The sequence below is a fragment of the Nicotiana tomentosiformis genome, chromosome 11 (assembly GCF_000390325.3).
Source record: "Nicotiana tomentosiformis chromosome 11, ASM39032v3, whole genome shotgun sequence".
Lineage (NCBI taxonomy): Eukaryota > Viridiplantae > Streptophyta > Magnoliopsida > Solanales > Solanaceae > Nicotiana > Nicotiana tomentosiformis.
In genome coordinates, this window is record NC_090822.1 from 29,373,260 (window position 1) to 29,434,207 (window position 60,948).

A 60,948-nucleotide genomic window follows, 5' to 3' on the forward strand; every position below is an offset into this window, starting at 1 on the left:
CAGCTACTCGATGGGTCCTGCCAGTAGTGAAAGGCTTAGACCGGTGGGTTCAGAAAATTTTGGATGTCTCAACGCCCAAAACTCGCTTGAGGAAAGATCAGGCCCCGAAATACGGGTGGAAGGCCAAAAATCTTGGTAATTTGTACTTACCTCGCTTCCATCTTTCTCTGCTTTGCATATCGATTGAACTCTTCTGACTTGTTTAGGAAATTAGGTCTACCTGCGGGCTCTGTTGTTGTCCCCGGGGAGGATGGTTTAGCTGATCCCGCTGATGCAGTGAGTCTGCTTTAGGATACTCTTGCTCGAACAGGTATCTTCGGGCCTGCTTCGGGTGTAACCACATCTTCACGGAGTCCTCGGCCAGAAGATAAGAAACTGAAGAGAAGATATTCTTCCGTGGTTGGGGAGAAGAATAAGCAGGCGAAGACTGCTGCCCCCGAGCTATCTCTGGTGGCGATGACGCCTGGTCCTCCTTCCGAGCCGGTCATAGACACTGATGATTGATGATGATAAAGAAGCTAGTGATGGGGGAGCCTTTCTTCATAGAAGGCGACGATCCTTATCATATCAACAAGATGCTCAACCTGTTGATATAGTCATACCAACCGAGGATGATGTCTCGGCACTTTGGGGAGAAGTTGATTTGGTAGATAATGCCAACTCCCGTTCTCGGGCCCTAATTATTGTGCCCGGTACTGCGAGGCAGAATACCGGGTCCTTTCCGTCTTCGGTTGGCGAGAACCCAACATCCAATGCTGCTTTTGAAACAACAGTTTCTCATTCTTCTACCCCATCAGCTTCATCACCACCTTCTCTAATACCAGCAACTGTTATATCACTTCCATCTTCATCCACTCTTCCACCAGCAACATCATCTCCAGCGGCCGCACCTGACCATGAAGAAGGCATTCCTCTTCCACAGTCCCCAGTTCATGGGAATTTGGGGCAAAATTATGTTGCCCCTTCTGAAGATCCTCAGAGGAGGAATGTTACTCTTTCGGTCCCTATCGGGTGAAATATTCTTTCCCGGCCGGTGGAGCTTGCTAACTATTTGAAGCCTTTGGCTTTAGAGAAGGATTGGGAAAAGATTCAGACACTCTCGGGAGAGTGTTTGTTGAACAATACTATGCATAACGCCGCAGCGGTACATTTATTTCTTCCTCTATTATTTCTCCTACTTTTGATTGAATGTATTTTAAGCTTTGACTCTTCTTGTTTTGTAGGCCAGCTTCCTTACTTCTAAAGGCCTTCAAAGTTTGATTCATGAGAAGGAAGGACTTAATTCTGAATGGGATCAACTTTCGGTGGAACTGGACCAAACCATTCTCCGTCTCAATAAACTGGAAACCATAGCCACTAAGTCTGACGTTTTGGAAGCTCGTTTGCAGCAAAGCGAGCAAGAAGTGATAATCCTCAGCCAAGAAGTTGGCTTGCTAAGGGTTAGATTTGATGAAGCCAAGGCTAAATGGGCTGAAGTCTAAGATGCCATTCTTACTACAACCGAGCTCGAGGTTGCTGCCGCTGAAAAGGTAACTAACTTGGAAGCAACCTCGAACTCCAAATTTGAAGAGCTTGCTGCCGTAGGAGCGAAACATGCCTAGATAGAAGAGAAGTACAGGAAAACTATCGAGCATAACAGGCTCTTTAGTTCAACTATTCGCGAGCTTGACGTCAGTCTTAAATCTGTTAGGTCCGACCGAAAAAATCTTTCTGCCGAGATAACCCAACTCAAAGAAGAACTCAAGCGCTGAGAGGCTTCCCTCGTTGTTGAAAAGACTTACACCATGTACAGCATGAGGAGAAAAAACTTGGAAAAAGCCAAAGCCGATGTGATTGATATTGATGTCGAAAGACCATCTATTTGAACCATATACCTCTCGTGAGCACTTAATTTTGTTATGAACTTTGTAAAAGTTGAAGTGTAAGGTGTTTGGTTTGTCTTTTGAGTGGAACTAATGAAATAAGGAGAAAGGTACACTGTAGTGAAAAAGTAAGAGCCATTTGAATTGAAAAAGAATAAAAAACAAAATAGTAGTATTGTTGTGCAAAATATTCTATGATAAGTGGTAACTCTTGCTGTAATTATGTTTTAAGAAGTAGGAGTTAATGTATAATGATGTTAATGTGGAGTATGGTTTGACATAAGTGTGGGGTTTTGAATGTTAAATTATATGTATTAAAGTGCTTAGGGAGGTGTAGTCACTCTTATATCTAAATGTATCCTACCCGTCCCGCAATCTACATTACAACCAGTTAAAGCCCTATTTGATCTTTGGCTGAATGAGCTCAATTAGTAGAGTAGTACACTATGGGCAAGCCTAAGGTTCATCGTTTTTGGCATATGAATATTATTTCTGAGAGTGAGTGAATTCTTTCTATTTTGAGTTCCTGATTGTTGTTAAATTTGATGGTGTGTGGAACTACTCTCTATTGTGGTGAGGGCACTTGATTCATGAAGGAAAGGTAATGTCGTTGACCTCTGTGTTAGAGTAAGTGAGCGGAAGATGTTATACTATTGTGCTTAATCTATTTTAAATATTCTTGCTATAATGAGTTAGGTGAGTTGCTTAATAAGGTCGTGTCTTTATAAAGTGTGGTTTGATTGCTCGAGGACGAGCAATGGTTTAAGTGTAGGGTGTTTATGGTAGGCTATAATCTCATGTTTTAGTTGATTATTACATTCCAATTTACTGCACTTTAATTGAGTTTGCGCTTTAAATGCTAGTGTTTTACACTAATTGTGTGTTTTATGCCTTGTAGGAGGATTCCGAGCTATGTAGATATTACGGAATGAATTTGAGCTATTTGAAACTTTGAAGTCTGAGTAAAATCCAAAGGGAGTAAGCCGGGATCGCGTTCGGGGGTCGAAAACCACGTCTGAATATCAAAAAGTCAAGAAAAATACGGACTCTGAGAAAATAGTACAACTGCGGTGCGTGGGGCACCGCGCCACACCTGTACAAAATCCTGCCATCTATCAAAAATCAACTCTCTGAACTTTCCCACCAACGCCCCGCCTGGCGCGTCGCCCCATGCGGCACACCTGTGCAATTGTTACAGAGTTATTTTCCTATTTCGCGTAGGAGAAGGTATTTTCGTCTGGGCCCGACCCTAGTTAGTATAAATACATGTAAAAATATTATTTTATGGACTTTTGACACATCTTAGACCTAAGTAAGCCAAGGAGGAGGTGGAGAAGCAAAAGCTCAAGGATTTCATCATTCAATCCTCACTCAAGACAAGGGTTTGGATTGTTTTATGTTTCCTTTAACTTAAACATTGTTATGATGAATTACTCCATATACATGGAGTAGTTCTCTTTAGGGTTTGATGGATTTGGTGTATTTATACTTGTTTGTGGAATATTAACTCTAGTTTTATGTATTGAATCATTTTGGATGTTTTTATTGTTGCATCTATATTCACTTGTTCATATAATCTAAAGAGGCATAACTTGTGATATTGATGCATTATATTTTGTTGGCTGAAGTCATTAGTTCTTCTTAGTAATCGGAAGAGGCTAGTTGAATTGTTGATTAAACTTAGTTAGGAGGATAATCGATAGAGGTTCTCCTAAAGGAGGAGGTGGAGAAGCAAAAGCTCAAGGATTTCATCATTCAATCCTCACTCAAGACAAGGATTTGGATTGTTTTATGTTTCCTTTAACTTAAACATTGTTATGATGAATTACTCCATATCCATGGAGTAGTTCTCCTTAGGGTTTGGTGGATTTGGTGTATTTTATACTTGTTTATGGATAATTAACTCTAGTTTTATGTATTGAATCATTTTGGATGCTTTTATTGTTGCATCTATATTCACTTGTTCGTGTAATTGAGAGAGGCATAACTTGTGATATTGTTGCATTATATTTTGTTGGTTGAAGTCACTAGTTCTTCTTAGTAATCGGAAGAGGCTAGTTGAATTGTTGATTAAACTTAGTTAGGAGGATAATCGATAGAGGTTCTCCTAATGACCAATCCACTACGAATTCTTGCATATATTCACGTGCTTAAAATTGGTTCATCTTGTGAAGTTGAGACTTAATCGAGAGAGGAGTTTCTACTAATAAATTGAAAATAACCAAGTGAATTCGAGAGACTTACTTGAACATTAGAAGTGAATTATCTTGAGTTAAATCCCAAACATTTATCTTGCACCTATCCTATCAACCTTATCTTCTCCCAATTGATAACTTCTTTGGCTTAATACTTGCGTTGATTGTCATTAGCCAATAGTATAGATTCTTAGTTAATTTTAATTTTAATCACATAAACCTAAATTGTTGATCATCTTGGGTAGCAATCTAGCTACAAACTACGATAATACTGTTTAACTCCAATCCATGTGGATAGGATATTTAAATTTACTATATTTGACTAGCGAGCATATTTTAGTGTGTGTTTTAAGCTCGTCACCGAGCACAAATGGTCAAGCAGAGTCAACAAACAAAGTGATTATTCAAAATCTCAAGAAAAGGTTGGAAGCAGCAAAAGGTAATTGGCCCGAAGAATTACCTGGGGTTTTATGGGCCTACCGAACAATGGCCAAGTCAAGCACAAGAGAAACCTTTTTTTAACTTGTGTACGGCGCATAAGCTTTGATACCGGTAAAAGTAGGGGAACCAACCTTAAGGTATTTCCAGGTGGATGAAGAATCGAACAATGGAGCAATGTTAATCAACTTGGAGCTGCTCGAGGAATGCAGGGACTTGGCGTATGTAAGAATGACGGCGCAAAAGCAGAGAATGGAGCAATATTATAATCGAAGAACTAATTTCCGTTATTTCAAAGTGGGAGATTTAGTTATGAGGAAAGTAACTTAAATTACCCGAAAGCTTAACGCAGGGAAGATGGGTCCAACGTGGGAAGGTCCTTATCGGACTTCAGCTGCCACTGGAAAAGGCTTCGAGTTGGAAAACCAAAACGAAGACAAGTTACCTAGCAACTGGAACGTGGCACACTTCAAAAGATATTATTGCTGATAAACATTACCCAAGCGGAAAGTATGTACTGCACTCTTTTTTCCTTCGTTCAGTTTTTATCCCAATTGAGTTTTTCTGGCAAGGTTTTTAATGAGGCAGCAATAGAAAGCATACTACGAAGAAAACATCAATAAGATCTCCGATTCCACGGCTTCACTCAGGGGAGATTAGGTAATCTTTGGTTCGATAGCAAATTCCCACCGGGAATTTAAGTTTGCTACCGAACAGAAGTTACTCGACCATTCACGAGCACAAACCACTAGAGGACTGTTAGGTATTCTTTCGCTCGATAGCATGGATTCCTAAGGGGAAACAAGATATGTTGTCGAGTGAAGGATTACTTAGAAACTCATTGGTGGAACCTTCAAAGATACAAGACTTCCAGTGTTCCAATTCGCATTCTTCGCATTTGAGCACTGGGGGGGGGGGGGTGAATGATATGAAATTTATAATCTAACTATTAGGAACTACTACTACATTGTGAAATTTATTAAAATCCTTATAATCTATGCACATGTGAAATTTATTATTTTTCTTAGGAACTACTGCTACATTGGCTAGCCAGTCCGGATATCTTACCTCTCGGATTGAACTATTCTTAAGTTAACGGGTTACCTCTTCTTTGACGAATTTATTCCTTGCTTCAGCAATAGGCTCTTCTTTTGCCTTACCGGGGGTATGTTGGGATCCAAGCTTAACTTGTGCATAACTATCTCCTTCAGGATTCCTGTCATATCCTCGTGCGACCATGCAAAACAATCAGCGTTAATTTTAAGGAATTCAATAAAAGCATACCTTAGCTCCGGGTGCAGTCCTGTTCCCAAAAAGAATTTCCTTTCTAGGAATTCTTCGAAAAACGCAACTTGCTCTAGTTCTTCTGCCATGGACTTCGTCGCGTCTAACTCTTCTGGTACTTGAAAATACCTTGGTACTTGGTATTTTTTCGAATCTTCTGTCCCCGAGCTAACTTCCTCTGGTTCGGGGGCAGGTGCCGGTTCCAGTAATTTCTGTGGCGCATGTTCCTTTCCTTTGCTATTGGAGACCAAAATTGCATTCATCTCTCTTGCTACCAGTTGATCACCCCTTATATGTTTGATCCCCTCGGGTGTCAAAAACTTTAATAATTGGTGACATGTTGAAGGCGCAACTTTCATCTCGTGCAGCCATGTTCTTCCCAAGATGATATTATACCCCATGTCTCCATCTACTACTTCGAAGAGAGTTGTCTTCATTACTCCCTCAGCGTTCGTGAGCAGCAAAATTTCTCCCCGGGTTGTCACACTTGCGAGGTTGAACCCAACGAGAAGTTTGGTTGCCGGGATAATGCTTCCGGTGAGTTTAGATTGCTCTAGTACTCTCCATTGTATGATATTAACTGAACTTCCTAGATCCACTCAAACACGTTTAATTTTAAAATCTAAAACATTTAAAGAAATAACCAATGTGTCATTATGCGGTAGTAGTAATCCATCTGCATCTTCGTCCGTAAATGTGATATCATCTTCCCGGAGACTCTTACTATGAGTTATTGATACTTTTGTCTTCTTCGCTGCCGGAAAGGTGACCCCATTAATCTCATTCCCTTCGAAGATCATGTTGATCATTTGGCGTGGGGGTTCTTCTCCTGCTTTCGGGGTTTCCGCGTCGCCCCTGTTTCGACCATAATTATTTTTAGCTCGGTCACTCAAGAATTCTCTGAGGTGACCATTCTTTAACAGTGTTGCCACTTCTTCCCGGAGGTGTCAACAGTTCCCAGTCCGACGTTAGTGCCATGGTATTCACACCATAAATTGGGATCCCTCTTGGTGGGATCAGATCTCATAGGTCTCGAGAATCGTGCCTCTTTGATATTTCTCATGGATGACACCAACTCCACTATACTGACGTTGAAGTTATACTCTGATAACTTTGGGTAAGAAGAATCTCGTGACCCCGAGATTTCTTTATCCTCCAGCGATCTGCTGTTCCGGCCATGATCGGTCCTTTTATCAACGGTGAACTTGTCTGTTGTCCGAAAGCTCCTGCCACGGCTTTCTGTCCGCCCGTAGGGCAAAACCGCCCCCTTGAAGTCTGTCTATCCATGTCAATATCATCTTTCATTTTTTCTCTGTTCTTCTCCCATCCTTTGGTAGACGATGGAAAGCCAACCTAATCATCTTCGATCCTTATTTTCAACTCCTACTGATTGTAGACATCCGCCCAAGTCGTCACTTGAAACTCGAGCAGACTTTCCTTCAACTTTCGGGAAGCGTCCGAACTTCTCGGATTTAAACCTTTGGTGAATGCTTCAGCTGCCCATTCATCCGGGACTGCCGGTAGTAACATCCTTTCCTTCTGGAACTGGGTAACAAACTCTCAGATTCTCCATGCGCAATCCTGAAAATATCGACCTTTCGGGCTTGTACCTTTCTGGCACTGGCATGGGCCTTGATAAAAGAATCTGCGAACATCTCAAAGGAATCTATAGAATGCTCGGGCAATAATGAATACCACGTTAAAGCTCCCTTCGTGAGAGTCTCACCAAATTTCTTTAGCAATACGGACTCAATTTCGTGAGGAGCCAAATCGTTTCCTTTCATCGGTGTTGTGTAGGTGGTAATATGCTCTTGTGGATCTGATGTTCCGTCATACTTCGGCACTTCGTACATTTTGAACCACTTCGGTATTAATTCCGGGGCCGTACTCAGCTTGTACGGTAATTGAATATATTTCTTTGAGTTCGAGCCTTTCAATACTGGTGGCGCTCCCGGGATTTGATCCATGCGGCGTTTACTTCCTTCATGAACCGCAAAAGTTCATCCTTGAACGGATCATTACCGTTGCTGAGGCCGGATCTACTCCCCCCGGCCCCGTCGGAGCCAACTTCGACCCTAGGAGTGTTATTATTAACTATCTGCATCGTCTGGTTCGCCTGAACATCAGGAGGAACTGGATCTCGCCTGTTTGCATTATTTGAGGCAGTCGATAGCGCATGCTTCAGTTCTATCATAACCTGATCCTACTGCGTGAGATGGCCTAGAATGATTGCTTGTTGCTCTTGTAGGACCCTTACTGCATCCGCTACATGCTCCTCATCAGCATCATCAGGAGTTGCCTCCCGAACCTATCGAGGATACTGCATGTCATGTACCAGTGTGACGTCGTTCCCTTCATGCGAGTGTCACTGATTGAATTCTCGAAATGTGGATGTTCCCCTTGAATTTCAGGGTTGCGTGTGCCGTTAACAGTATTATCTGCCCTTTTTTGTGATTTTTTGCTAAGATAAAGTAATCAAAACACGTTAGTAAAAAAGGCAATGATCAATTTAATTGCATGATTGTCTAGACCCCATGGTGGGCGCCAAACTGTTTACCCGTAAAATGGTACAGTTAAATTTGTTCGTGATTTCTAGATAAGTGAATTAATTTGATCCAACAAGTAACGAAATAATTGATGAAATATAAAATACTCAGCCTTAAAATGTAGATGGAATAACAGAGCTGACGAATCCGGAAACAGGGTTTCCGGACACGATAATGATGAGATTAAAGAGCGAGAAAGCAAAATTATATTATAATTCTGTATAGAATGTAGTATAAGTTATCCATAAAACTCATGTCTCTTACAATGATCATTGAGTTTATCATTTATAGCTATGAAGAAGATACTAGGGTCGTGCCCTTCTTTAATGTCAATTATGAGGAGCATTGATGAAGATGTAACGGTGAACATAAATGCCAAATTCTCTGTAACGGGTCGTTGCTCTTTAATGTTGTGGAATATTCCTCATTGAATGCTACCGGGCGGGCGCAGAGTATTCACTGCCTTCACGAACGTTATCTTTTCCAGTGACACACAGGATATCTGCGTCCAATTTTTTCATTCTCCCGGCTTAGGTTCCACGTGTCCCCTTCTTGGGTGGCCACGTGCCGTAACATATTTTACCTAATACAATTGCCTATCAAGAAAATCATAGCATATGATGATTATTATTTTAGTCTCTTTACACGACCATGGCTACTACCATGTTAATTATTTTGTCTTCTTTCATACGTATCATGTACTGCTATCACATTCACTTCAAGGAATGGATCAAATTCATGGACGGACTTCATGATTTTTCATCAAAAAATATATTAATTTGACCTGATTATCATAATATCATTAAAATGGTGCATTAAAACTCAAAGCTAACATCTTCCCCATATAAAGACATGTTGCGGGGACTTGAATCCAACATTTTATCATTGGGATTTGAACCCACCGTCTCACCCTCAACCATTGTCATAAGCCAAAGTTTCTGGGACTCACTCCGGAGCCGTTAAAAACCTTACATTTCATAATTATATGCACAAGTGAATTTAGTGGTAATGTCGTATATTGCACGTGTATTTCATATATATTTCTTACTAAATGCTAAAAAATAGTTATAAATTTTTAATATGCATACATAGCCGAAATATATTTGATTGGGTTATAAAGTAGAAAATTAGATATATAAGAAGTTTACATCTCCCATATGAAAATCGATTGCTCCAATAGGTGATGCTTGAAGCAACATGCTTTGACCATCTTTATCTTTTCTATATCCTTCGGCCATAAAAGTATCAATTACGTATTGGCATAGTTATCTTCTCAAGGTTGATTTCTCGTTTGTGAAATATTGAAGCCTCCTTTGTTCTATTTCAACACACATGTCATGCACAAAATCTTCAATTTCTTCGTGTACACCTGCAAGTAATATGTATTTAATGCACTAATAAGTGTTAGAGTTCAAATTTCATCGTTGAAATGAAGAATTGAATTGCCAAATGAGTCCTTTTTTTAGCTATTGACTGGAACAATTAGGTAATCATGAAAGAGAAATTAAAGAGAAAAAGATTCACATATGCCTTGTACTATTCAAAATACTCAATTTATATTTTTCACTAAAAATTTTGAGCTTGATATATCATCATAGGAAAAAACAATCTGAATTGCATAATGAGTCATCTTATTTACTGGCTGAAAATTAGGTAATCAATAGCTCTTAATATATAATGTGCTACTCAAAATTACTTCAATTTTATATTTTTCAATAAAATCTTTGAGCTTGATATCTTATTCGGGTGACTATGGTTCTTCTTCACATTAGCCTTACCGCCGCGAGGAGCTCTCCCCAATTAATTAAATCAGCCTTACATAAAGACAACATAAGTTCAACAAAGAAACAATTATACGTATAATTCTCAAATAATAATTTATTTTCACATCGTATAATTGTTTCTTTCAAAAGTATGACCAAACACTTCAACTTTGAAAAAAAATACTTGTTTTGAAAAAAAAAAAAAAAGTACTTTTAGAATTTGAGAAGCTAGGCCAAAACAGACTATTAATGAATTAGAAAATTTTACTTTATAGCCTTATCATAGTGGATACACTGTGTACTTATTTTACATAAATAAAGGAGGAAAAAAACAAAAAAGAACATATACCCGTGCATCTGGTAACCTACAAAATCTCTTTACAAAGTCAAGTATCTTTGGTATTTATGTTCAGATATTGATTTGTACTTAAAATAAATAAGCTACTCTAACCACTCTAACCATAAAATGAAATTATTTAGCATAAAGAGTTGTGGTGGGATATATAAGATTTTTTCACCTTAATCAAAGGTCTCGGTTTCGAGCGAGATAGAAAAAATCTGGATAGCGATTCCCACCTAAATGGGCCTTAGTGGGACGAATCCGAACATGCAAAGACCACTTTTAGCCCCTGGTCAAGACTATTTACATCCGTTAGTCGTAAAAGTATATAATATTTATATATTTTTTGTATATAACATATATAAAAGTATTATATATATATTTCGGCTATTATTTGGAAAGCGACTATATAATTTTTTTCCAATTCGAATTAGTCAAAGTTCGATTATCATTGCTATTCGGATATTTTATATCATACTATCGTAAGGGTCATACTAGTCTAGTGACTAATGATATCTAAAATTAGTTTAGATTTGTAAAAATTTTGGCATTGATTCTTGAATGATCAATAGTATCGCCCTAAAAGACAGTTCGGTGTACTAAGCTCCCGTTATGTGCGGGATCCGGGGAAGAGTTGGACCACAAGGGTCCATTGTACGCAGTCTTACCCTGTATTTCTGCAAGAAACTGTTTACACAACTCGAACTCATGATCTCCTGGTGACGTAACAACAACTTTACCAATTACGCCAAAACTCTATTTTTATCGATAACATGTATCTAATAAGTTTTAAAATCCACTTATTCAGCATCTATGTTGATTGGATATTGCAATTGTTCAATCGAGTAATCAAGAAGTACGACAAGCTAACACAGGCACACCAACTTTATCAAGATAAAAATTTAAAATATTCTCGTTATTTAATATAATATCGCGTTTCCAAAGATATCAAATTTCAAAAAGTCTTCTATATCAACCCCACAAAAGATTTTGGTTAGAGAAGTCAATGATATTGAAAAGAGCCATCACATCTTATGAAATGGCCGACCAAATATAAATATTGAAATCACTTGATTAAAGAAGAACCAACATGTCTCAAGAAAATGACAAAAATATTAGATTTAAAATAATCAAATTAAATATATTCTTTAGCAGTTTTAATCCTTTAAATTTATCAAAGTTAGCACTTTTGTCTTCTGTCAAATAATTTTAATAGGCTATGACTATTAGATTTAAAGAGAATGTGAAAAAAAGGTTTTAATAGAAACTCACATTTGGAGGTACATCTTTTTCTATTTTTGATTTATTTTTTTGCAATTGTTTGCAGATCTATTTTTGGTGTATGGTGCAGTTTGCAGTTTCTAAGATTTGACGAGACTTTTATCGCGTCTCTAGTTAACTTTTTCCATAGTTCCCATTAAATCTCATGAGTTTATTAAGCATGTGATTCTAAAATTGATCAAGAAATTATTTTTGGAAATTTACAGACGCTAGGTATCTTTTAATTTGATCCCCTTTTAAACCTCAAAGATAATTTATTCATGTTGTAGTTATCTTTGCTTAAACCAGAGTTAAAAACCTAGGAAGAGTGAATATAAGTTGATCTAGAGGGGATCTTGGATAAGAGGTGGATACATGATTTGAAGTTTATAGGTTCTTATAGCAAATTTAAGTTAATATACAATAATAACTGAATTTACAGTCAAATATATAGCGAAAAATTTAAAACATATGCACAAAAACTATTGAGGATTATGATATGTGGTTTGAAGAATAGGACATAACCAAACCAAAATTACAAAAGGATATGGACTTGAATAAACCTCCAAAAAGGAACCTAGTTGGAGATTTGTGTATAACCCTTCAATGCTGCCTTTAACTCTTAAGTATTGTAATCTGCTCAATTGGGCCGAAGAGATTATGTGATCTTAGCATCAATAGAATACCCTATTAATTTAGAACTCAGTAACTTAAGACGATTAAAATCCCGAACTCATAAGTTTGAAATCTTGGCTCCACCTCTGCTTACATATTAGTATGTTTCCTAAGTTATCTAAGAGTTTTTTTTTTGTACCTGTGATTAATATGCCAGTAGAAAAGTAAACTTCTCCAGCAGCACCACACTAAGACCCTATAAATTAGATAAGTAAAATACTGATTACAATAAGTTAAGAAGGGATGTTACATAATCATCCTTAATTTAAACTGTAATACGTAAGAGTCATGCTGCAGAACATTCTGAACTGCGGTAAATGTTGTAATAGTCCAGCAATTTAATGAATTGATGCACTCTGAAATCAAGTATGAATCTATGAATAAAGCAACATTCTAATATACATATAAGAAATCTGAGACAGATGACCATGTTTACAAATGAGAATAAAGCAATCAGAAGTTGGTTCAGGCAATGCTTTCTTTTTTAAATAATGGTGGTGTCTGAGTCAAACTTGCGCAAGTCAATATTAATATCGGCTACGTGCTACCTCCTATCAACTACAGGGTAATCTTTGTTATTAACCGTGTTCGAAAAATAATTTTTACAAAATAAAACGAAATCAGAAACAAAACAGAAATAGAATTAGATGAATAAAAGTTTCAAGCCCAACAGAAAACTGTGTTTCCTTAAGTAATTTAACCCCCTCACTGTTACCCAATGTTATTAGATTAATTCCTCTCAGGATAGAACATAACAACTATTCTGAAATACCGGCAATGGAAATGACAGAAATTCGTCGAACTCAACAAACGGCAGTAAACTACATTGATGCTTACGTTTTGCTATTGAAAATAATGCAGAAATATAGAAGAGAGGGGAGAGTATGCATATTTTCGGTGGTCAGAAAGTGAGGCAAAACCTCTGAATTTATAGCCAATCAGTATGGATTCAATAGGTGTGAAGGTACTTGTTCACATGAGGTACCATTTCGGCAGAAAATATTTCTGTTTGGTCGCGAATTTTTAATTCAAAACGACCATTAGACCGTTAAGAAATTAACTGCGAAAAAATATCAGAAAAAAGAATAAATAACGGAAATTGAGAAATAAATTTGGTCCAAAAAATTATCAATCAATCATATAAATTGACCAAATCCGAATCTAAAGGCGAAACCGAGCGAGCGACGACAACGACGACGCGATGCACTACTTCTTCTCAACTCTTTAAGAGTTAGAAGATGTGCTTCTCTATATCAGCACAAAGATTTTCTTTCTATTTTTTGATGAGGGACAAAGTGTCTTAGTAAAATGAACACTTCAAATCACCACAGAATATTTGTTCCGCTGACCACAAAATCACCACAGAATGAATCAGAAGCAACTCAATTTGGAAAATCATTTTTGTGGCCATTTTGGTGGCCGCATAACCATTCTGCTGGGCCATATCTATTCTGATGGCCACATATCAGTTCTGCTATCACAGAATTGCACCACATAATTGACATTGGAAGTTATTTTTGGAAATTTTCTAACCCAACACAATTTTAATTAAAAGGCATAAGGGCGTCATTTGGGAGCAAAACATATGATATTTTAGAGAGAGAGGAAAGGCATCTAGAGAGAGATGGAAGGGCACCAACATCTTCAAGCTTCAAATTCTTGCTCAAGCTTTGGGGACTCAAGGGAGAAATCCACAAGATCTTCATCTAAGAGGTAAGGTTCAACTCCCTAACCCTAAATTTCGGGATTTAGACTAAAAGTAAGTAATGAGAAGTATGATTCTCAGGTGTGGGAGTTAGTCTTTGTGGATGAATGTTCTCATAAGGGTGGTAGATAGGTTGTTGAACTAAAATGGGTAAAGGATTTGTTGTGGGATGAAGGAATCCACCATAAGAAGAACCTTGAAATCATAATGCCCACCTAGTGTTTGATAAAATGCTCAAATGAGCAAAATCCATGAACCTCTTCCTAATTATGGTTCAATTTTTGTTATGTCTCTAAATGGATTGAAGTTGCTAGGATTTTCGGAATATTATAGTAATTTAAGGAAAGCTCAAAGCAAGGTATGTTGGCTAAACTTCTCTCTTAGATTTGAATTCCATGATTTTCTCATAAGTTTCAAGTATGGTTGGCCCAGGTTCCTAATTCCCATCTTCCGAGTTGTTCTAATAAATTCGATTATCCCAAGTAAGCAAAGTGTCGAAAGATGTATGTACTCAAAATGTGTTCAAATTACTCCTATCTCATCATGATCTCCTTCGGGAATGTGTTCAAGTATGGTTTATGTGTTAAAGCGTTATAACTTCAATTCATATTTCAAATGAAAGCCCATTATGCTTAACTTGGAAAGAATTCTCAATGCACCTAAAACTCCTATTGCTCATATATATATATATATATATATATATATATATATATATATATATATATATATATAGAGAGCCTTGATTTCAAATGCTCTTATTATTGATAATCTAAAAAGATGATTGAAAGTGAAATAAGTGAGTTGGGGATATAAAGTGTGGCCACTGTGCCAATAATAAGAGTTATATTTGTGGCCAATGGTACCAATAAGATGAAATGATGTGTGAAAGATTTTGAAATGAACCTTGAATCAATGGTTCGAAATTGACTATGCAAAAAGAATTGCCTGATGGCTTATGTACTCAAGTTATGTTCAAATGTGGTTGTTTCGACTGATACATATGATTTGGATCATTGTTTAAGTCATAAATCACCATGCTCTCTTTTATAAGAATTTCCAATGTGTTATAAGCTCTTACGTTCTCATGAGTAAGGGCTATGGTATTCCTAAATGTTTTAAATGTTCTGAATATTGTATGATCACCCATGCCAAGTTAAAGGAAGCAATAGTATGACCATCAGATGTGGCCACGTGCCAAAATGAGAATTACAAGGCCTTGTATGTTCCAATGGTTTCAATCATAGTAAGTATATTTCTAAAATTATAAATGCAAATGACTTCGATGTTAAGTTCCCAAGAATCACGAACTTAGCTAATGACCTTAAGATGGCAAGAGAGTATATAACGAGATGAAAGAGAGATGTTCTATGCTAAATAATAATGAATCTTATGGAAAAGGAATTTGGGCCATGTGCCATTGAAATTGACTTATTGATTCACCATAAAAGTGCTAATATAATGAGATGTGTTTCTCTGTGCTGAGCATGAACATGAAGTATCCCAATGATCCGGGAACTTACGACCTAAAAATTAGTGTTACTCATGTCGCGTTGAGATTATATATGGTCAGGTGCAATGATGTGTTATAACCCTATGGACAGTTTATGAAATGCATGTGTATAATATGAATGAACCCTATGGATTGTCTATGAAATGCATAGGTGTATAATATAACATGTGAACCCTATGGACGGTCTATGAAATGCATAGGTGTATAATATGAATAAACCCTTTGGACGGTCTATGAAATGCATAGGTTTATATTATAACATGTGAACCCTATGGACGATCTATGAAACGCATAGGAGTATGGTATGAATGAACCCTATGGACAATCTATGAAATGAATAGGTGTAAAATATAATATGTGAACCCTATGGACGGTCTATGAAACGCATAAGACTATGGTATGAATGAACCCTATGGACGTTCTTTGGAACGCATAGGTGTATAATATAATTTGTGAACCCTATGGACGGTCTATGAAATGCATAGGAGTATGGTATGAATGAACCCTATGGACGGTCTATGTAAACCATAGGTGAATGGTATGAATGAACCCTATGGACGGTCTATGAAATGCATAGGTGCATAGTATGGATAGATCCTATGGACGGTCTATGAAACGCATAGGTGCATAGTAAGAGAGGGCTATGGACGGTCTGGTGAGACGCATAGGCAACACGAATAATAGGTGGCACTTCTATTGCCCTTGTTTGTACATGTCGTTACATTTATATTATATTTTGTATCCCACCCATAGTTCATATGGCACACTTGATCCCAAAAGAAGTTCAGAATGATGTTAGTATAATAAGACTTGGCATGTGATTCTATGGGTCATTTGTAGTTTCTTGATGTACTTCATTTGCCTCTTATTTGAGTTACCGTATTTCCATATGTTGTTCTGTACGCCTTACATATGAGTACTATTCCACATGTACTCACGTCCTTTTTGTCTGGGGCGTTGATTCATTTAATAAACGTAGGTGGTTCCATAGCAGGCGGCTTCGATCATTGATAGCAGTACATCCTCCTCTCAGCTGACTTAGTGAGCCCCACTTCATATCGGGGTCTTGTATTTTTTGGCTTCATATGTATAGTGTTTTGAGATATAGTTGGAGCCTTGTCACCGACACTATCATGGCACTCCTATCAAGTAGAGGCTTTGTAGACATAGTGTGGGTTGTATATTGGTGTTGGAAAAGTCAAAATTATAAAATGTTGTATTTTTATCAGATGTTCCACTTCAAACTATGAATGGGTAATATATTTTGGGAAGTATAAATGAAGCTACTAAAGATATTGGAAATTGGTGTTGATTATGAAATCCTCTTAATGTTTAAATAATGGAATACATCTCCTCTCTTTTCATGGGAAAGGTCGGGTAGAAAGTATCTAGCAGGCTTGCTTGACCGGGTTATCTCGGAAGAGCGCTGGCCGCACACTCCGATTCATGGTTTTAGGCGTTATTTGGGCAATTTGATCACGTGAACAGCTCTGTAGCGTGTTTTATGATTGAAATTCATATATGATTTATGTTTGGGAGGTTTCGGATGAGTTTCGGGGTGAGTTTTGAGCGAGTCCAGGCATTTCGGCACTCTAATATTGTTCTGGCATTTTTTGGGGTGTGGACCGCACATTTTTGGGCACTGAGGCAAAGGAAGGGCGCGGACTGCACATAAGAGTGCGGATGTAACGACCCGACTTGTCATTTTAAGAATTAACGCCTCGTTCAGTGACTTAACGTCTCGAGAAGCTTCGCAATATGTATTATGACCCACGGGTGTGGTCGAGTTTGAATTACTGAAGTTTCAGAATTAAATTAAAAGAACAATCCTTATTTAGAAGATTAAATGTAAAGAGTTGACCGGAGAGTTAAGTTTTGAGCAAACGGCTCCGGAATGGAATTTTGATGATGTCAATAGCTCTGTATGGTGATTATGGACTTAGGAGCGTGCCCGAAAAATTATTTGGAGGTCTGTAGTGGAATTAGGCTTGAAATGGCGAAAGATGAATTTTTGAAAAGTTTGATCGGGAGTTGACTTTTTGATATTGGGGTCGGAATCCGATTCTGGATATTAGAATAGCTTTGTTGTGCCATTTCTGACTTGTGTGCAAAATTTGAGGTCATTGGAATATGGTTTGGGAAGTTTCGGCGTCGTTTGTGGAATTCGGAAATTTCTAAGTTCATTAGACTTGAATCTGTGTGTAATTCGCGGTTTTGGTGTTGTTGAAGGTGATTTGAAGGTCCGACTAAGTTCGTATGATGTTATGGGACGCGCTGGTATGTTTGGTTGAGGTCCCGAGGGCGTCGGGTGTGTTTCGGATCATTTTGGGCTACTTTGGATGCGAATTTTCTGATATCTGGTGTTATTCTTCGCGTTCGCTAAGAAGGATTTAGCTTCTGGGATTTTGTTCTTCGCGTTCGCGAAGAAGGAAATCTCAGTTGCAATGGTCTAACTTTAGAGGCTCATATCTCGCAATCGATAAGGAATTTGGAGATGATACAAAAATGAAAGTTGTAGACCTTTGTGTCTAGTTTTCTTAACAATAAACCATTAGTCATTTGGAGTTGTGTACCAAGAGTTATGGTGGAAATACTATAGGCTGTCTAGGAAGAGTTTGGAATTCTCTGTTGCATAGGGCTAACTTTGGAAGATTATATTTAGCAATCTATAAGGAATGAGGAGATGAGCAACATATGAAAGTTACAGTACTTTACGTCTAGTTTCTATAAAGTTAAACCATTTGTCATTTGGAGTTTTGTACAAAGAGTTATGACCATTATAGAATAAAGTTGAAATTCATCTCATTCTTCCATTTTTGGACCAAGGAAGCACGGGTGAGGCGTTTTTTCGAGCGTTTTTCAAGGAAAACATTGGGGTAAGAATTCTTAACTTGATTTTGGTTAAATTACATGAATCTATTGTTGTTTTTATCACTAAATTAGTGAATTGGGTTTAAAATGGTAGAAATCCTCTAGACTTTAATTTAAGATTTTAAGGGAAATCCGTTATCGAAAGTTGATAATTTTGGTATGGTTGAACTCGTATCGGAATGGGTGTTCGGATTTCATAAAAATTTTGTCGGGTTCCGAGGGGCGAGCCCCGCGCTGAATTTTTAGAATAAAATTTTAAGTTGTTATTTTATTATCCGGAATTATTTCCGATGAATTTTAATGAAGTGGTACAATTAATTTGGATAGATTTGAGCTGTCCAGATGTCAATTCAAGCAAGAAAGCGATTTTGGAATATCGGCATAACTTCAATAAGGTAAGTGTCTTGCTTAACCTCGAGTGGGAGAATTACCCCTTAGGCATCAAGTCTTATGTGCCATTTGTAAAATGTGAAGCCGAGTACGCGAGGTGACGAGTACGTACTCGGGCTTATGTGTGCAAATTATTTTTGGTTTAAAGTTTTAGGCATTCTTATATATTAAATTAGATAATTGTTGGCATTAGTAAATCCTTGAATTATCACGTCTCGTTCCTTATTTGTCAAATTTGTATTTTATATAATAAATTTAGTGTTATAGTCACTTGGATTTTACGTGAATTCTGTGTGTTTATTGATTTGATATTTTCTTGGAATTAAATCCATGATGGAACCCTTATCTGCAAATATTTATTATTAAGTTTAAATTGAGGAGTTAATATAATTATCAAGAATTTGGAATAATGAAGGCGTTGCCCCTATACTGAGTCTTTTTCACCTCTGTTGATTGTTTTGAGGTTTATTATACGTTGTGTGGAGCCTTGGGCTATTTGTTGACAAATTTATTGATTCTGCTACATATTTGGAATTCGGTTGTGGTCAGTGGAAATTGCGATATGAATTATTGTATTGTGTTGTGGTTTAAACACTATCCTTGATGTTATTTATGCCTCCTACCTTGCTTGTTAATGATATACATGTTCTTGGTAAGAAAGAGTGTAAAGCACGAAGGGTGATGCCGTTCCATTTGAGAGTGTAAAGCACGAAGGGTGATGTCGTGCCATTTGAGAGTGAAAATCACAAAGGGTGATGTTGTGCCATTTGAGAGTGTAAAGCACGAAGGGTGATGTTGTGCCATTGAGAGTGTAAAGCACGATGGGTGATGCTGTGCTATTTTATTTATATTATCAGGTGAGGATGAGAGTAAAAGCACGAAGGGTGATGCCGTGTAATTATTTTATGTTATCATATATTCATGGCACGAAGGGTGTTTCTGTGCAGGCGAGGGCGAGAGACATACATTATATTATGATATCGTTTTGTTGTGTATACATTCATGCCTTTATCTTGAGATGTTATTGTGCACCTATGTTTTCTCTGTGACTTATAGTCGTTGTTGCTTCATGTGTACCTCCACTTTATTTCTTTTATTGCTATTGGCATTTCTCCCACCTAGTTGGTACTATTATATGTATTCATAGTGAGGAAGATATAAATGCACGAAGGGTGTTGCCGTGCCAATTGATTTGAATCAAATATATATATATATATATATATTGGGTGAGAATGAGCTAAGTGCACGAAGGTATTGCCGTGCCATTTGATGTGATATGTTGAATGCATTCCTCACGCCATGAAAGTTAAATGAGGCGTCACATGGTGACTTTTATTCGAAAGAATTATATTAGAAAGATATTTATTTGAAAGAATTATATTATAAAGATATTTACTTGAGAGAAGTATATTTGAAAGATATTTATTCGAAAGAATTATATTAAAGAATTATATTAGAAAGATATTTATTTTAAATAATTATATTATAAAGATATTTATTCGAAAGAATTATATTAGAAAGATAATTATTTGAAATAATTATATTATAAAGATATTTATTTGAAAGAAGTATATTTGAAAGATAATTACTTGAAAGAATTACATTCGAAAGATATTTACTTGAAAGAATTATATTCGAAAGATATTTACTTGTAAGAATTATATTCGGAAATATATTTATTGAAAAGGATTATATTCCAGAGATTTTTATTGAATAACTTAGATAAAAGATGTATATTCTGACGGACCTGATTAATTGGTTGCACCTATGTTTATTACTTATTTGAGCAATATTTATGGTGTTCATGTTACCTTGCTGTTTAAATCACTAGTTGATTGATGTTGCTATTACTGCTATTTGTTTTCTATTATTTTTGCATGCTATATTGCACAGGTTATTAGACTAGTGAGTCTCTTGATTGTACTTCGTCTCTACTCCATTGAGGTTAGTCTTGATACTTACTGGGTACCGACCGTGGTGTACTCATACTACACTTCTACAGTCCCTTGGAGTCTTTTCATTTCATTGTACTTACTGCGGGATCGTAAGGATTCAATGTAGAGCTGCTTGATCGTCGCAGTCCCTTGGAGTCTTTTCATTTCATTGTACTGTTAATTTTTAATCAAACAGTATTATATATTCGGTCCTTGTAATTATTTCATGTATTCAGTTAGAGTCCGTGACTCAGTACTTGGCCCTTCGTGTCTAGTTTCCAGCAAGGTAAAGACGTTATCATTTGGACATCTGTAGAGAAAGTTATGGCCAAAATACTAAAGCCTCGCACTGCAGCCCCAAGAATTTCACGGCCGCACCATTTTTTCGCGACCGCGGGACCTGGGGCGCGCTTGGAATTTCGCTGACCACGACATTTGAGTTCAGAAGATGTACTATATATCCGAGATTTAGGTTATTATTTTATTTTTGGACTTTGGGAGCTCGGTTGGAGACGATATTTTGTGGGTTTTTCAAAAAATTTATCGGGATAAGTGATTCTAACTCGGATTTGGTTAATGTGCATGAATATATCAATGATTTCATCATCTGATTAGTACTTTGAGGTGGAAATTTGGGGAATATTGTAGAAACTTCATAAAATAAATTTTCAAGATTTGAACACCGATTCGGAGTCGGATTTGAGTGAAATTAGTGTGGTTGAACTCGTAATTGAATGGGTTGTCGGATTTTATAACAGGGTTCCGAGACGTGGGTCCCACTGGCCATTTTTGAGTTAATTTCCGATTTTATTAAAAAATATAGTATTTTCTTATGGAATTGATTCTATAATTTTTATTGACTGTATCGAATTAATTATGACTAAATTCGAGTCGATCGGAGTCGGAAAATCGAGAAAAAAGCATACTACGTGATTAAATCGGAGCAAGTCGAGGTAAGTGACTTGTCTAACCTTGTGTGGGGGAAATTTTCCCTAGGATTGGTATTGAAGTGATAAATTGTAATGTGTTGAAAGTCGTTTACACGAGGTGACGAATGTGTACACGGGATAAATGTGAAAGAATTATATTTTTAAATTGTGTAGATCACTGTTGCGCATTAATTAAACTATTTTATTCTGATATATTCTTCATCATTGATTTAATGTTTTAGAGTTGCTTAACCTTTTCCTGCTAATTGTTTTACCTGTTTAGTTGAAACTTGGTTTCTTTTATTCTGTGCATTATTTAAAATTGATTTTCTTTAAATTAAATATTATTAATATGAAGTATTTGACATTTTTAAATTTGGTATTGAAGCAACGTATTAAAGATTTTGAAATATTATTCTGATAAACTATTTATTCCTGAATATTTTTGTAAGATTTCTGTACTCATTGTGATGGAGCCGTGAGATCTTTATTGTGGAAAACTATTATTGATGTTTTATGTTGGCATGAGCCGTGAGCTCTTTATTTTGAAAAAATATTATTTTTGAAGTATTTTGGCAAGTTAAATTAATTGATCACTTGAGGTGCAAATTGTGATATATTGTAATATTGATACGCATGCGGTAGTATAAGGTCTGGGTATTGAAATGCATGTGATGAGATAAGGATGGCTTGATACGCGTGGCTAGTAGGGGAAACAATTAGAAGTCATGCGGTGTAATAAGGATGGCTAAAACGTGGGATGCTATTTCGAAAAAAATATTTTTCTTTAAAATAAATTGTGAAGGCTCCCGCGATGAGATAAGTAAATGAGATATTGTGAATTTATTTATGATTTGGGACTACGAGGCGGTACCTCGTGAGTGCCCTTGTTGATATTGATTTATAGCCATGGTTGCCTTTGATTATTGTTGTGATTTTCTTAAAGTTGAAAGGAATTCTGTTTTGATTCCACGAGATATTATTTACCATTATTTTGTGTAATTAAATGGTGACATGCTACTTGATTCATTTCCATGGTCATTGTATTTTATTATATTGTTAAATATTTTATCATGAAATTATTATTTTCCAGTAGGGCCTGACCTGACCTCGTCACTACTCTACCGAGGTTAGGATTGGCACTTACTAGGTACCGCTGTGGTGTACTCATACTACGCTTCTGCACATCTCTTTGAGCATATCCAGGTACTCCTTACCAGCCCCGACATCAGTAAGTTACCTGTACATGGAGACTTCGAGGTATATCTTCCAACGTACGCAGACTCCGGAGTTCCCTTCTATCATTATTGTGTTGCTTCCTTATTTTCTTTAGACCTTGATATATATAGAGAAAGAGAGAGATTGAGGATAATTCTTAGAAGCTTGTGGCTTATTTCTACCGGATTTTGGGAGTTGAAATTATTTGAATTGTAGCTTATTTATTTTAGATTTAAATTTTTATTCTGCATTGATAGGCTTACCTAGTCTTAGAGACTGGGTGCCATCACGACATCCTACGGAGGAAATTTGGGGTCGTGACACATTGGCCATTTTGGACAGACAAGTTAGAAAGCTAAGATCGAAGAGCATTGCTTCGGTAAAAGTACAGTGGAGGGGTCATCCAGTTGAGGAGGCGACTTGGGAGACCGAACATGATATGCGTAGCTGTTATCCTCATCTTTTCAAAACTCCAGGTATAATTCTAAACACGTTCGAGGACGAACGTTTGTTTAAGAGGTGGAGGATGTAACGACCCGACCAGTCGTTTTGAGAGTTATAGCCCCATTCCACTATTTACTGCTCAATTTATGCTTCACGGTTGTTATCTGACTTGCCGGGGCGATTAGTTTGGGTCCGGTGAGATTTTAGGAATGAATTAGAACACTTAGTTCCAAGATTTAAAGTTTAAGTTGAAATAGTGATCGGATATTGACTTTTGTGCAAAACGTCCCCGAAATAGAGTTTTGATGGTTCCAATAGCTCTGTATGGTGATTTTGGACTTAGGAGTGTGTCCGAAAAAAAATTGAAAGTCCGTAGTGGAATTTGGCTTGAAATGGCAAAAGTTGAATTTTTGGGAAGTTTGACCGAGGAGTTGACTTTTTGATATCGGGGTCGGAATCCAGTTCTAAAAATTTTTATAGATCCGTTATGTCATTTATGACTTGTTTGAAAAATTTGAGGTCAATCGGAATTGATTTGATAGGTTTCGGCATCAAATGTAAAAGTTAGAAATTCTTAATTTTCTTAAGCTTGAATTGGGGTATGATTCGTGGTTTTAGCGTTGTTTTATAGGATTTGAGGTTTCAACTAAGTTTGTATGATATTTTAGTACTTGTTTAGTGTATTTGGTTGAGGTCCCGAGAGCCTCGGGTGAGTTTCGGATGGTTAACGGATCAAAATTTGGAGTTAAATAGCTTCTGAAATGTTTGTGCTCAAATTTTTCTGCTGGAAATTTCTGCTAGAAAATCGAGGCTGGAAAACAATTGAGGCTGGAAAAATCGAGGCTGGAAATCGAGGACAATGCCTAGACAGAAACATTAAATTATAAAACGGGGGCTTTGTCCAATTTTCTATTTTTGACAAATTGGAGCTTGGGAAGAGGCGATGTTTGAGAGATTTTCAAGGAAAAATATCGGGGTAAGTGATTCTAACTCGGATTTGGTCAATATACATGAATATATTATTATTTTTATCATTTAATTAGTGTTTTGAGATGGAAATTTGGGAAAATGAGGAAGAGTTCTTGGAATAGAATTTTGAGGTTTTGAATAGGATTTTATTATCGATTTGAGTAAAATTGGTATGGTTAGACTCGTGAGTGAATGGGCTTTCGGGTTTTGTTACTTTTGTCGGATTTTGAGATGTGGGCCCGGGGGCCAGGTTTGAGCCGATTTTGAATTTTTGGCTATAATTTTATATTTTCTTGTGGAATTGATTCCTTTAGCCTATATTGATTGTACCGTACTACTTGTGGCTAGATTCGGGATGTTTGGGGATCAATTTTCCAGGCAAGTGCATAGCGGAGTAAGATATTACACGGTTTTGAAGTAAATAACATTTCTAAACTTGGTTCTGATGGTATAAATCCCTGAATCTCGTGTTGTATAAATTGTTTAGAGATGACGCACATGCTAGGTGACGGGCGTGTGGGCGTGCACATGAAAATTGTGACTTAAATTGATTTCCATGGAGTTTCATAATTAAATAAATGACATTATCCGCATATCCTCCACGTGTTAGATAAATTGAGCTGAGATTCATATTAAAGATCATGTTTAAGGTACACACCGATATATTTTGGGACCCACATGGGTCGTATTGTTGTTGAATTATTGTTTAAATTATAATTTTTGTACTCACTCACATCTATCACTTGCATATCATATCTCAGTCTCTATTGTCATTCATTGATACTTCATGTTATTGAGAGCCCGAGAGACTTGAGATTCTGAGTGATAGTTATGTTAATTTATTTATGCGTGGATCTGGCTATTATAGCGCTTGGGCTGAAGAAGTTCCTACAGAGTCTGCACCCCCACAGTGAGCGTAGTTGGTATATATATATATATATATATGAGATGGATATTCCCTGGGCATGGATCTTGCCATAGATATATATTGAGGGATGGATATTTTCTAGGCATGGATCTTGCCCGAAACATTTATATTGAGGGGTGAATTTTTTCTGGACATGGATCTTGTCCAAATCATTGACATTCGGGGATGGATCTTCCCTGGGCTGGATTGGCCATATATAGTACTGAGTGATTGAGTATTTTAGATTGTGAGTACACAGAGTTTTCACTAAGGTGCATCACATACCGTATGTACATTGGCATGTAGATACAGAGATGTCATATTCCTCGTATTGTTCAGAATTGATCTGTTTTATTTGTACTGAAAGCAACTGTTGAACTTGAAAGCATGCCTACATTTCTGCATTGTTATTATTTATACTGGATTGTACATGCGGAGCTCGTCACTACTTTCAGCCCAGAAGTTAGTCTTGTTACTTATTGAGTTGATTGTACTCATACTACACTCTGCACCTCGTGTGCAGATCCAGGTATTTTCGGACACGGAGACTGTTAGATCTCAGAGTGCTATCAGTTGGAGACTATCAAAGTAGTTGTCTGGAGTATGCTGACCTTGACTCTCTTTCTTTCAGTTATCGTACTGTTCTATACTTTCAAACATTGTTTTATCAGTCAGACTTTGTATTCATATTAGATGCTCATGTACTCAGTGACACCGGGTTTTGGGAGTGTATATATATGTATTTGTGAGATTTCTTCCGCTCAATTTAATTATTCTGTTTTCAAACTTAAAAGATATTATGGTTTATTGAGATTGTCGGTTTGCCTAGTATCGAGATAGGCGTCATCACGACATGTGAGATTTTGGGTTGTGACATTAAGGTCAACTCATTAGAATATAGTTTGCCTTTACTGTCTCATCTCACTTCTTCAAGTTTGCATTTAACCAATCTGATTCTTAATATTATATTATAATCGAGTTTATTTCCTAATTTCTTTCACCGTTTGTACTGAAAATGTTATGTCAACTTGAAAAATTAACTTTACTGATATGAAGAATTTAGAAAATAATTGAATGAGATTCTTTTGATAATTAGTTAATTTAAAGACTTAGTTATTCATTCTCAATATTAAAGGAAATAATTTATCTTTTGTTTGATTTAAATTTTTAAAGAGCTGTTGTTAGTATTGGCTTTTGCCAATCACTTCTCTCTCTCTCATATTTCTTAATGTTTTTAGTAATTTTTAAAAAATGTTGAGTGTACTTTTCAAATATTATACAAAAATTGATGAACTATTTAAGTAGGAAAAGAGTTCAAACATAATATAAAAATATATTATAGTTCACACATTAAATTTAAAATCAATATGAAAGAATTTGTTGTGTTACGTTATATTGTTCAGTTAAAAAAATAATTTATATAGAGTAAAATTTTAGTTGATTTTAAAATCCTAAATATTAAAGTATAGCATTATTCAAATAGGAAGGATTGGATTATTTGACATGATTTTGTGAATGACAAAATATAAAATCATATTATATATATTATCACTCAAAGACGTAAAATCCCAATCTAATACAATTGAAATAATTCAAGTAAACCTAGATTATTAAATTTTCATAACTTAGTAAAGATGTGTAATATAATGAAACGTCATATTTAAGAGAAACTTTAGTATAATAGTCATGAACGAAAAAAAGGAAATAAACGTAAATTTGCATTCTCAAATATGATCAAAATGAAAGGTGAAGTAGTAACGTGGAACTCGACAAACAAATCGAAATCACTTTTGCTTAATTATTTTAAAATCCTCATTATTCCAATCTTTTCCTCTATGATGGTTCCTTTGCTTTTACTATTATTATGTTATATTGTTCAATAATGAAAGATTTCATATAAGGTAGAATTTTAATTGGTTTTGAAGTCCTAAGTATTAGAATTTTTTATATAGTTAAAATAAGGAAAGATTTAATAAGCAATAATTTCAAAGTCCTAAATATTAGAAAATACTTTAAATGACTATTTTGTCTAATATGAAATCTAATTTTAAAGGGTAAAAAAGACGAACGACATTTCGACAAGAGCTTTCGTGCTTTTAATATAGTATCAATAGATATAGATATAGATTAAAGTTGTTGCACGGATAGTCGTCGGATATACATATACAAAATCTAACCCCCAGTAGCGTAAAAGGTATATAGATTTGATTAACCATATATTTTAGAACAAATTTTGATAAAATAATGTATGATATCCTTACAAAATAACAAACAAAAACTTTGCGTCAAACATATGAATCATCATTTTTCATGTCACTCAAATAGGCTTGTTTTGATCCAATATTATAAACTTTTAGTTTTTTTCAGGGCTAGAAGTTGTCTTCGTTTTTACAGGCTATATGGTCAACATTGGACGTAAAGTAAATGTACTAATATGAATAAATTCAACTAATTAATATCAGCTATATAAATCGTTTCCCAGCGTCGTGTCCTAATTTTTTATTTTATTTTTGCAAGGTTTGCATAGTGTTCAAAAGATTTTAGATCCTTTTAATACAACTTCTTTTCATGAAATTTTAGGTTTATATCGTCTCCTTGTAACACTTTTAATCATCATAGTTTTTATAGTAATAGAGTGTCACGATCCCAATTTCCCACATTAGCTCTAAGATTAGGTAAGCTTAACATTCACGAATACTTATCTGAATTTAACAATTAAGATAACAAGATAATTCAAAAGAAAACTCATAATAGATCTGAAATAGAGTATCTATAACAAAAACTCTCAAAACCGGTAGAACTGAGTCATAAGCTCTACACGAGTACACTGTAAAATTCCTAGTACAACACTGTCTAGATAAAGATTGAACAGTAGAAAAATAAGGACAGAAGGTGACTCCGGAGCCTGCGGAAGCCAAGCATGTATACCTTGAAGTCTCCGGGATGTATAGCCAAATCATTGATGCCTAGCCTGATATGAGGTACCTGGATCTGCACAAAAAATATGCAGAAGTGTAGTATGAGTACACCACAACAGTACCCAATAAGTATCAATTCTAACCTTGGCAGAGTAGTGACGAGGCCAGGTCAAGAAACATACTAGGACATGATAAACATAACAAAATAATATATCATAACGGGAGGTAATGGAAAACAGAGAAATGATTGATAACAAAGCAATTTAATAACATAAACTACTAACAGAATTGTAAGCATAAGACAATGAAAAGGAAGCCAATAATGAGAATCACAAATAGTCAAATACGAACAAAACTGGTAAGACAAGGAAAAATAAAAGTAACAAAAAAGGTTCAAACAATAACTCTTTTTCAACATGAAATGCACAACAAGAATCATAACTGAGGTACCGCCCCGTATACAACAAGAATCACGATCGAGGTATCGCTTCATATTCACATTTTTCAATTTCAATCACAATCTTTTCTTATACCGCCGCGTGAGCCTTACATTTAGATAGTTTTGAAAATATTTTTTCCGAAATAGCTACACGCACTTTAGCCTACCTTATGACGTCGTGTGGCTTCAAGTAATTCCCCAACTAGCAACATGTACATAAATCTCACCTTATACTGTCGCATGCCCATTAACCCATATCTTAATACCGCCGCATGCGCATCAATATCATAACACAATAACAACTCGCACCACAAGTGTCCATATGGCACAACTTGTCAAAAATCAGCAATATCAATGTTTTCACAACAATAGCTTATGGCTCAACCACAATGTGTACAAGAATCTCAACAATAACAAAATGAATGTGATTTGCTCAACAAGAAAGATAACTCAACAATTAACAATTTCACCTCAATGTGATATAGGCTTTTACAATCTCAACACCAATAACCCAACAAGAAAATACTCCACGAAATAATAATTTACAAGGAAAGGTAATTCAACAATTTAAGAGATAACAAGAGTATAAGAAAAACAATAATTTTAACTAAAACATGTAAGAGCAAAATAACAAATAGGAGATAGCACAAGTGTTAACAATGATAATTAAAGCATGTAAGAGTAGATTAACAATGGGAACTATAATATGTTAAGGAAATTCAATTAGAGGCATGAAAAGAGTCTAAATAATCTAAATCGGTCAAATACCACATATAATCTGTGTACCCACTCGTCACTTTGCGTACACGGCTTTCACATAACACAAATAGCACAATCAATCCCAAATCCGAAGGGGTAGTTCCCCCACATAAGGTTAGGAAAGATACATACCTCAACTAGGCCAACTCAACCCTCAAAAATAGCTTTTTCCCTAAAATTCGCTTCCACACAGCTCAAATCTAACCAAAATTGACTTAATATCATCAAATAATGCAAGAGAAAACAATTACAATAGATAAAGTTATGATCTTTATACTTTTCCCAAAATCAACAAAAGTCAAACCCGAGGCCTGCCCGATCAAAACCCAAGTCCAAAGGTAGATTCCGACTACCCATAACCTCACGCGTCTATATATATGATTAGTTTCAAAATGTGAGTCCAAATCGGCTCTCAAAACTCAATTTCTCATTTTTTTTAAAAACTTGACAAAATTTCTCAATTTTTCCTCTTTGTTTCACATAAATTTGATGTTAAATCTAAGCTATAATGAAATATAGTTGGAAATTAATTAGAATCACTTACCCAATAGTTGTAGATGAAAATCCCCTATCCAAATCGCCTCCTACTAAATCTAGGGTTCTAAAATGAGACTAAATCCCGATTTTCTAACCTTTTGTTCAGCTGCAGATGTCGCAATTGCGACACAGGGTTCGCAATTATATTCTGAATCCTCGCAATTGAGAAGCAATTCTCGCAATTGCGGCACTGACAGACTCAAGGGCAACCTCGCAAATGCGACATTGGGTTCGCAAATGCAAACATTGTTCCCTTTGCAAATGCGATAGTTTCATCGTAAATGCGAAGTTTCTTACCCAGACCATTATTTCGCAAATGTGGATTAGGTATCGCATTTGCGATACCTGTCCCTCCCCGGCCATGTTCTCAATTGCGAAGTTGGTGCTCGCAATTACGATATCAGAGCACCAGCACACTAGATTTTTTGTTTTCAGTGAAAAACCTTCTGAAATATGCCCAAAACTCATTAGAGCCCTCGGGGCTCCAAACCAAACATTCACACAAAACCATACGAACTCGCTCGCGCTATCAAAATACAAAAATAACATCTAGAACTACGAATCGGATACCAAAATACATGAATTTCAAAATAAATTTCAAGAACTTCTAGAATTGCAACTAAACGTCTGAATTCTATCAATTCAACTCCAAATGATACCAAATTTTGCACACAAGTTCTAAATAGTATAACAGACTTATTCCAAGTCCCAAAACTAAATTACGGACCTGATAGCCAAAATTTAACCTACGGTCAAATTTCTAAACCTCAAATTGCGAATTTTCGGCAAAACAACACAAATCAACCTACGGACTTTCGAATTCGATTCCTCCAAAATCACGATACGAAGCTATCGGGGCTATCAAAATACCGTTCCGGGATCGTTTTCACAAAAATTAAAGTTTGGTCAACATTTCTAACTTAAGCTTCTAAATCAAAAACCAAAGGGTTTAAATCAACCCGAAATCTTGCCAGAATGAAACCAACCAACCCCGAAGGTCATAAAATCATAAACACACATGTGTGAAGTATCAAGGGTAAACAGGGCACAATTACACAAAATGATCGATCGGGTCGTCACATAGAATGGGGCATTCGGAGATCGATATAGGACATGACCAAACCATCTCAAGCAATATTCTTTAGTTTAATCCTTCATTGTGCCACTTGCTCATTCTACCTATGTAATCTCTCTCTTTGCATAAATTGGCTAGTTTTACGTTAGTCGTAACCTATTACCGTTCTCATCCTTTAGGGTCTGAGACAGGCAATTTAAGCAAGTTCAGACATGGGAATCAATGACAAGCAAAATTCTACTATAGAAATGTCAAAGAAAAAGAATATATAGTTCTAAACTGGATTCAAATAACCACAACTTTAAAAAGGAGTTACCCAACTATTTTAACATTTTTTATGGAAAGTTTTCATATTTTGGTTAAAAGTATCGGTTTAAATTTGAGTATTCATAGGCTTAATTACATAGTATTGATTGACGAAACACGTGGTGGAGTTAACAATAGACTGGAGGTTGGAGACAGACATTTGAGTCTAAAGGTTTCAAGTTGAGCAGGACTAAAACAAAGTACATGCAGTGCAAGTTAAGTGACACGTCATATGAGGCAAATGTAGAAATGAGTATTGATACACAAGTCAACTGCAAGAGAGGAAGTTTCAAGTATCTTGGATCAATAATTTAGTAAAATTGGGAGATCGATAAAAATGTCACACATCATATTGGAGAGAGATGGATGAAATGGAGACTCGCATCTGGATAAGAATGTGCCACAAAGACTTAAAGTAAAGATCTATAAAGTGGTGGTTGGACTAACTATTCTATAAGGGGCAGAGTGTTGGCTAGTCAAGAACTCACACGTTCAGAAGATGAAAGTCACGAAAATGATTATGGTTAGATGGATGTGTGAAAATACTAGGAGAGATAAGATTAGGAACAAAGATATACGAGGCAAGGTGGGAGGGACCTCCATGGTGGACAAGATACGGGAAGCAAGGCTGAGATAATTGGGGCATGTGAAGAGGAGAAGCACAGATACCACAGTGAGGAGGTGCGAGAGGTTGGCAGTGATACGTCTAAGGAACGGTAGAGGTAGACTGAGGAAAAATTAGGGAGAGATAATTAGACAAGACATGGCACATCTTCAGCTCACCGAAAATGACTCTAGATAGAAGAGCATAGACGTCAAACATTAGGGAGGTTAGTCGGTAATCGAGCGATTTCTCTCTTTTCTGTGGGAGAGTATGATTCTAGGTTAGAGCACCTTATCTGCTTCCTCTTCTCCTTATCAGTAGTAGTATTATTATTATTATTATTATTATTATTTTATTATTATCTTATTCTTCAATACTAGTGTTGCTTCTTTTATTTTAGGTTTCTTTACTATTTTTGTTGTCATTACTTTCTTTTTCTTCAGTATTTTTATCTTACCTTTTTTAATTTGTATTTTTCAAACCTGTTTTGAAAATAATTTTCTTGCGCTGAGAGTCTATTATAAACAACCTCTTTACCTCGCACAAAGTAGGGGTAAAGTCTGCATACATCTCACTCTTCCCAGACCTCACTTGTGGGATCACAATGGGTAGATTATTATTGGTTAATAGGCTTAATTACATAAGTTAAATTTGTCTGTCATGTGGAGATAGGGTAATATTCTGTAAGTTCGAAGATAGTTTATTCCAAACAGATGACAAATATGACTTTTGGCCGGTCACAAATGCTGGAGAAATGTAATATTCTCTAAGTTCCAAGATAGTTCATATCAAACAGAGATGACAAATATGACTTCTGGCCGTTCACAAATGCTAAAAAATATACAAGCTAGAGATATAAACAAATGTTAAGAACTATGATTGTAATATAAAAACTAGTTATGGTTGAAACTCTCTAGGAAGGTTAAAAGTGAAAAATTAGACTGCGAAATAAACTCCTCGTGCAATGAGGAAACTTAAGATGTCTCATCCCTTTCAAGGCCTTATTAATGCCGTGGAAACACGGGAACAACCATAAGTAATATCATCTAAATAATTTCAAGAAACTTATTTTGGATACTATGAATTGAGTCGACCAGCTATTACTGGTTCAAATTATCCATAAAACTATTCTCTGGAAAACACCTTAAAAGACTTCTTCAACAACAGTTGCAACCAGAGACTGTGCGGTTTACATCCCTGTGTGGTTTGCAGGCTATTACATAGTGGGGGTTTACCCAGTGCGTACAGAGTGCTCACCCGAATGGCAGAGGTTGTGGCAGAGGCTGTAGCGGCTGCTCCTGGGGTTCCAAAAAAAAAAAACAGTTGCAACAACTGTTTTGCAGAAACCTTCTTGGAAAAACTTGTTAAGCAAAATATTGCACCCTATGATGCTATCTAACAGCTCTGCAAAAGAGACCTTCAACCATTTTCCAATATCCATCAAACTTAAGTCCGAAAAAAATCATAGCACATCGTAAAAATTAAAGAGCAACTGTGATTTTCATCTCTTATATTTGTCCCTTGCCCCATTTTTCTTAAGAGAGCAAGACAGACTAGGATTTATGAAAGGAAAAAGCTCAGATTTATTCCAGTGATTCCACAAATCATGGATTTATACACCGAGCAGAATTCCAAAATTTTCCGGACTATAACACGAGGGAAGTTGCTCAACGTGCATCAAGAGCCTAAACTACTCTTAACTGGACTCAAAAATGAAAATCAAGACGCGCACTGCTCATTCATAGTCATCTTCATCAAGCTCCACTTCAGCATCACCAGATCCTCCAAGGAGAGAGAGGAAAACTAAAACTGCAATCAGTTGAGTGACCAGAAAATATTTAGCTCTTCTACGAAACTTCTTCTCTTCCTCAGTTTTTTCCCTCTTAGGTTTGCTTTTGGGTTTCGAACCTAAATGAATGAATGAAAGAAAAGAAACAAAACCATCAGCTTATAAGCAGATCATGCAATATCAACTGATGACGAAGTTGAATTGACATGTAGTTTTCCAGATGTAATACCAAAACTTTGGCAAGTGTTTCATCAATGACATTTACGATTATATTTCACCAAAAAACAAAGGCACATTTACAACTATACGAATTATGAAAGGGCACAAGTATATATCTTCAGTCACTGATTGGAATACACAGCAAGTGAAGGAGTTAATGACTACACTAAGGTGCCGTTTGGTTACCGGGATTAGGATTCCAGTTCTAGTATAAAATTTGGGTTAAATTTACCAATGTTTGGTTATTGGTATTAGCTGATACCACTAATAAATTTAAACCAAAATCTTGGTATTATTTATCCACATCAGATGTGGCATAATAATACCAGGATCATTTATACCTGGATAAAGCTTTCCAAATGACAAGATCACCCCTCAAAAAGCTCCTTTCGCATTGTCATCAGTACGTTTCTTTTTCTTTCCACAAAATGGATATATGATTAGAAGAATGCTGCAGAGAAACATAGAAGCTAGAACTTGGAAGTTGTTTAGAGTTTTGAACCTACACTTCAACTAATTTCATATTGTTGGATTCTCAGATAGAGAATAACTTTATTTTCATGATGAAATTTTTGCTTCTCAGTTTTGAATACCTTATTTCATAATCTTAAAGGTTTTTTATTTATAATCAGTCTCATTGGTTAACATTCTCAATTTCGAGTACCTATAAAAGCATCCCTCTCCCCAATTCATCTTTTCCTTGACAGACTATAAAAGAGTGCTAGGCATACATATTATACAAATGACGGTTTATGCATGTAGTTTCATTACAGTTTGTCCTCTCACAGGTTTGAATTTGCTTATATAAAGGGATTGAATGACATAGCTGGATGGGATACAGGGACCAACACAGATGAACATAGAAAGTGAGGCCTTAAGAAATGATTTTTTTTTCTTTTTGGTGTAGGCCATGTGTCCATCTCTATTTATCAAAAGACAAATCTGTAGTAAATGATTCATCTATATCTAAGTCGCTGAATATCCAAGGTCAAAATAGGAAAAAAAATATTATCTAGTTTCAAACCAAACACATGTTTTGAATTAAACATTTTAAAGCCCAGTTTTAATTCAATGAACCAAACAATAGCAATAGCATTAAATAATCCAGGAACTATTAATCCCAATATTATAACACCAGCATTATAATCCTAACATAATTTTGTCAACAAACAGGACGACCCCTAAGTTAAATAAATTATTAAAAAGCTATCTCAACCCTTTGAACACTAGTAAGTTAAAGGCTAAACATTGATAGACATTTAGACTTGGCACAACATTTCATTCTGACACCTAATTTAAAGGAGTGACCTATTGAACACTTCAACTTGTCGGACTTGTAACTAATTAATCCTTAACTAACCGTCAATCAAAAAAACCAAAGGCATGTTTCAAATGTATGAAGTTTATATGCGGGTAACGTAGAAAAAAATCAAATGAATCAAAGGCATGTTTCATTAGAAAGAAGAAGAAAAAAAAACATGGCTATTTCATTTTTTTTCTTCTTCTCAACAAAGGGAGCCTTGACAAAGTGATAAAAGTTGTTTTCATGTGACGAGGAGGTCACGTGTTCAATCCGCAAAAACAGTCTCTTGCAGAAATACAAGATAACGTTGCATACATAAGACCCAATATGGTCCGCCCTCACCAAACCCCGCGCATAGCAGAAGCTTAGCGCATCGGGCTATTTTTATTCTTCTAAACTTGCTTGTAAGAAAAATTTGGAGAGAAAGACAACTAAGAAACACTCAAACTCGCTAGAAAAGAAGCGGAGAAAATGATGATTCTAGTTCACAACTTGGCTGGCACAAAATGCTAGAATACATTGAAATTTATAGGAAATCTTGATCATGTATCTAGCCTAACATACATGAATTTCATTTAATCTTACACATCTCTTATTCCCAAATTACATGACTGAACTCACCATATTAGTTCCGGAGACTAGAGTAATCTACTATTACATGCATCTCCTAAAACATTTAACGAATAACTAGTCCATGAACTAAAAATTAATGTCATATATCAATAAAATTCAATATTTCAACAACCCCTTAAACTTGATTCGTCACACCTATACACAACTTTGAAAAATATCAATCTTAAACGACTTTGTGAAATTATCTTTAACTTGGCCTTGTGAATTCACGAACTCAAACTCCATATCCTTCTTAGATATGCAATCCCTAATGATATAATATATCAATATGCTTACTCCTTTAAGGAAATTTTGGGTTCTTGACCAATGCAATAGCAAATTTGTTATTCCAACAAAACAATTTGTTGCCTCCTTAGCCAAATTGCATACAAACACAAAAGGAAGCCGGTACATACTTTGCTTCACTGGTTGACAAAGTCACAATTGCATGCTTCTGGAATTTCATTTAAATGCGAAATTTTCAAGAAAACAAACAAACATGGTAGTACTTTTTAGATCATCAACATCACCAGCCCAATCAATATCACAATAGCAACAAGCTTTTGAAGTTCTTGGAGATGAATCTAATGATTCTATAGTCAAGAGTACCTTTGGCATACCTAAGTACTCATTAGCTACCTTTAAATGAGAGGTTGTAAAAGCTTCTATAAAACGACTCACAAGTCCAACATCTAAAGGAATATCTAATCTTTTACAAGTCAAATTTCTCAAGTTTCCAACAAGGCTCTTGAAGAATGTAGGGGTTGATTTTGTGTCCATCCTCATGCTTGGATAATTTAACTCCACATTCCACGAGGGTGCTTACAGGCTTGCAAAGGGACCGGTGAGAAGTGGCTCGTTTATGTCGAATTTGCTGCATAGGAAGGCATTTTTATTTCTCAAGAAGAAAATGAAAAAGAAAATCTCAAAAAAAATTGAGATAGAGAATTGCAAGCTCATAAGCACCCTTGTCGACTGTGAAGCTAAATTATACAAGCATGGAGATGGAGACAAGACCAATCCCACATTCTTCAAGAGCCTTGTTGGAAGCTTGAGATATTTGACTTGTACAAGATCGAATATTCATTTGGTGTCGGACTTGTGAGGCGTTTTATTAAAGCTCATACTAGCTCTTAATGAAGGTAGCTAAAGAATACTTCGTATGCTTGAGTATGGAATCTTCTACTCATCTTCCAAGGAATTCAAGCTTGGTGGCTATTGTTACAATGACTGGACTAGTGACGATGATCGAAAAGTACAATTGAGTTTGTTTTTCTCTTGGAAATTCTGCATTTACATGGAATACCAAGAAGCAATTGTGAGCTTTGTTAACAAGTGAAGCAAGTATGTAGCAGTTTTTTTGTGTTTTTCATGTAACATGGCTAAGGAGCTTGTTGGAACTTGGAAGAACTTCACCAACCACAAGATGCAACAATAACTTGTTTTGAAAACAGGGCAATTATTGAATTAGCCAAGAACTCTTTGATGAAAGAAGTACGTACATTAATATGAAATACCCTTTCAATAGGGATTACATTTCCAAGAAGGAGATGGAGCTTGAGTTCGTGGAATCACAAGAACAAGCTGCAGATATTACTACCAAGCCATCGAAGATTGATATTTTTCAAAAGTTATGGATGTCTCTTCGTGTGATGAATCAAGTTTAAGGAGGGGTGTTGAAATATCAAACTTTATTTGTGTATGAAATTTATTTTTAGTTCATTCACGTACTTTGGGAATATGAGGAGTCCAAAATTAAATGAAGATGCATGTACATTAAATTACATACATGATCTATCACCTATAAAAATTCATTCTAGCAATATAGTGCAAGCCAAGTTGTAAAATAGAATCATCTTTTCTTACACTTCTCTTCTACTGAGTTTGAGGGTCTCTTATTTGTCTTGCTATCAAAATTTTACTAACATTCTCCGCCACCTGAATCAGAACCCTCCATCTACCGAATTAAGATCTCCCAATAGTCTCAAATACCCTTATCTTGAGATCAACAACTCAGCATGTGCAATCAAATTGCTATCGCTTTCCCTCTTCCTCCGTCGCAAACTCAGCATAGGCGGGCAACTTTTCTCGGCCAATAACCCACACACCACCTCATCTTTAGTGTCGAGAATAACCCTTGCTTTTTCTCCATTTTCCAAAAATCAAAACTCCAATATTTTGTACCCACTACATTTTCTCTCTCCATTTTTTTTGGGAGGGTGTAGTGTCAGAGGAGAAATTGGAAGCTGAGTCAACGAGGAGGTTGAAAAGAAACTCAAAAAATTTCAGTTTATGGGTCTGAAGTCATTTTCCAGGCAAAAATTCAGGTGTGAAATGCACAATCCTCCATGCCAGCACTTGGGACTTAATAGACAACAATCCAACAAGTCGAAGTGTTCAATAAGTCACAGCTAAAGATTAGTTGTCTAAATGAAATATTTTGCCAAGTTTAGGCATCTAAAAATGTATTCGGAGTATGGATTTGGTGCCAAGTTTTTTTGCCAAGTTCATGGGCTAGCATTTGGTGCTTTTGTTCGGCGAAAGCTCCATTTTGTTCATAGTTACACAACTAATCGAAGTTATATTATTAAAGCAGGATTTTATACCAGAAACCAAGTATTGCATAAGTATTAGATGCGCTTTTCCTCAAATCAAACAACACATCAAGATCATGGTTTTAACATGCAAGGTAAGGTGAGGAGTTCGACCAACAATAAAAAGTGAAACATAGGCCTTCGAGATTTGAATTATTTTTATACTAACAAAAACTTAGAAAAAGTAATATAAATTTAAGATGTAACTAACGTGCTATCACAAAGAATTCAAAAAACTAAAGAGAAAACCAGCAACAACTAAATAAAAAGAAATTGACTAATATACTATGCCCCTCATTCTAGGTAAAACCTACTTTTTAGCGCATTCCTTACTAAGACGAGATGAAAAAACCAACCAAAATCTATATAAAGCAGAATAATGGGTACTATCAGAAAGTTAAGACTCACTCCATTGTGAAGGACGCCTTGGCACTGATGAAGGATCACTCTGGGATTGTGTGCCAGAAGATGATGATGCACTAGAATCTACCAATTCAAGTTTATGCTTCTCAGTGTATCTTACAAGATTATCATGTTCCAAGAGCTTGCTTCGGAGCATTGAATTTTCCTATCAGCAGATATCGACAATTAAAAGGTAATTACTGAAAGTGCCACAAGTGAAATTTCGCCTGTTCTATACTGCTCTTATAAATTCATAGGGTGGTGTAGAAAGTAAACAAAATTCAACAGCCTGCTCTGCTTTCAAAAGAGATGAGATACAGACATGTCTGCTGCCAGTCTCGAACGATATACTACCTCTATCTCAAACAATTAACGAACTTTCCTAAATTATTTTACCGCTCCTTTTAATGATAACTCTCCCAGATCGATGAGATTCGAGTGGGGATTCTCCTATATCCAGGAAATTAGACTAACTTAAACCCTACCTATTTTGTATTAATTGACAATGATATGTCTATAACCCGTTCCCCAACTTTTAGCACATTCCAAATATTTGTTTAAACATCTCCAACTATTTAAAAAAATTCCTAGGCATCTAATTTGTAGATATTTCATGTTTGTTTCAAACAAAGCAGCTGTCAACCAAAGCAAACTGGGAAAGCAGCCAAAAACAGCACCATTCTCTTAATAAAGTAGTTTTATCACACAGGAAATATTGTCCCCTATGATTGCTCATCCTTCCTTATCTCTATGTCTTGTTCCCTTCTTACACAATACTGAAGGAACAGGCACAATGATGAGTTTGAAATGACAGACTGTTTGACTTGATATTTCAGATGAAAGAAAACCGATTGTCATCTCCACACACTGGTTATAGCTTTTATTAACTAAACCATTACTTCCCAAATTTACCATATATTACAGTACAAGCCATTGACAAGAACAACAACAACAACCCAGTGAGTTCCCACAAGTGGGGTCTGGGGATGGTAGAGTGTACGCATACCTTACCCCTACCCCGGAGAGTAGAGAGGTTGTTTCCGAAAGACCCTCGGCTTAAGAAAACGAAAAGAGACAAGAGACAAGTGAGAGAAACAATATGTAGTACCATCAACAGAACCATATGAGTAATAACAACAGCATAAGAACCAAAAAATAGATGAAAAACAATAACAAAACAAATGAATAAAGCCCGATACTATGAAAAACGAAAGAATAGTGAGGACACAACAATAATCGGTAGCAGCCTAGGACAAAACCTTATCAGACCAGCCTCCCTCCCCCGACGAACCTTACCAGCTACCTCCTAACCTAACACTCTAATGCTCGACCTCCACACCTTCCTATCAAGGGCCATGTCCTCGGAAGTACAAGCCATTGAATAAAAACTAAATAAGTAAAATCAGTTCAATAAAGCCACAGCATACTCACTGGTAATGCATACAGTGTAAAAAGTGCATGCCCGAGGAAAACTGCATCCAAACTTGTTGGCCTGTTAGATAACTGCAAAGATTAGTAATAATGGCGCAAAGAAAATGATTCATTTGCTTAGTTAGCTGAACTATTGTTGAATGACTAACCTGTTATCAAAGAAATAGGCTTGCTCCCCTAATCTAGTTGATAAAGCACTAAAGGCATCATTAGCATTCCTGTAAATCTGTCCAGCAAAAGTTTTTGATCAACCACCACATTGAACAATATGTGATTAAAGTTGCAAGAAAGATCACAAACTAAGCAAAAATGGAATCTCATCAAACTGGCTGGACTCCCTTACCATAGCAACCGAGAGACTGCATAGTTATCTACAACAACAACACTACTTCAACCTCAAACTAATTTGCGTGGGCTATATGAATTTTCTCCATTACGCCATTTGGGCCTATTTCATTCCAGTACTCGGAGTTCTATGAGACAATAGTTTCCTAAAGCAGAAAAATCCATAGATCCGATCCCTTTCTTCTAGGATTAAATGGTAGCTCACTGTTAATTTATAACTATAGGTGTAAAGTTCAATGGGCACTACACCTTCTCCTTCCCCGTCTCACCCAACTCAAAACATAAGAACAATTAAAAACATAGACAAAAACCCATTCCACCAGGGATTTGGTCTCACAGTGTTAGTAAAAGAATAGTGGAAGAGAAAAAACAGATACCAGTAGAAACATATTACCTCTTCCTCTCTTCTTTCAGCATTATCTTTTGTAACACCAAGAATTTGTTTCGCAACATGAACTTGCTTTAAGTACAAAATTTTTCCAAGTGGCCATGGGAGATCTGAGTAATAAATTTTGCATGCAGAACTTCCATCAGAACCCACCCATAGTTCATACATGATGGCATCTGCAAGCCATGAATCAACCATAGCCTTTGCTGATATCCATTCAGGTATACCACGGACTTGGGAGTCCAAATCAACGAAACCGTCTTCGATTAAACTGCGGATAACTCCACCCTTCTCATTGTTGTAGGCTACGTATGTACCAGATTCAACATAAGGTATTTGGTCTGGAGAAAATACAAAAAACATTGCGCGATGAGCTTATAGGAACACTCAACGTTCTAAAAGAAAAGATATGGCATGTGAATGACTCAAAATATCAAGAAACCTAACAGAACAAATGGAGAAAACCGTAAAAGAACTACACAAAATATTCCCATTTGAAATCATTACTATATATATATATATGGGTCTTGCTAACATACTACATGAAGGAAGTATGTTAGCAAGATACCCATTTTTGCTTTACCAAAAATACCCTAATTTATCTTCCATCTCTTTAATAAATTCTAAACAAAGTTGTCATTTTACTCTTTTAAGTGAAAAAACAGACTGCAATACACATTAACTATGGCCTTTTAGGAGCTCGTTTCACCATTACTCAATACCCAGACAATCTCCATCGTCTTTTCCCTTTAGTTACACTCTTTTATTTATTTATTTTATAGATCTCTTTGCTGGGGACAGTTATCATCATTATTTTGGCTGAAATCATATTCTAAACTAATCTTGACAATAGCAATTAAATTGTGTTGGATCATTTCCAATTATATATATTTGTCATTATTTCAATAATGATTGTTGCAAGCAATGAATGATCGAAAATGATTAGACTAAAAAGTTTTCAGGCATGAGCTTAGCTACAGGTCCGAAAATAAAGCCGACGGCACCGGAGTTCAGTCCAACGACGGCAATGGTAAGAATCAGAATGCCTGAAGCAATTGCGTTCTCGAGGAATTGGGTCATGGAACACAAAATTTCCAGATATTATTAATAGAATGGTTTCTAGATTGCCATTGTTGACAATGGAAAAAGTGCTACAGCTTTTTTGTTGAACTTGGGGAGAGATTGAAAGAACTAAAACAAAGAAGAAAAAGAGGGACCTGCGGCTGCCAGAGAAAAGAGGAGAGAGAGATAACATTTAATTTTTGGTACAAAGACATAATCGTCCCTCTCATTAGAATATTGTTAATGTACTCTTAGGGGTATTTTTGGTAAAGTAAAAATAGGTACCTTGCTAACATACTACAAAACTTATCAACAAACTTTACCATACAGCTGCTACAAATTATTTTGATCCCCCAAGACTGCGCTCTTTTATCTTGAAACAATCATCAATCACACATTGTATCTTCTATAGTGGACTCAACCTACTTATCAGGAAAAATTCAACCTTTGCTTCCATGTTTCAAGTAGAGGTAAATGTCTTTAACCCTTCATCACAAGCACAAAGGGACGAAATGTTCATTTTGCCTCGCCAGCCAGCCAAATGTTCGGGTATATCGTGGAAATTTTTCGAAAGACAAGAATCAAATAATTTTCTGTGGTGGAGTAAAATACCTCTCATCTCCCCCTCGAATAGATGCTTTTTTCGTTTCTAAAGGAATGTTTGTTATGTTGTTTTGAAGGATGCACTAATCCCTTGAATCTGGTACAACGGATCCCCCCTCCTTCCGCCCAAAACAACGTTCTCTTTCAAGCCTTTCAACCAATCGATACGAACCCAGAGAGCCATTTTTGCTAAAACAATAAACTTTGCTTCATTTAGTTCAGTTTAGTTCTAGTTTAGGTTTATTATGTAAATTAAAATAAATAGAAATAAGAATAAGGAGTCTTATGTCAGCGTCACCGAGGACCTCGTTTCAAAAAATGCACCATCTGGGGGCTTTACCATCCGAAATAAGTAACTTCCAAATAAATGTGAGAATTCCAATGAATCCCTAATTGTCTTTTTTTGAAGAAATGTAAAATCATCTGTAGTTGTGAAAGAGCTTCTCTAATTCAAGATTCTCGTCAAATGGTATGTGGAATTATTTTTTCTAATATCAGAGAGTATTTGAATCACTTAAGACATGAAATCTCCTATTCCAAGCTAGTAAACAACTCAAATGAAGAGTTGAGCTAGACCACAGTAAATTTACCATCTAGGAACCCAAAAAAAAAAAAAAAGACAGATCTGAATATTTAGCAGCTCTAACTAAAACCTACGCTGATCTTACTGCCAAATTGTCCATGAATTTGATCTACTTTACTTAATTATCTAAATCTCATCGATCGGAAGATAGAAGGAATACAACTCTTTTTTTCCAATAGCAAATATGGGACTAATTCAATCCCAGTTGAGTACATTATATCAATTCTCTAAGTGTGTTCTGCTTATATCGGGTCCTTTTCATTCCTTTTTTTATTGGATAAGTACGGGTCCTTTTCATTCTAATACTTCAACAATTTTGTGATCTTTGACTTTTAAGCATACTAGGCTATGTTACGCGGACTCTCCAAAATGTCGTTTCACCCGTGTCGGATCCTCCCAATAAATATACTACTTTCGAAGGATCGAACACGCACCCAGCAACATTTTCAGAGAGTCCTAACAACATGTAGATATTAGGAGCTCTTAAAACCAAATAGTCTCCAACTCTCGCTTTTATCGATATACAGACATACAAGTATCAAACACAAATAAAAACTCTCTACAACAACAAGTAGCCATAGAGCCAACCGCCTATATGGATCCTTCAAAGCCCATTGTGTTCGTTCTTAATTAATTCCGTATTAATATAGAGAAACTGTAGGTCGTTTAAGACAGTTTCCCTCGATGTCATTTAGGTCTATTTCGGAGGAGTATGAGCCCACTCTTATACCCTGCTCCTACCGAGATACCTGATTTCGTGTCAGTAATACAGCTCGAATTTGTGACATGCACCCAATCCACACATCCCGCTGGACAAGAAAAATTTCTTTGCTCATCAAGAAAATAATGACCGTACTCGAAAAAACTAAGCCAGGCCAACTTCAGACTGTCACTTTAACTAAAACTTTGACTCATCTAAAGCAGCAAAAGCAATCAATAGTCGAACACTGCTTGAGTGAAGGAATATGAATTATCATTTATTTTTCTTAAAAAGTACATGATCATTTGGTGCAGATATTAGAGTTCTAACAATATGAATATTGCCCTCTTTCACCAATAATATTCCACCACATCATTAGCTAATGTAGGCACATGACCATCTAGAGCAAGAAAATGACAATAAAATTTTGACAAATTACAAAATAACATTTAAATTTTCTTAGCATAAAGTAATTATTACTCCCTAGGACGCAATTTATGCGATGCACCTTCCTTTTAAACCATCCCAACAAGAATAATACATTTCTTATTTTTTAAATGACGGTAGTGTCCGAACCAGCATGTGCAACCTCACTAATTCCGGTATCTATACCATCCACTAGGGTAACTATGTCCACCAAGAACTAGGCAGATGGGAAGAAATCACACATAATACCTTTCTATATTTAGAAATAATTTAATTTTAAACTTCATATTTTTTTTAATGAGATGATTTATGGTCGCACAAATATCTATATCTATATATACCACAAGTTTTAAAGATCTTTTTTTTTTCTTAAACTCCATGTCTAGTCAAAGTGCATCACCTAAAATGGGACGAAGGTAGTACCAACAACTAACAAAATAGCCAAAATAAAAACATACTAAAATAAAACTTTGATAATTAAGAAGAAAGGGAAAAAAGAAGTACCAGAATCGGGGTTAATGAGATTGAAAGCCAAATCAAATGGGGTTTTGGAAAATTTGAGATAAAGATAAACGGGCAAACAATTGGGGCAAGAAGTGGGTAGTCCGAAACAGGATTTTCGGGTCACCAGTGTCAACTTCTCTCTCTCTTTTGCTTCTTCCATTATCAAATTATGAAATTGAAATTGGTGAGAACAAAACCCTAGTAGGGTAGGGTTTTAACTTCTGGAGAAAATTAAGGGCGGTGTTTTGGGAAATTAGGGACTGAAATAGGGACTTTCGGGAATAGAAGGCCTGTGTAGCATTTTGCGATCATAAATGTCTCTCTTTTATAATTTACCTCACAAATTGTTTTTGAAAAAAGCACACTTTGTTATAAATATATTATACTATGATATTCATTTAGTACTATATTGTAAATAAGCTTCCTGAAAATCTTATCTATATAAGACTCCGTCGTAAATATATTTATCTATTTAGTACTCTATTTTGGAAATAAGTCTCCTCAATGAGCATATCCTTTCAGTACTCCGTTATGAATAAACATCACCCCCGTTAGAAGATTATCTATATCTGGTACAATGAGCTTATCCTTTGGGTACCCCATTATGGATAAACATCACACCTGATAGAAGATTATCCATATCTGGTACAATGAGCTTATCATTTCGGTACCCCGTTATGGATAAACATCACCCCGGTAGAAGATTATCCATATCTGGTACAATGAGCTTAACCTGTTGATACTCCGTTACGGATAAACATTACCTCCGATAGAAGATTATCTATATCTGGTATAGTACAGCTTGCAGAAACAGCTTACACGGCACCTTGCTTTCTTATATAAATAGAGAAAATTTCAGTTCATTATGAAGATTAGTTTGAAGTTTGAATAATATATCAATTTCTCTCTATACTTGTCTTTACTTTACAGTCTTTATTTATAATACGTTATCAGCACGAGACTCTGCCATCTCGAGCAAATACTTTGAAAGTATCAGAGGTACGAACTTTTTTTTTTTAAATAATGTCAAATCTTTCTAAACTTGAATTTGTAGCCCTGGATATATCGGGCAAAAGCTATATGTCTTGGGTGCTTGATGCTGAAATTCATCTTGATGAGATGGGTATGGCAGCCACCATCAAGGACAAAAATCAAGAATCAAACCAAGATCGTGCCAAAGCAATGATATTCCTACGCCATCACTTTGACGAAGGCTTGAAAATGGAGTATCTCACTATTAAAGATCCAGTCATACTGTGGAATAATTTGAAAGATAGATATGACCACCTGAAGATGGTCGTTCTTCCACATGCACGTTATGATTGGACTCATCTAAGGCTACACGATTTTAAATCTATCAGTGAGTATAATTCTGTTATGTTCAAAATTATTTCCCAATTGAAATTATATGGTGATAATATTATTGATCATGATATGTTGGAGAAAACTTTCACTACTTTTCATGCCTCGAATATGCTCCTGCAGCGGCAATATCGAGAGATGAGGTTCAAAAAGTATTCTGAACTTATCTCACATCTTCTTATAGTCGAGCAACATAGTGGGCTATTAATGAAAAACCATGAAAGCCGACCAACTAGCTCTTGTCCATTCCCTGAAGTGAATAAGACGAATTTCCACCAAGCTAAGCGTGGAAGAGGACGTGGCCCCAATCGTGGTCATGACCGTAGTCGGGGAAGAAACTTTAATCATGGTAATAATAATGCACCAAAGAACCCTCCTCACCACCAGCAGTGGAAAAGGAAGGAACAAAAGCATGAAGCGGTGCAAGCAGCAAACACAGAAAATGCATGTTATAGATGTGGAGGAAAAGGACACTGGTCACGTACATGTCGTACGCCAAAGCACCTGGTTGAGCTGTATCAAGCCTCCCTGAAGAAGACAGAGAAAAATGCTGAAGCAAATTTTATTTCTGAAGATAATTTAGAGTTCATGCATTTGGATGCAGCTGATTACTTTGCACTCCCGAAAGGAAAAACAAGTCATGTGATCGGTGATGAATCTGTAGAGATGTAAATATTTTATTTTTTATTGTTTGTAGTAGATAGTATGGTTATGTAATTGTTGTACATAAATAAAAGTTATACTTTGATAATGATGTTTACTATCATATTTATTTTGTTTATGTTATTTTGAAGAAATTTTCTCGCATGATACCAGAAGTGTCTGAGAGATATTTGGTAGTACAAAATTTATCAAAAGCTCCTGAAGAGCTAACTGTTTGTCTAGAAGACACATGACACAAGTAGTGCCTGAATAATATTTGATTGTGGACAATAAATTGAAGGCTCCCGAAGAGCTTTTATGCAAATTTGTCATTCATATTATATGATTGTGGTCAGAACATATGTTGTAATAAACTAGAAGTTTACTAATACGAATGGTTATCATACTGAGACTATAAATAATTGGAAGATTGAAAATCTTCATGTTTCCACAATCATAGGGGGTAAAATAATATGTATGTGAGAAGTTACCCGCCTTATTATTCAATTTGTACTCCATCGTGTATCACAGTAAACCAGAAGTTTACTAATGCAAAAGTTTATGCTATAGTAAAATCAGAAGCTTACTAAGAGATAGCACATGTCATGATAAACTTGAACTTTTCATTTGCCATTTTTAAATGAGCTATTTGAGAATTCAGATAAGCATATACTGAAGAACTAGAAGATTCTTCAAGAATTCTCTTGTGTTGCTTATTCTCATAATAAATTGATTATACCAGCTAAAGTTGGGACTAAGACCCCTGAATTATGGAATATATAAAATGTGAATATGGGCCAATTCACCTATCATGTGAACCACTTATAGATGCATATATGAGATGGTTACATGTGTGTTTATTGTCAACTTGCAGTTTGGCATTTGAAATTGCTTTTCTCAATTAAAAGCATAATTTTCAGATTATGAAATCAAGATAGTTCATCTTGATGATGCTAGTTTATATCCAAGATAGTTTAGCATTGAATACCTCCTATTAATGGCTAAACTATTGCTTATGAGAACAAAGCCTCATGTGTTGGTCTGAGATTTTCTAAATTGCATACAACACTTGTATGCATCAGACCAACAATATATGATAAGTACTCCCCTCACAATTGGTTTAGGGTCAGAAACCAAATATTTTTACTATCTAATAACTTTTGATGTGTGGCATATGATTAATTTCTCTACCATAATACACAAAGATAGGTTTCCCAAAGAAGATTGGGGATATGTGTTAGTTTTTCTAATATTTGGGGGATGAAATAAACAACTGAAAATATGCTATATGAATCAAATTATCATTAATATGATCCTCACTTAGAAGATAATTCAAGTCAAATGCCAGAAGCATTTGCTGATTCAAAATTAAATATCATATTTCAGATGCAAATGCTCCTATTAAAATTAAAGTCCCCGAAGGATAAAGTTTACTGCACGCATGAAGCGTAGTAAACCGATCTGTTCCAAAGGTAACAATCCTTGAAAAATGATAGGAGCAAATGATTGAAATGATCATAGGATATGAGATCTAGAAGAGCCCACGACATAACATTTCATGAAACCCCCAAAGAAGTTCAGGTACCTGAAAATAAAGAAAGTGATGAGATCTCAACAAGTTATGTCGCTTAGGAACCGATACAAAATGATCGTCGACGATATATTTGATACAATATAGTTCATAATATTGTAAAAGATTGTGAGGATCGGACTTGTAATCCAGACACATAAAGATTTCATGCTATCTAAATATAAGTCATAACCTATATGACTCATTTGATTAAGTTTATATGAAGACCCCTGAAGAATTTAAAATGCCTGGAGCATATAGTTCAAAGTATCGTGAAATGTACTCAATCAGATTACAAAGATCTTTGTACGGTTTAAATCAATCTGGGCGCATGCGATATAATCGCCTCAGTGCATATTTGATGAAAGAAGATTACATAAATGATGTTATTTGTCCATCTATTTTTATAAAGAAAATGGCATCAAAATTTGTTATACTTGTTGTTTATGTTGATGACATAAATCTTGTTGGAACTCTAGAAGAGCTCCAAAAGGCAATTGAATATCTTAAGAAAGAATTTGAGATGAAAGATCTTGGAAAGACAAAACTTTGTCTTGGTCTGCAGATTGAACGTTTAACAGACGGGATCTTTATCCATCAATCCGCCTATACGGAAAGGATTTTAAAACGTTTTTACATGGACAAAGCGCACCCATTAAGTACATCAATGGTTGTTCGATCACTTGAAGTAAATAAGGATTTGTTCCGACCTTCAGAAGAGGATGAGGAACTCCTTGATCCCGAAATACTTTATCTTAGTGCAATTGGTGCACTTATGTATCTTGCTAATGCTACAAGGCCTGACATAGCATTTTCTGTTAAGTTACTAGCAAGATATAGCCTATTCTCCTACACAGAGACATTGGAACGGGATTAAGCATATATCACGATATTTAAAGGGAACACTTGATATGGGTTTATTTTATTCTAATAAAGGTATTGTCATATAATTGCGTTCCACAAAGCAATCTATTGTTGCTACTTCTTCAAATCATGCTGAGATAATAGCTATTCATGAAGCAAGTATGGAATGCGTATGGTTGAGATTAGTGATTCATTTTATTCAAGAAAAATGTGGTTTGGAATGTGATAAAAGATCCACAATTTTATACGAAGACAATGCTGCATGCATAGCCCAATTACAGAGAGGAATTATAAAAGGAGATAGAACAAATCACATTTTACCAAAATTATTTTACACACATGATCTTCAGAAAAAATGGTGACATTGATGTGCAACGAATCCGTTCAAGTGACAATCTGACAGATTTATTCACTAAATCTTTGCCAACTTCAACTTTTGAGAAGATGGTATACAAGATTGAATGCGGAGACTCAAATACTTGAAACAAGGTTTTTATCAGGGGGGAATAAAATATGCGTTATACTCTTTTTCCCTTACTAAGGTTTTTCCCACAGGGTTTTCCTTATAAGGTTTTTAACGAGACAACTAGTTATGCGTATTACTAAATATGTGTACTCTTTTTTCTTCACTATGATTTTTCCCACGATTTTTTTTCTAATAAGGTTTTAATGAGGCACATTATCTTTTAATGAACATCCAATGGGGAGTGTTATAAATATATTATATTATGGATGTTCATTTAGTACTACGTTGTAAATAAGCTTCCTGAAGAAGGTTATCTATATGAGACTCCGCCGTAAATATGTTTATCTATTTAGTATTCTATTGGAAATAAGTCTCCTGAATGAACTTATCCTTGTAATACCCCGTTATGGATAAACATCACCCCCGGTAGAAGATTATCCATATATGGTACAAATGAGCTTATCCTTTCGGTATCCCGTTATGGATAAACATCACCCCCGGTAGAAGATTATCCATATCTGGTACAATGAGCTTATCCTGTCGGTACTTCGTTACAGATAAATATTACCTCCGGTAGAAGATTATCTATATCTGGTATAGTAGCAGCTTACACAGCAACTGGCAGAAGCAGCTTACACAACAACTTGCTTTTTTCTATAAATAGAGGAGATTTCAGTTAATTATGAAGATAAGTTTGAATAATATATCAGTTTCTCTCTATATTTGTCTCTACATTACAATCTTTATTTTATAACACTCTTTAACTAAACATTAAAAAGTATTTTTCAGAAAAATTCTCAAAAAATTTATTTTCTAAAACTTTTTTTTCTTCCCAAACACACTAGATTCCTTAGTTAAGAAAATAGGAATTTTAGTAGTAGTTTTTTTATGCAAAATTGTCACAACACAAGAATCTTTTGATTGAACACAACATATATATTAGTTTTCCAAATTTTGAACTAATTATGAAACGTTCAAACAAATCTTCTTTTTTTTTTAAAATACAAATATGTTGTTAAACTAAATCTTGTTTATTGGTAGCACCTTTTTGTAATAAACAAAGATTTTCTGATAAAATTTTATTACTACATATTTTGTTACATAATTTCATTAACACGCTGACAAAGGAATATGTTAAATTAAACTTGCTAATGCATGAAAACCCGTTTAGTTATCAAGATTTAATAGACTTTCTATCTGGTTTGACAAATATTAGAGACCTTCCCTCTTCAACATAGGAGTTGACAATGTATAAATTTTTGGCATACTGGAATGCACTTTTTTAACGTGTAAATTGATGAATATCTTGCCTAATTGGTTTTCACTTAAAAAGTAAATATTAACTTAACACTATTCCTCTTTCATCGTCTATTGGAAACACAATCTCTGCCTTCATTAGGTAAAGGTAAAATTTGCGCACACACTATCCTCCCCAGACCTTACATGTGGGAATATATTGAGCTTGTTGTTGTTTTAATATTCCTCTTTCTTTCCATATCCAAATACAATGGAATGGGCATCTTTTTATTTTGATATTATGCCTCTTATTTACTGTTTAGTTCAATTACTTTTTTTTAATCTTGCAAACACGAAGGGGAAAAAATAGGCGATTCAAATCGCTCTTTCTTCTGATTTCCTCTCGTTGCGTTCTTGCTTGTGCCAATGTCTAACACAACAGTTGAGAAATTCACATGAGATTCTATACGAAGAACATTACCACATCACTATCTCATGTCGATCTTCTATTCGTCAATTGAGCTAAAAATATTTACTACTTTTGAAGTCCTTTTACATTCAAAAAGAATGCTTCTTTATATATTTAGTAAATCTTTAATTTAACATTCTCATTTTATCTAATGACAACTTTCTCTTAAGTTTTCTATGTTACACCTTTAATTAAGATCACAAGATTAAAAAAATTATATGTTTAAACTTTTTGCCTAATAAAACTAACACAGAATAAAATAGAGGGATAAATGTTACTCCTTAGAACGAGAAGATTCCACTATCTGATTAGATCACTAAATTCAACATTCTTGATAACAAGGGTGGTCTGCGTAATCAAACATTAGAGCAAAGGGGAGATTTCAGATATTTCTGAAATTAGAAGGTTAGTTACATTGACTAAACCAACCCAAATCAAAAGATTGTCAAACATACCATGTCTTCAAGCTTATACAATTCAGACTAGAGTAAAACCTATCAAATTTTGGTTGGGAATCATTCGTGTTCGATCCTTATGATGATTTGCACCAAATATTAACTAACCATGATTAAATAATAAAAGTGTGATTAAAACTCTTTTTTTGTTTCTCTTAGAGACAAGCTAAGAGTTACCAAATGAGAGCAAAGTGAGTCAAAAGAACCATAGAACACAATGTCATTAGATGACTAAGCAACAACTGATAAATCAAATGCTTATAAAAAATTTATGGCCAACATAGTGACACTGACAAAAGATGCAGAGCAACTGAAAATTGTACTACTATATAACCAATTTAGTCAAAGAGTGAAAATCCCAAGTCATCATCATCACTCTCTTCTTTCTCTTCCTTCTTTTCCTCAGCTGCAGGTGCTTCTGCAGCTGCTGCACCACCAGAAGGAGCCGCTGCTGCTGCGGCACCGCTTCCAATGAAGCCACCGCCCCCACCGCCACCAATGATCACCTGCATAAGATGCAAGACATGAAGATAACATAAATAAAGGCTTCTCCTAGCGACATCAACAATGATAATGCTTAACAGTATTATGACACATCACCAAAGACGCCAAATAATCAAGTCAAATCACTTAACTATGTGTGTTGGCTACAAAAATTCTCTATATAGGCTCCACTCGAACCATAACCATTTCAAAATAAAGACTACAAACACAAAATTCAAATAGAAAACTGGAAAAACAGACAGAGGTTGCTTGTGATAGAACACAACGTGCAAAAGAAAGAAATTTGGAAATTGAAAAGGGGGGAGGGGGGATCTCAGACATCCAAGGAAGGATAAAAGCAGCATTATCTCTCAAGCCTGGCGTAGGCGAAAGATTTAGGCGGCCACTGCGAATGTTTTGAGAAACAAGCCTTCAAATGTATCATCACGGATCCCCCACTGATGCGCTCAACCAAAAATATAAAGCACTTAAACAATTAACAAAAATACCAAAAGTAGTAACTAACTATGTCAAGAACGGCATCAATAAACAAACTAGAGTAACTAATTATGCCAAGAATGGCATCAAGCAACCAAACAGATCATCAAATTCCAGTGTAGTTCCTTTTATGTTTAAGGGTTTAAACACAAATTTTCGCAATATATTTATAGCAATAAAAAGAAAGAGGTTGTTTGTGATAGAACACAATGTGGAAAAGAAACCTTCAATTGCATCATCACATAGCCCCCACAAAAGCACTCAAGCAGAAACATAAAGCACTGATTTATGCCAATAATTACATCAATCACCAAACTTATTTGACCGATGAATTATATACCTCAAACATCATCAAATTCCACTACATTCTGTTTAAGGGGTTAAAAGCAAGCTATTTTCACAATTACAAGCACAAAAATAGCAACAAGTATCATCTCTAATACAGGAAAATAACCAAATATCCATTAAAAGCTTTCTTTTCTTTTCATACAAGTTTTGTTCTTCAACTAATCAAAAAGGTAAAACTATCTACTAGTACCATAAAAACTGCACGAGAACCAGAAAAACAAAATCTATACACTACTGAATTCTCGAGCTAAATCAAACAGATAAACAAGCATACTCCCATTCAAAATTCCTCATATAATTCAACTCCACTTGCTAACTCCGATCTGCAGTGGCACACAGTTCAAAACTATATGGACAACAGCCCAACCGTCTATTTTTCTCCACTTAAATATCATGCTCTTGACCACCACAGGGTTCAAAAACGCCGTGCTTATCCACACATCATGCTTCTAAACTAAAGCCCTGGGGCCTGTTCTACAACAAATACTATTTTTGGCACAAACCACAATTTTCAAGAATTCAAATTCATTTAATAATAAAAAATTAAGCTTTTCCTATTAGGCTACCTTTTCAACCATTGCTTATATGTTCACTCACTACACTACACTACACTACACACACGCAAACATACACACACATATACATACATATGTACATACAAACACATATTAAATTAACATCTTTTAACACTAGGACAAGAATACATTATTTTCAATTATTTACATGTATCCTAATATTCTCACACCCTAAAATAAACCATAATACGCGTGATTCAAGTCAAAATTGCACAGATAATTTTAGAACAAAAAGGAAAACAAAAAAAACCCAGATTCAAAACGATTCATCAAAACAAAAAGCAAAAAGAGACCCAATTAAAGTTTTCAAGATTCTTTTAATGGAAAGGAAAATACCTGAAAGACAGCGGAGGAAGGGGTAACGTAGGAGAAAGAGGACTGAACGCCACCAGAAGAGTCAGTGGAAAGAGCAGCTTGAACAAGCTTGCGCTGAAGATCATAGGTGCAAGAAGCAGACGCTTCTAGATCACCCTTCAGTTGCTTAGCACTCCATTCATCTCCTGAACCTTTGCAAACGAATGTGAAAACTCCCATTTTTTCTCTCTTTGTTTCTCTCTAGCTTTCTCTCTCAATGATACAGAGGCGTTAGGAGTCGTGTGTAAATGGGGTTTTTGTAGGAAGCTGAGGAGGAGAAACCCTAGGGCTGTTAGCGTACCATTTAAAAAGACTAATATACCCTCTTCTTGGGCATATATATATTTACGATTTTGTCCTCAACAATTTTCTTTGAATGTTATTTCAAGGGGGTGTGTGTATATTTTTAATATGAATTACTAATTTGTCGCTCCAAACTATAAATATTTACCTAACGAAGGCGAGTACTGGACTAATAGTAAAGTTATTTTCGTGTGATCTATTGGTCATGAGTTCGAGTTGTGGAAGCAGTCATTAATATTTGTATTAGAGTAAGTTATCTGCATCACAACCTCTGAGATGCGGCTTTTCCTCGAACCTGAATACGAGATACTTTGTACATCAAATTATTCTTTTTTTTACCTAATAAGTTATACTTAATTTATCTAAATAACTTTTACACTATCAATATATAAATTTAAATTCTTACAATATTAGAAATCCAACTATACAAATTAAGGGCGAAAAAGAGAATCGTCATTAAAGAGTGCAATTAAGTGATTGAGAGTGTTTGATATTGGTGGAATTTCACTAGAGAACTCTTGTTCTTTATGTATTTGTTTGATAGTTATTAGACGATAATTATAAATGACATAACTTTTTACCCATATTCAACGTAGAATAATAATATATGTGAGCTTTCAAGATGATAGCCTAGCCGTCAAAGAGCTAGAGCGACTATGTCACAACCCGCACTTTGTGGTTGTGACTTCGGCCAAAAACTAGTGAGAAAAGGCTCTTCTGATTGTCTGACGTAGATCTGTCTACTCAGCTAACTTGGGCTTTTTAATTTTAAGCATATATAAGGGGGTATAGGTGATGAAAGCTCCGACCTGACTCCCCCATACGTGCTGCCATCAAGCTGTATTGAATGAGCTACCTTGAGGGGGAACCTCAAGAGCCTGCCTGGATGACTCAAAGGAGTGTCCTAGGTATCCATACGAGTTAGGGAACTCTATGGACGGCGTGACGCCTTCGGGCTAGCGTTGGGCACCAAAAGGGTTATGGAGGATCGATGTATGGGATGGCCTGCCCCGCGGGCTGCCGAAATGTTGGACAAAGACCTCTGTGCCGATTGGATACTTGATGAACATATCTTAGGGGCATCATATGTTGACTTGTGAGCATGGCTTGGGTTCAACTATGCGAGCAAGGGTCTGTTGGCCTAAACGTGCAGTTGTGGGGCGGCACTGCACTATTCGGGATGGAAGTATGTCGCGAGGACTATGTATGGGCATGGCACGAAAGACACGCATGACAATGGCCTAGGACTAAATGTTGCCTTACTCTGGTGAAGCACAAGTCGGTTGCGGATACACTAGGCGAGTGTCAAGCTTGAGAATTGGGTTGTGCACGCGAGAGCGATGCTCAGTCTTGGGCGAAGAACAAGACATGTCCTAAGCCAACCCCCAGGGCGTGCATGGATTATGATCCTAAGACGAGAAGCGCCATGACATGTCTAGGGCCAAGTACCTAGACATCCTACAGGCGGCACAAGTTTGGGCGAGCCTCATGGGGGAGTTCCACCAACAGGCACAAGATCGTGCTTGAAAACCTGGGAAAGAAGATAGGCTGGCCTACAGTGAGGGGAACTGCAGGCGCCGCACGGGCAATTCGGTGCCGCTGGCGAGCGTAAGGAAGTCGGCCCTTGACACGTGGTATCAGAGCTGATTAAGGCATACTATGCCATGGCACAATGTCAAGGCAAAGGGTAGAGATGGCGAGTGCATTTTAGATGTCAGTGCAGAGATCATGTCAAAGAATAAATTGATGTTTATATGCCACCAGAGATCGAGAACCCGATACTGCTGGTCGAAAAAAGAAATGGGCGATTCCATTTTATTTCGAAAGTCTAGGTTCCTATTGAATGAGGTGATATACCGATGAGTCGGATGGTCAAGAGAAGGCCATGTTTGCCAGGTCGTGCAACTATGTTGCAAAGAGTAGGAGTCATGGACTATAAACATTTAGCATGATCATAGAGGAGATCTTGCCAAGGATGCATGCGACGCATCATTTGAGTATCTTTCCTACGGGATAGACTTTTGAATTGCCTGAGGGCATTGCCAAGGTGAGGAGATGAATTCGAGGGAATAACGAAGCTACAGAATTGGGTGGATTTCCATGTTAGAAGGTGTCATCATTCTAGAAAGGGGTACGCCGAATGATCGGAGACCGGTAAGAGTCCAAATGCGTGGTACATCCGGACCGAGAAGTCGTGCTAGCAGGACCAAGCGAGTACCTGACTATAGGGAGAGTAGTAACCTACTATTGGGAACATTGGTTACTTGCTGAGGAAGTGGCAGTTGGAAAACAAAGAGCTTTGTTCGGGAATGCGGCGATGCTATGACTTCGAGAATGTAGTACTCACCAAGAGTCATCCCAAGAGTTGGCCGAATGCCAAGTGGGACGACAACGCTAAGAAGTATCCTCCACATTGAGTGTGGGAGGATCCCGCCTATGCAAGAGGCATAAGGGCGAAGTTGTGAGTCCGGAAGCAAACACATCTTCAAGGTAATGAAGGCAAGGGAAAAGTTATGTGAGCGAAAGTCTATAGGAGCCATGTCGGAGGGCATTTTAAGGTTATGTGAGCGATTGAGCTACTACAGCCACGCCAAAGAGCACGCTAATATGCTTCCCATTGAAGTAAAGCTTCAGATGGACATGAAGGTCGTGAGGATCATGGTGTAATTGACTAGTGTAGGTCAATTACAAAGTTAGACACCAGATGGTGCAAGTGCGGAGGCGCTTTCCAAGTGAACACCAAAATGAGGTGAAGTGCAGAGGCGCGCTTGGAAGATACTTTGGGGAGAAGTGCATGGGGCACGACTCCTTTTGAGAAAGGACTTTGAGGAAGTCCAAACCACAGGACCAAGGGAGCCGCGAAATACATACCTTAGGGGGCAGACTCCGGATGTCATAGGCCATGATGTGTCATCGGGGACAATGACATAATGAGTGTGGGAGGATGTCACAACCCGCACTTTGGGGGTGTGACTTCGGCCAAAAACTGGTGAGAAAAGGCTCTTCTGATTATCTGACTTAGATCTGTCTACTCAGGTAACTTGGGCTTTTTAATTTTAAGCATATATAAGGGGGTATAGGTGATGAAAGCTCCGACCTGCCTCCCCCATATGTGCTGCCACTGAGCCGTATTAAGTGAGCTACCTTGAGGGGGAACCTCAAGGGCCTGCCTGGATGACTCAAAGGAGTGTCCTAGGTATCCATACGAGTTAGGGAACTCTATGGACGACGCGATGCTTTCGGGCTAGCGTTGGGCACCAAAAGGGTGCTGGAGGCTCGATGTGTGGGACGGCCTGCCCCGTGAGCTACCAAAATGTTGGACAAAGACCTCCGTGCCGATTGGATACTTGATGAACCTATCTTAGGGGCATCGTGTGTCGACTTGTGAGCATGGCTTGGGTTCAACCATGCGAGCAAGTGTCTGTTGGCCTAAACGTGCAGTTGTGGGGCGGTACTATACTATTCGGGATGGAAGTGTGTCGTGAGGGCTATGTATGGGCATGACACGAAAGACGCGCATGACAATGGCCAATGACTAAAGGTTGCCTTACTTGGGTAAAGCACATGCCGGTTGCGAATGCACTAGGCGAGTGTCAAGTTTGAGGATTGGGTTGTGTACGCGAGAGCTATGCTTAGTCTTGGGAGAAGGACAAGACATGTCCTAAGCCAACCCCCAGGGCGCGCATGGATTATGATCCTAAGATGAGAAGCGTCATGACATGTATAGGGCCAAGTGCCTAGACATCCTACGGGCGGCACAAGTTGGGGCGAGCCTCATGGGCGAGTTCCACCAACTGGAACAAGATTGTGCTTGAAAACCTGGGAAAGGAGAGAGGTTGGCCTACAATGAGGGGAATTGCAGGTGCCGCTGGCGAGCGTAAGGAAGTCGGCCCGTGACAGATTAGCTTGATAACTAATGTTTGAATTTCATGACATTAAGGCCCATTTGGCCATAAAAAAATTACGAATTAGTGTTGGGCCATAAATTTTTTAAAATTTACTTGAAGTTGAATTTCGATTTTTTTTTTAAAATTGAAAGACTTCAAAAAGATTTTTTTAAAAAATTTCACTTGAAATCACTCACAAAAAATCAAAAACAGCTCCAAATTGTATTTATGTTCAAATACAACTCTAATTTTCAAATACCATTTCTGTTTGGAAAAAATTTCATTTTTCTCGGAATTTCACAATTCTTATATCCAAACGGCTAAGTGAATATTTTTTGTCTACCTAGTTATTTTTGAGTAGGATTACCCTATACATGTGTTTATGGTAATAGATATTTCTTGATTAGTCAAGCTATATACAAGTTTACTCGAGAAAAATATTGTTATATAAAAACATGTATTGACTATTAGAAAGTAATTAACTAGCATAAGTTTTCCAACTTAAGGAGTGAAAACATTGAGGGAAGCTAAAATCCTATATATTGGAAGGAAGGAAAAATTTGGAGATGAATCTTTTTTGAAGCTAGAACCAACTTATTATTTCTAATCTAATTCAACGCCAAATATTTTTTCTGAGTATTCATACTTTTGAAAAGAAAAAAATCTATTGATTTGTAATATTTCATAAAACTTTATATGAATCTGTTAACTGAATTGCAAGAATTCCAAAGAACTCGAGGATTCAGCAGCTGATCAAGAGCTTAACAATGAAGCTCGAGAGAACAACTAGGTTTAAGAAGAGAAATTTCAAAGAGGAAGGAATGAAGAAGAATAGTAGAGTAGAAAAGTTGAATCTTATAATTATGAAATGTACTCTCTGTAATACAATTATTTATATGAAGGGAATGAAATGCTAACTGATTTTACAACCTGTACTCTTTCAATGTTACTAACCAACTGATTCCTAACTAATTCTAACAACTTGTAACAGTTTCTAACTAACTCTAAGCCGACATGGAATTTGGATAACGTGGAATCTCTCATTTGAATTTCATGTATCAATACTCCCTCGTACAAAATATCCTTGACCAGAATGATCAAAATTTGGGAACCTAGTTAGCAGAGTAGTATAGAACTCCCACGTGGTGTTGTCAACAGACAAACCTTCCCATTTAACCAAGACTTGTGCCACAACCTTATTTTTCTCTTTTAACCACCCTCCTTTGCAATATCAACTCTGGATTGGGCCAGTGTGGGTTTGCAATATCAATGACTTGAGGGTAGGATATGTGGTCTGGCACTTCATAGCATTTTTTCAGTAAGGATACACGCGTTGTATGATGTATCTTGACAGAAGTTGGGAATATGAGAGTATAAGCCACTGGTCCCACCTTCTTAATGATTTGGAATGGTCCATAATATTTTGCAACAAGTTTGTGGTGAGGCTGTGATGAAACAGTGATTTGTTTGTCGGGTTGAGCCTTGAAATAAACCCAATCTCCAACCTCAAAGTTCCTATCACTCTTGTGGGAGTCAGCTTGTTGCTTCATTCTGAGTTGAGCTCTCTGATCAACTGCAGCTTTACCTCTCTGTTAAGTAATGTGTTATCTACTTCAGTAGAAGAGGACTCTCTTGGTAAATAAGGGAGGTGCAATGGGGGTGGTCTACCATAAAGGGCTTCGTAAGGAGTGGTTTGGATGTCAGAGCGATAAGAGGTGTTATACTAGTATTCAGCCATACGTATACAAGAGTACCACCCAATAGCATCATCAAAGCAAAAACATCTTAAGTAGGTCTCTAAACATCTATTTAGTACCTTAGTTTGGCCATCAGATTGTGGATGATAAGTTGAAGAAGTATTGAGTTGTACCCCCTATAAAGAGAATAACTCTTGCCAAAATGAGCTTAAGAACACTTAATCCTGATCACTTGTAATATTATCAGGTAATCCATGTAATCTAACAATGACATCCATGAATACCTTGGCTACACTTTGGGCAAAATAAGGATGCTTTAAAGGTATAAAGTGCCCATACTTGCTTAATTTATTCACCACTACCAATATGACCTCATAGACATGCGACTTAGGAGGGCCATAAATAAAGTCTATGCTATTCAGAGACCAAACCACATATGGAATTAGAAGTGGTTGTAGCAATCCAGGATATGCAGCAAGATCTGATTTGTTTCTTTGACATACATCACAATTTTGCACAAAGATCTTCACATCTTTTCTGATTTTCTTTCAGTAAAACAATGCCAATCGACTCTTTAATGTGGCCTCAACCCCCGAATGGCCTCCTTGGGGTATAGAATGCCATAATTTCATGATGTTTGATCAACTGCAGCTTTACCTCTCTGTTAAGTAATGTGTTATCAACTTCAGCAGAAGAGGACTCTCTTGGTAAATAAGGGAGGTGCAATGGGGGTGGTCTACCATAAAGGGCTTCGTAAGGAGTGGTTTGGATGTCAGAGCGATGAGAGGTATTATACTAGTATTCAGCCATACGTATACAAGAGTACCACCCAATAGCATCATCAAAGCAAAAACATCTTAAGTAGGTCTCTAAACATCTATTTAGTACCTTAGTTTGGCC

At 36.4% G+C, this 60,948-nt stretch overlaps 2 protein-coding genes, 1 long non-coding RNA gene and 1 other non-coding gene across 5 annotated transcripts; all 4 read right to left on the reverse strand.

Moving 5' to 3' along the window:
* Positions 1-33,292: 33,292 nt before the first annotated feature.
* Positions 33,293-45,144, reverse strand: LOC104118891 (mitochondrial outer membrane import complex protein METAXIN). Of its 2 annotated transcripts, none has more exons than XM_009630272.4 (6): positions 44,840-45,142; positions 40,968-41,302; positions 40,378-40,454; positions 40,229-40,289; positions 38,804-38,963; positions 33,293-33,786 (listed from the first exon to the last, which is right to left on the reverse strand). In XM_009630272.4, exons 1-6 carry the CDS (start codon positions 44,997-44,999, stop codon positions 33,614-33,616), a joined length of 966 nt encoding a protein of 321 aa, XP_009628567.1. In that variant the 5' UTR covers positions 45,000-45,142; the 3' UTR covers positions 33,293-33,613. The 2 variants fall into 2 exon arrangements, with proteins under 2 accessions (XP_009628567.1, XP_070044064.1); XM_070187963.1 differs by having other exon boundaries at positions 33,762-34,303; positions 44,840-45,144.
* A 6,951-nt stretch (positions 45,145-52,095) lies between these two features.
* On the reverse strand, positions 52,096-54,466 carry LOC104118890 (large ribosomal subunit protein P3-like). The gene is made up of 2 exons (XM_009630271.4): positions 54,144-54,466; positions 52,096-52,409 (listed from the first exon to the last, which is right to left on the reverse strand). Exons 1-2 carry the CDS (start codon positions 54,339-54,341, stop codon positions 52,242-52,244), a joined length of 366 nt encoding a protein of 121 aa, XP_009628566.1. The 5' UTR covers positions 54,342-54,466; the 3' UTR covers positions 52,096-52,241.
* On the reverse strand, positions 52,523-54,137 carry LOC108948983 (uncharacterized). Its single transcript, XR_011411896.1, has 2 exons — positions 53,138-54,137; positions 52,523-52,844 (listed from the first exon to the last, which is right to left on the reverse strand). It is a non-coding gene; the product is annotated as an uncharacterized lncRNA (long non-coding RNA).
* LOC117273113 (small nucleolar RNA SNORD14) lies at positions 52,717-52,839 on the reverse strand. The gene has a single exon (XR_004503076.1). It is a non-coding gene; the product is annotated as a small nucleolar RNA SNORD14 (small nucleolar RNA).
* Positions 54,467-60,948: the final 6,482 nt, after the last annotated feature.

What these genes read in the sequence shown, in the direction of transcription:
- LOC104118891 (XM_009630272.4), bottom strand. Translation starts at nt 44,999, where the DNA reads ATGGAAGAAGCAAAAGAGAGAGAGAAGTTGACACTGGTGACCCGAAAA. An exon ending in CTGAAAGAAGAGAGGAAGAG is followed by an intron (nt 40,455 to 40,967) that starts GTAATATGTTTC and finishes TTTGCTGGACAG; the next exon opens with ATTTACAGGAATGCTAATGA. An exon ending in TTACACTGTATGCATTACCA is followed by an intron (nt 38,964 to 40,228) that starts GTGAGTATGCTG and finishes ATCTGCTGATAG; the next exon opens with GAAAATTCAATGCTCCGAAG.
- LOC104118890 (XM_009630271.4), bottom strand. Translation starts at nt 54,341, where the DNA reads ATGGGAGTTTTCACATTCGTTTGCAAAGGTTCAGGAGATGAATGGAGT. An exon ending in CTTCCTCCGCTGTCTTTCAG is followed by an intron (nt 52,410 to 54,143) that starts GTATTTTCCTTT and finishes CATCTTATGCAG; the next exon opens with GTGATCATTGGTGGCGGTGG.